The sequence below is a fragment of the Thermobia domestica genome, chromosome 11 (assembly GCF_964235325.1).
Source record: "Thermobia domestica chromosome 11, izTheDome1.hap1.1, whole genome shotgun sequence".
NCBI lineage: Eukaryota > Metazoa > Arthropoda > Insecta > Zygentoma > Lepismatidae > Thermobia > Thermobia domestica.
This window is the reverse complement of record NC_137464.1, coordinates 70,353,685-70,423,226: the sequence shown is the minus strand read 5'-3', so window position 1 is coordinate 70,423,226 and position 69,542 is coordinate 70,353,685. Positions and strand designations below refer to the sequence as shown.

Below are 69,542 nucleotides of genomic sequence, written 5' to 3'. Positions count from 1 at the left end.
TGGGCTGCGGTGGCTCAGTGGTAGAGCGTTCACTCCTGGTGCTTGGGGTCCCTGGTTCGATCCCAGCTCGCGCCAAGTGAACTCTATGGTGGACATATACCGTGTATGTGAGTTTCTTGGGATTCTCCCGTTTCTTCCCACATCATTCATTTCTTATCATCACCGATGGACGCAAAACTTAAAGACTTTTATTTATTTTATTTTCAAATCAGCTAGGTATGCGACATATTAGAATTAAATTTATAATTCTCTTGTATTATGTATGGGTTTTAAGTGTCCCAACACACTCACATGTTTTCTTAACACAATGACACTTTCAAACACAATATAAAATATTACATTGTAAATACTCGAAAGGTAAAAGAAGAACATAACCAATAATGTCTTTGTGTAGCTCGCTTCACTATATGACTAACGTGACAGCTGGTGACCTCTGGTGGCAAAACTACCAGGTCAAGTAGCAGAGGATTTTTTTTAACAAAAATGAAAATAAATGCAGGTATCAGGCTATTTACACTTATCTCTGCGTATACAGATATCACAAATACAGATAAATTTAAATTAAATATTTCAGTTTTAATCCCACGATTATGCCTGAAGACGGTGATGATGAAAATTATTGAAATAATAGAATGTAAAAAGTCGGACATGGCAATAAAGCCGGTCATAAAGCAATGGCAATAATGCCGGTCATAAAGCAATGGTGATAACGCCGGTAATAAACCAATGGCGATAACGCCGGTCTCTCCAGAATACCAATTAGGTAAATAGAGAAGAGGTTGTTTCTGTATATTGATCCGAATTTGAATGTGCTTCTTATCTAGCAAATGCCGTGTTTCCACCACCAGTTGTGTTCCAGTTGCTGGTAATATCTATGACTATTGCCCGGAATTGGAGCTTTAATTGCAGGAGATTGCATTGCAGATGGACTATACGTAATGTATCCCACTACTCTTTATAGGTTTTCTACAGGCCGAAGACGGTCCCGACTCGACGATGGGATATAGGAGGCGCGGTGGCTCAGTGGTAGAGGGTTCCCCTCCGGTACTGGGGTCGCTGGTTCGATCCCAGCTCGCGCAGTGTGGACTTTGTGGTAGACAAACATCGTGCTCCTGGGTTTTCTCGGGGTTCTCCCGTTCTCTCCCACTTTCTTCATTCCACCATTTCACTCATCTCTCATCTTCACCGTCCCCTTTAGCCTAACCGGCATAACCGTGGGACGTAAAACTTAAAGATTTCATTTCATTTTCGACGATGGGATAAGCGCCACTTGAGTTCGAAAGCACTGGGCTCGGGACTAGTATGTCAGAGAAGGGAATTGCCGCAATTCCAGTTTCCTGTTCCATACGGCGATAGAATTCCATGTGGATGTATGCCTTGTCTTGGTGCAGTTTAATCTTGTTTACCATTTTGTCAGTTGTATAGTACCTGTGCGTTTACTAATTTGAATTCTGATAGGGAAATTAGTTGTTTACTGTAATATTTTGATATCAATCTTTCTGTATATCAAAATGCAGATTCTAATGTAATTATATATAGACCCCTAAATATATTATTATTTTAGAGTATTGAAATAATTCAAACATGTCACATGTCTATTGAAGTTAATGCACTTGTATATTATAATAGCATAATATTTGGCTAAATAGGAAGAGAGATACAGAAGTTCGAGAAAACACACGAAGTTTTTTTCTGCGCTGAAACTATTGTCTGTTTCACATAAAAGGATAGGAAAAAGAAGAAGTTTTTTCCCCCACCACGCTCAAGTACAGGTGAATGTTGGTGTTCCGTCTTCCACCATCAGCCCCCGCACACGGAGGTATAGAGTGTATTTAAATATGTCTAGGCCTAAATAATAAATTACAACTTTCATAATAACATTGAGTATTTTAAAACACTTAATGACATTTACCTGCATTAGTGAGTAAGTAGCACATTTGTCATTTTAATGGAAATTTTATTGAACAGTTGTATTGTTTATTTTCCTTCTTTTTTGGCAGTCGGGGTTATGACATAATGTTGGAATGGCAAAGGATGTCAGGGTTGGTAATTGAATTGGTATTTACTGCTTTGATACATGAATTTCATAATATAAAATCGGAAACCAAGTACAATATGTATGGGTAAATTATCAGTGCGTTAAGATAATAACAATAGAACCTGAAATAATAATAATAATAATAATAATAATAATAATAATAATAATAATAATAATAATAATAATAATAATAATAATAATAATAATAAAAACTTCTTGTTTCCTCTCTTATATACATGTGTTCTTACATTAAAAAGAACCAGAAGAAAAATAACCATATGTATACACACTGATAATAGTGAATAAATGCGTCTCGCCCCGGGCGCCTCAACTCAGGCAAATGCCCTGGTTTCTATTAATTATTTTTCAATGAAATCATTTTCCTACGTTTTTCTCTTCGTACGTACACCTGATGTGATGGTGGCAAAGTATATTTTTTTGTTTGTTGTTTATTAATACGCGGCTATAAATTTACGGTAAAGCATCATACATACAAGATTCATCAACATTGGAGTCTTCTGAGTTTATTAAGGGGGAAAATTTGTTATGGTGGACTTAGAAAAAAAAATACCAGATTGATTGAAGCCTGACACGAAATAGTAACTGCAGATGCTATGTAATTTGAACAGGCCCATGTCTGAGTCTGTCGTTTCAAGCAAAATTATAATATTGGAGCTTAACCATCATAGTGAATTTGACGCCCCTAAAATCCCCTAAAATTTGGCGCCTTGTGTGGTTGCAATCCTCACCCGGCCCTTTCGTTGGCCTTGAGTTAAGCCAATTGATAATAGAGGAAATTGACTTTTGAATTGTTACTTGACTATTTTAATAAAAAACGGAGTTGTCAACAGTCCTGACGACCGTTGAGGGGGAGGGAGAGTAACAGATGTTTGGAAATGAAATTAAATCTTTGACTTTTACGTATCGCAGTTATGCCGGGTAGGCTAAAGGAGACTGTGATGACGAGAATGAATGAAACAGTGCAAAGAAAAAAGTAGGAGGAAACAGGAGAACTCCGAGAAAATCTGCAAAAACAGTGCTTGTCCACCACAAAGCCCACTAAGCACGAGCTGGGATCGAACCAGGGCCTTATGCCCCAGAGGTGAACGCTCTACAACGGAGCCACCACGGCCCCAACAAAAGTTTTTAGTTCTCACAGAACTCTTGTCTGGAGGTCAATGCAATTAATGGGTGCTATACATACTTGAATTTCATTATTTTCAACAGTCTATGGAGAGTCGAGTGAGAAAAGCAGGGCAGTTCATCATCGGTATTTATAGCTATCAGAATTTTATTTAACGTTGGCAATTCATTACGGGAAAAGACCTGATGTACCTTTGATCGAATTGCCGATTTCGTGAAGTCGTCATAGTTTTCCGAGAGGGGAAATACTTGTACGCGTATTTTTGAGACTTCTTAATTTATTTTCATTAAATTTAGCCTCCCGGCTACTTCTATAAACAGTTGCCTTTCCTACACTTGCCTGTTTCCCAGTCATGTCGGCGAATTCTTCAACAGTTAAATTAGGGTGTTGTTCTCTTAAAGCATGGAAGATATTCAAAATGCAACGCTTCTCACCACTTCGTAACGCTGTCCCGGGCTCATGTTTTATCACAGAACTACTGCAAGCATCATGAATTGTCGCTTCACAAAGCACTAAATACGCAATTATTTACAATTTAATATGCACTAAAATTTGTTTCAGATAATATAAACTATACAAAACATAATGGATACAGAATACAATTTAATATGCACTAATTTCACACGACACTATATATAATATGGTTACCACACACGCTAAATTCATACAATATTTGCACAGGTCGATAGTCTGCGCACTCGATACTCAGACAGCCAGAAGATTACCTTTCTTGAAATTGTAAATAAAGACAGAATGTCGACAGGATTGGTTTGCTTTTTCTCCCGATTCTTAAGTGAAACAATGATGGAAATTAACTTTATAACGAGTTAGTTCTTATTTCTAGAAATGCAATTTAATAAATAGGACTAAAGCCAAAACTTTAATACATAAATAGTAAAAAATACTTTTCTTAAAGACAACAATTGAAAACAGTAATTGTTTGTTATTCGGGGTTGACAGGTAAAAACAGCAGTCAGTGCTTTCTCACCATCAGGTGCGAGCGAATTGACGTACGAATTTAGTGTGTACACGATTTTGTTTATTAGAAAAGCTTCCCTCCCTGTGAAGGTCAACGGCTTGATTTCCCCTCCGTACTGGAGAGTGGTGGGAGGAAGGGGAGTTTCCTATCAGGTTGCCTGGAATAGATCTTAGTACACCTGCACTCAGCTGTGTATTTTTGGAGAACAAGAGAGCTAAACACTACATCAAACATCCAAAAATGATACAAAATTAAGACTGCAATGCTACTGTAGGTAGATAATACTAGAGCAGGTCTAGTATATTTTAGGTACGAGTTTTCAACGCTGCTTTGAGCGCCAGCATGTCACCGAACATTTCATTTGTATCTTTCATAGCAAAGAGATGCTGCTTCTGTTGGACAATGAACTGCGAAATTTTCACGGTATGACTTTATTTTCGCACTATATTGTTTTCACTCTCTCTCCAAAGTTCCGGACCTGACCAGCCGAGACCTTCCGGTAGGCGGAGTGATACGAAATTTAAAATGTAAAGTTGGTTAAGTTTTCATTAAAGAATTTTCATAACATAAAGGCTCTTGGATATAGTTAAATAGAGATTATATATGTTTAGATCGGTGTGTATCATATTCGATCATTATTTTAGCCCAGTATTATTTCCGTAACATGTACTATTTACAGACAAGAACTTAGGGTGTAGTTAAATTTACATCAAAGCCGCACCGTCTGATCGTGACGTAATGTTACGTGGTAATTATTTCACTTTGCACACACAACTTTATTGATAAAAGACGTGATTTACGTACCTTATGAAACATAGCTGAGCGAGTGTCAGCGAGCGAAGGAGGTTATAAGCCCCGCAGGGCTCGTTTTGTTCCACCTTTGGCCCCACGATAGTACCACGTGACATTACGTCACGTTCGGGTGGTGCAACTTTGATGTAAATCTAACCTAACCCCAAGAACCTTAGGGCCCGAGGGCTGGAGACCGTCTGTAATGGACGCAGATCTTCCCTGTCAATGTGTCAATGTTTTGGGAAAATAAATATCACTCACCATAATGAATTGCATAAGTTATTAACTTATGTATCACTTCTTTAATATATATACCTATGTAGTTTCTATAAATGTGTTTTTGAATGTAATTATGATACGTGTATATGAAGAGCTAAGGGTAAATAGTCTGTGCTTGCGTTTGTTTTCATTTTTGTTGGAAAATTCTCTTCTTCTTGAACTGTTAATTTTTGTCACCAGAGGTAACCAGCTGTCACGTTAGTCATAGTGGAGTGAGCGATACAAAGAAGTTGTTGGTTGTTTTTCTTTTGCATTTCGAGTATTTGTAATGTAATCTTTTTATAGTGTCATTGAAATAAGAAAACATGTAAATGTGTTGGGACATTTGAAACCCACTCATAATAGAGTATAAAAGAATTATAACGATTTTAAAAGTGGTTGAAACAATGCAAGCATCTTTGCCAAAACCGTTGACCCATAAGGAATAGTGCACCAGCAAAGGAAGTCTATAATTTTGTACGTCTCACATCAGAGGTGGTATTACCTTGGTTGGCGGGGTGTTGAAAGTTGCCAGTAGTTGCCATACTTTGAAGGTCAACCTCAAACAATTTCGAATTAAAACTACGGTAGTTAGGAGTGCAAGAGGTGATATCACCTATACAGTGGCGTATTTACGATTTTGTTTCGGGGAGGGCTTTGCTAACTTTCGGGGGGGGGGGGGGCTTTGCCTGAAAATGTGAAAATTCTGCAAGATATTTCATATACTTTACTATAGTAAGTAAGATTTCGGGGGGGCTTAAGCCCGGAAGCCCCCCCCCCTAAATACGCCACTGCACCTATATATCCCTCTGATAATTTTCAAAAGTCATACTAGATAAAAAGGTTTCGTATAAGACCTTTTTGGCGGGAGTGAGAAGTCGTTTTCATATTCAACTGAGTAAACAATATGCAAGTTTCGCGAGATAATTAAGAGGTGTACGATTAACACCAAAACTATGCTGACTATCAAACTGTATACGCGAAAGTGGATACATGTTGATTATCAGTGCTTTGATCAGTAAAGGTGTTTATGTATATAACACAATTTCACGAAACTTCAGTGGTGACATTGAGCATAATTTTCCCGACTACATAAACAAATTCATGCCTAGAAGTGTAGTGAACAAAATTTAAACCTTGCAGAATGGTAGTTTGGTTACATTACTACAGGCTAACCACCAAGTGTTGTGTATTTGAACAACAGAAACCCACAAATGTTGGACACCATGAATGAACATCATGATAGTAAAGTTGTGAGTCACAGTACATTTTGAGGCTGTAGTTTAATAAAATCACTACGTCAATTAAGTGGTTAATAGAAGATCTGATTGTCTACAGTTAAGACGAACTCCAGACTTGAACCAAGGACATCTGAATGGGAACAATGAAGTGTACATCACTAAGGGAAGATGATGTACCGACGATCTTCCAACTTGTGAGGGAAACCTTTCTTCATGAAGGACTCTTTCCCCAAGATAAATCTTGGAGTAATATAATAAGAAATTTTAATACATTTTTTGCTTCTGCTATAGTTGTAAGACCGATGAATGTGTTATAGTTAAAATTTAGTGTTATCTTGCTGGTAATAAAATTATCAGCGTGATATTTTTAGATAATCTCGTTTAGCCTAGATTTACATGGAAGTCTTTTGTTATACTATTTCAACATTTTTATTAGTCTCTGCCGCGATCATTATTCCCACTTCAACTCATGAATCCACGAATACAGTTGATCTTTGGAGTTCTTGAAAGACCGTTGTCTAAATAAAAGAGGGTGACATTTCTGGTTTTAGGTGACTACTCTCTACCACCTCTCTTAGTTTTGGTTTTAGGTGACTACTTGTGTTTCGAGAGTCATCCACTTTCTACATAAGCACTCCTCACCTATACATTTGACATAACTTCCTTTTGGACGTTCTCACACCTTTAGCACCGTACAATGCTGGTACCTTTCAGCCAAGAGATGAGTTTGGTAGTACGCAACATTGATTTTGAAGTTTAGCTCTACCTTTCACAGACGCATTTTGCCCTATACGAGAAACCAGCCACAATCACGAACTTTTTTTTAAAAAAAAAATCTCTATATATAATGTCACGAACTTTACCACAGTCTATGAGGAAAATACAAGCCTTACCAAGGGTAACAACAAACTTCCACTGATCAGCCGCGAGATGATATTCATAATACTTCCTGCAGTTATTTTCTGCTCAGCTACATGACATGGTTTCACTTCGCGTACACTGGTCTTGCGAAAGACCGTGAGGTGTAAATCCCTGTGATTGGCATGGTTGATTGTCGCCTGCGATGTGCGTCATTTGCTGGCCATTACACGCTGTGTTTTGACATTTCCTAGGATGTTGAAAAGAAATCTGTGCGGATTATGCAGATATATGTGACTAGTAGGAAGGGAATCAGAGCAAGATCTTCTTTAATACTGCGATAGGATACTTATCGAAACCTAAATAATGCATTGAAGAGCTTCCAATAAACGGTAAGGTAACCAGTTTTGCTATATTGTCATAAGTTTTGTCAATCTGGCGCTGTTTGCATAATAATATGGGGTTATGAAAGGGCTCTTTATGTGACAATGACTTATGAGGTATTCATGATTTTACATTTTAAAAATCTCGATAACAATTTAGCGAGCTGCGGGCCAGAATACGAGTTTCACAAGCTACTTTCATCAAAGTGTGGTGATATTCATTAGGTCTTGAAACATTAACACTTCTATCAGATATTGATTAGTATCTTATCATAAAGTATTCGATGTAAACTAATATACCAATACGATGTGTGAGATTTATCGGAATGTGATCGCCGCCAATTGATTTTAGGGCCTTGCAGGAACAGCGAATGGACAGTATGATAAGCAAGTATCAGAGATATATCGGTTAAGTATAGAAACATCGAGAAGTTCATCCGTAGCAGACACGTAGGCAAGTGGGGGTCCGGGGGTCTAAATCCCCCCCTTCCAAATCAGAAATGAAAAAATTAAGGAAGGATGAAACAAAATTAAATGAGAAAAAGAAGGATCAGCGTTAAAAATAAATAAAAAAAAATACAGGAAACTTTTGGTTACTTTTTCTTATGAGGAGATTTGTATTACTTGCAATACATGGTGGCGAGGTGTGCGAGATATCCTGGAAGAGTCAGGGAATTTGAAATTTCTAGGAAAGGTGCGGAATTCTCAGAATTTCTGCTACTAGTCAGGGAGATTTCAAGCTTCCGAAAGCATAGTGCTGTTGTGTAATAACGTGGACAATTTTTATCATAATTTCTCGTCATCGCATCCTTGTAGTGTCAAACATATTATTTCAAAAACAATTTTCTACTACTCCTTTAACCTGTCATTTGGAACAAACAGTAGTTGACGGAATAATAAAAACAAAAATTAATGTGGAAAGAAAGTTCTGTTAACATTTGATTCAACAGAGAAACAAACACAGATATTGTAAAATAATTTAGAAGACATCATTGAGTATGTACTTTTTATAATAGTGAATATGTACTTTTTGTAATAGCTGAGATCATAATGAAAGGAAAATTGTTATATTTGAATGAACAGAGGAAGGACGTAAATATTGTAAAATCTTTTTCAATACATTTTTTATTTTACTCGAGATTTCTTCATAATTTGTTATTAAAATACTTACCAACACATCCTCATTTTATTGTAATAACAAAACAATACATGTTGATGGTAAAGTAGTTTAGATTGGTCGAGTTCTTGGGCCTTCAGAATTTCATGTCACGCCCCCCCCCCCACCTTCGTTACGAAATCTTGGCTAAACGAACCAATATATGTTGCCAGTAAAATAGTTTAGAATGATCGAGCCCCTGGTGTGATGACCACAGTATTTCATGTGACGGACCCTCCCCTTCACGAAATCCTGGCTACGTGCCTGTCCGTAGTATGAGCTAAGAAGAAATATTAAAACTGCGAGCGTTCTTGAACGGAGCAGGTGTGGAAGTTAGTATCAACGGTATTTGTTAATCTTTAGTATCTATTGGTGAAATGCTAGAAACAGTTTTAAGTGTAGAATTGCCGAGTTGTTCATGATAGCAAGAGTTACTGCAGCAGTTTTGAAAATTAACATTGTGATATTGTTATGGGAGTTAGAAGATCCAAAAGACGTGTTGTATATAGAAGGTTGGCTGTGATAAAATCATAAAATAAACTGTAATAGTTGCTGTTCCGCCATTAGCTCTGGGTTCTGAAACATTGCACAGTGTGTATTGTTTGAAAAAGTACTTTTACTATGGTCAGTAATAAATTATTCCAGTGAAAGAATTTCAAAGCATAATTCACTTTTAAGAAGGAACGGTTATTAAGAATTAAGAACCTTCATAATTTATTGTCCCAGGATCGATCGTAACGTATTTATTAAATGTATCTCCTAGATGTAGTGCTAAACACTGTGTAAAGCGGATAATGATAGGAAACGGACACATGTGTAAAAGTAGCGTCTCCTTGAACAAAGGAAAACCTACTGTACCATTACATTTTTACAGGGTAAATGTGCACAAATATTCATTAATAGGCGTTATAAGGTTGTCTACCTTTCATATAACACTACGAGGTTTCAGTGAAATTAGTAGAAAAATGATGCCGTTTTCATTTTCAGTACTACCAGGACTTGAAGATGTGTTTCGGGATCCAGTATTGGATATCTAAAACGAGACGAAGAAAATATGGGAGAAATACGTAAAGAAGGACTAAGGTGAAATGTCTTTAGGTATGCGCCTTCACTTTGGAATGTAAAATATTTCAACTAAACCTCGTGCAGCTAGTTCGAGTTCGACAATGTAAAAATTAACGTCCTTAATAGCATATGGTTTCTTTAAATTTTTTTTCAGCAGCAAGAAATTCGAGCTGTTGCAGAATGTATTGAGGTGAAAGGGGTGATTGTTTCGAGTTATGAAAGCAAATAATTACAAAAAATTTCCAATTGCGATTGGAGCAACTACATATTTCTTAGATTTCATGGAAGAATTCAGTGTATGTAAGGCAACTGCTAGTATTGTTTTTAGGAAGTAGGAATGGATATACATTGGTAGGCATACGCAAAATCTTTGTATTAATCATGGGACTTTTTTAATGGAGAGTTTAGGTTTACATAGCAGCGCAAAAATAACAAGGAAAATTTAAAGGATTGCGTTTTATTTACAACAAAATTATCTTGATCGTATTGAAAGTCTTATTAACTCAGATTTAAAGTTGTCTGTTTATTGAACAATAGTATAGCTCTGTAGTTTCTCCAGACTTGCAAACGTAGTTCATATATGCTGCTTATAAGATGGAAATATCAGCACAGTTTCTGTAAGTTTCTTGAGGACCGCAACCACCAGACCATGTTCCGTTGTTACAGTCTCCATATCGGTTAGCTGAGTAGAAAAAAGAAAAAAACAAAACAAATTCATTAATATTTTATAAAAATATTTATATAAAAATATTTTAAAAAATATATACGCATATACTGTAAATATATTCTCATTACTGTGACACACTTGACAATCATTAATCCAGTGAATATTTAGCACAAAACCTAAATGTATGTATGTTACTGTGCAAAACTGTCAAGTAACAACGTTACAACCCTTTATTTTTAATAACGTGTTCAGAATTTTCCAAATCCACGTCTTAAATTTCCCACTAAATATTTTTGAGAACAAGTAAGTACAGCTTATATCAAGATCTGTATTCAGTTCTTTTACTGTTAGAAATGTTCAGTATTTTGTATTAAGTATTAATCTGTAGTTAATGACTAGCAAATAACAACTTATTGCATAGTGGCTATTCTGATTGACAGAAGAAGAGGAAATTATTGCTAAATTATAGTCATGAAGCGTGTACATGTGAAGAATATGATCACCATTAACACCAGAAAAATCAGTAGACATCTTGTAGATTAAACATCAAGAGAACGAGCAAATATCGTACGAACACAGAATCTACTCATCAGAACCAAGGGACAGCCAAATCAAACAAAACGCAATATAAAGTTATTCTAAATAACACTGGTCAACAAGGTTTTTGTCGCAAGGAATCTGAATAGTGTTCTAAGCTAAGTCGAGGGTGCTAAATTCCAAATTGAAATCAGTTTTTGTCTATCGGTTTTTTCTGGCTGAATTTAAGTAACTTGAAGATTTATTGATTGAAATAAAGTTGAGAGCAAATGAGATAAAATCGAGAAAAGTGTAGGGAATTCCGATGCATTCCCCTAAGGTCAAGAAACATACTCCAGGAAATGAGTGACGTTTGGCAACATTGCCGATGAGTCATATTCAATCACACAGAATTGCGTTGTGATTCTGATAGCGTGGGAAGTGGTTCCATGTTGTTCTAGGTTAGTGAAATTTGAGTGTTGTGGTCATTCAGAAGAAAAAATATCTTGTATCTGTGTCAATCGTGCAAAAAAAATTTTTTTTTTGTTATATCTGTGGAGCGCTGACTTTCAAGTCGCAAAAACACTTTTAGCTTTGCAATTGAAAGGATGGAATCTTCTTTCTCCCGATGCAAAAGTGAGTGTTTCTCATGACTGCCATGCTTTTTTTCTGAATATTTCCGTAAGGAAGGTGACGTGGATTTTTATAACAATATCAAATCCGTTATGGAGACTCTTGGCCATGCATACAGTGTAAATGAGTAGCGTCTGTTCATAGATTCTAGTAAATTGAGTCTCAAAACAGTTTTTTTTTTCCCCCACAACGGGAACAAATTTCCTTCTGTTCCGATTGCTCACGCAGTGAACCTTAAGGAGACTTTTAAACTGCTTCTCACTTTTATCCAATATGACAAATACAAATGGAATATCTCTGGAGATCTAAAGATAATTGCTATTCTGCTTGGTATGCAGCCTGTGTGCACAAAGTACTGCTGCTTTCTAAACGAGTGGGGCAGTAGGGACAGAAAATATCACTATTGTGGGGAAAAAATGCCTGCTCGAAATGACTGCTGCCTGGACATCAAATTTTCGCGAACACTCCTCTTGTTGACCCTAAAAATGTGTATTTACCTGCACTGCACATTAAATTGAGACGTATCAAAAACTTTGTCAAAGTATGGAACAAACATCACGTGCATTCATGTATTTGCGACAGAAGTTCCCAAAGATCAGTGATGCTAAAATAAAGGAAGAAATATATATGGACCGCAAATGAAGCAATTAATGAATGATGAGAAATTGTTGACTTGTTGAGTGATGTTGAGAAAATGGCATGACTGTCCTTTGTAAGTGTGTGCGAGAACTTTTTAGGCAACCATAAGACAGAGAATTATGGCGATATTGTTCATGAACTAGTGAGATCATGTCACTGTATGGGATGTAACACGTTACTTAAACTGCATTTTCTAAACGACCATTTGGACTTCTTCCCGGATAACTTTGGTGCTATTAGTGACGAACATAGTGAACGCTTTCACCAGGATATTTCTCAAATGGAAAAGTGTTATCAAGGAGGAAAGTGGAGTGCAGCAATATTGTTTGACTATCGCTGGACCTTACGACGGGACTTTCCTGAGGCAAAGTTTCGCACGAAATCGGGTAGAAAACATTTTAGGTAAGTTTCTTAATTTTTACTTACTTCTGTGCTGCTCATTCCTTTGATTCCTTTGTGTGCTAATACCGATTTTTAAAAACTTTATGTAAGAAACTTTGTTGCAAGACCATGTCTTTATGGTAAATACATATAAGTAAGATGCCATAGGCATGAACAAAAAACACTTTCACATGAAAACTGAGGCCGATGAAGAAATTCTGCAATTTGATCTGGATTCAGAGCCAAATTATCTTCCAGAAACAGTTTGTGTTGTTGTTGTGACAGGAACTTAAATTTTTTGTATACCCGTGTAATTGTAGAATTCAAGTGATATGAACCAAATGGTCTTCACCTATTGAAAATTACAATTTCGAAGTTGTAGAAGAGAGAACAGATTAATGTGTGTAACAAGATAATAATTTTGCGTAATATAATTATTGGGAATTACTATAAAAGTGAAGACACTGACAATTATAAACAAACTCAGTAATTGAATTATTACAGTAATTATATTTTGGTTAAAGCAGTGGCTAAAATTTAATAACAGTAACTACGACAAGCAGTAGATTAGAATTATTTTGCAGTTAACAAATTCCTCTTCGAATGAATGATAATACAACATTAATGGCTTTCAACACTCGTATGACAAATTTAATTTTATTCTTCTTGAAAGAATAACTTATATTCGGCCAAGGTATGAACAAGATAGAAGACGTTCATACTTGAGTTTCGCAGCCTAATTCTACTTTTGTATCCAATGATTTTCCTTTGGCTATTGCTAATCTTAACCAACCAACCAAATTATTTTTTTTCAGTTTAACTTTCCTCGATTATGCTTGTTAGGCTATGGGGAGACGATGATTAAGACAAGTGAATGACGATGGAATAATTTGTGGAATGAGATGTGAGAGGAAACAGGAGGACCCCCAGAAAACCTACGGACACGATGTTGTCCACCACAAACTTACTTGGCCGGAAACAAAGAATCGAACTCGAGGCACATGATAGTCATTGAATTATATATACAAGAATAATTCTCTTCTTCGCATGAATTATGTTCTAACAGATATACTTGTATACACCTATATTTCTTTTTGCTTTCTATGTTATTTCAATGGCATTAATAATAACTACAGACTTGTAATTGTATTCAGATAACGAATTCAGTTACTTGATTCTGATGATGGATAATATCTGAATGACAGATTGTATATGAACAACAAATAAGGGACATTATATGCATATCCATTTCCCAAGTATGGCCATCTATGATCTTTTTAAAGGTCGCAGATATGTAATAAGAAAACTAATGTATTTTGTCCGGGATTATAGGTATAAATGTAAATGTTAATTAAATGGAAGAAGGTTGTATATGCTGGTTTCATTATCAAACCAAGGAAAGTATCTCAACCAACCAACTGGGACTTCGAGTAATATCTCTTATACCACGCGATTTTAAATTTCCTGCATAAATGAAAACAATATCTCAATTAAACTTCTAAGAGAAATGGGATGATTTATTCCTGCTGGTTAGTAGCCTGAATCATCCAGTCTCAAATACAGGATGCAATGTGAAATTCTATAAATAATGGATTATCTTTTGAAGTAATGCGATATTTAAAAATATGAACAATTATATCTATCTATCTACAAGATATAGATATAGATATAGATATAGATAATGTCCACAGGGTTTTATGTGATCGGTCATGTAGGATTTGACAATTTCAGTCGTCAATCTCTAGACAAACTTAAAGACGAAGCGAGAGTTATAGGACGAACGAATGACTGCAACCATGGTTGTGCATATTCTAGGATACACTTTGAGAATAAAGGGTAAAATTTAATGAGAAGTTAAAATTTGTTCATTAAAAGTTCGAAAAACGTTAGAAACTAAAATACTAAGAGGCACTATAATTAAAATTCAAGATCAAATATAAAAAGTCGTGTAGAATTCAAATGTCTTGAAATTTGACTGAGTGAAAATAACTATCTAACTATGGAGTCATACTAAATAAAGCACAAAACATTGCAAATAAGCTTTACGCCATTGAGAGTCCATTTTGGAGTATCGTACCATCATTGTGAAATAAAACTTTTAGAAAATATGCAAGTTAAACAAGAAAAAGAACAGAATGCATAGATCAAGACACGTATGTTAGAACCGTGCTTGTTTTCCTTTGATTATAGAAAACTGAGAATTTGAAAGTAAAACTTACCACATCGCCAGTACCATTGAAGGACACAATTGCTGCAGGTGACTCCTTTTGGCAGCTTAAGGTCAACAGTGTAGTTGGCACTGATGCTACCGTCAGTCCAATACAAAGTAGATCCGTCAACAGTTTCCAGCAAATACTTATCAAAACAATCTTGAGTTTCCAGAACATTGGGGTCGTTTCTGGGGCACAGACGGAACTCAAAGTATCCTCCGTGGTTGGCGTAGAGATCAACTACAGCTCTCAACGTTGAACCCGCAGTGTATTCTCTGGCGATGATGCCTCTGCCGTATTTGCCACCTGATTCATTTTCTCTTGGGCGGGGTTGGTTAATGGGATCTCCACATTCGCCACATTCACCATTGAATTCTTGCCATTGTGCCTACAAAGGAAAGAGTACTTATTTACTACTAATTGTAACAAAAGCTTTGTGGTTTACACCAGTTTTATGCAACCTGGATTACGCATACATCCAGGCTACGCGATGTCTTCTATGAATTATTTTTGATATTAATATTAAATTAAGAATATCTAAAAATCTGGGAATGCAGATTTGGATAGAAAATTATTGTTAGCGGTACGCGAGTAAAGGTTGAATATCGCTGATGTAGAGAATGATATTGTGTTGCTTAAGGGTATTGGAAACTGTACTACCTCTTCTTAACAGCATTAATGTACATGCCGAACTATTTCTTTTCTTTGAAAGAAAATTACATTATTTAATGGTTTGATTTTGGTGCTTTCGTCATCAAATGAATTTAAATGCCCCTAGGTATGTTAAAATTAACGTATTGATTATAAGTTCAATATTTATAAATAAAATTTGATTCAAGTCACATTCAATTTAAATACAATGCAAATGCATTTCGTGTGTGCTAAAAGATATTTATCTAACTTTTGAAGAATACAATCAATAGAAACGAGTAACAGTGTCACGTGTACACCACATGAAGGAGTTTGGTTTGTATGGTGTGATATTTTCCCAATTGATATTGAAACCGGAAGTTGTAGTGGATTTCTGTCACTTTCGGTTTTACTAGATAATTAAGGATGGAGATGAAATGTTTTTTTGGGATTTTAATCGATTGCAAAAAACCGTTTATTCCTACCAATTAATGTTTACCCTCTATGGTGATTAACGATAAAAACCGGAAGTGGTTGATTTCTCTCATTTCCGGTGGATTGATCACGTCTCTCAATGAACTCTGTTCCTAACTTTTGACATTCTACATGGTGGTCAAGATTGATGATGGGCCATTGAGTAGTTCTTCAGATTTTTGTGTCCCTGACGTATGGTCTCATTTTCTTTTGGCTTACGGAGTGATGGTCATATACTCTTTTGTCCCCTGGATGGACGGGAACACATTTTTTAGAATATTTAGAATATTTTTTGACATATAACACAACAGGCACAGGCTTAATTACAGTGTTACATAGTATATACATTATACAGATTACATAGATTAATGGAACTATTGTAATAATTACATTTGGCTAACGGAATTAATAGACTTAAAACTATTTACGTCCATTGCCAGTACGTCAAGGTTGAAATTTTCTTTAACTAACTTGTTGTAGGTTGCGCTAACTCTCCATATAGGAGATTTGCCTAAGACATTTGTTTTTGCTGTTGTACAAAAAAAAAAAGCATTTTTTGAATCAGTGCGCAATTTAGTGTATGGTACTTGAATACATATTTGTTCGTTAAGATCAGGACAGTCTATTTTACCATGAAAGAGTTTGTGTAAAAATAATAAATCAATATTTCTTCTCCTGAATTCTAAAGTTTCAAATTTAAAATTTTCAACAAGATTAATATAGCTTTCAAATTTCGGGTAGAATTTTGTTTTCTTAAGTGTAAGAAGCTTTAAAAACTTATTTTGAGTACGCTCAATCAAAGCTGAGTATTTCTGTATTTTAGGGTTCCATATAGTACTACAATATTCTAATTTCGACCTGAAAGTTTGATCATTTTGGAAACCTTTACTGACTCGATAAATATATCCAAGGTTTTTGTAAGCTTCTTTGCAAATAATTTCAATATGTTGAGTAAAGGATTTTTTTGTCTCACGAACACACGGACACACGGACACATAGAGTAAGTGTATAAAGAAATTTTTGACAAATCAACCTTAATGAAATAATTAAAATCTTCATTTTCATTTTAAAGAAAAAATGGATATTTCTCCATAGAAATCTCTGCGCGAAAAAAGATAACCTAGATACTGAAGACCTCCAATAACCAACACATGCGTTTACTTATTGTTAACTGATCAACTTCTCTTAAACTTTTTATTGTCTCAAAATTAATCTTTCCTAAATATGTTGTAAAATACTAATACCGATCATATAACTTACTTACATTTTTAAAAAATAAATTGAAATTAAATATAACGGATATCAACGTTGTCTTGTCGTATTTATCATATTGATAGTTTATGTTCCACAATGTCTCAGAAACTTACTTTGCTCTAGCAATAATTAGAATAGTATCCTATGTTCTTTGAGACTAGTCACACCTCAAAAGGGTTGAAACAACCAAAACCAGAGACACATTCTGCAAACTTTTCATATCTTGGAAGTATGAAATACTGTAAAGTTTGCTTCACAATTTTTAAGTTATTACGCGTTCATGTTGTACCATGCAATCTTTGGCTAGAAAATTCGTAAAACGTCGTTTTCAAATTATTAGCAAACAATGAAGTATAAGACTTAAAATGTCGAAAATGAACAATTACAATTATACACTAATGTGTACATAGTGAGGTGGGAGGATTATTTATGGGATATATTTGCTCAGCTAATATCCTTGAAGGTAAAGTTATCTGAGCTAACTCAAGTCCTAAATAGCTATACGCGTATCACAATTGAGTTTGCTCTGATTCAACATCAATAATTCTTGACCAAATGAATGCATCTATATTATCCAATAGATGAAACGTAGTTATAATATTCCTTTCTGTTTGGAAATCTAGTATGCATGATCTAAAATACTTAATTGTAGTACGTGAAACTTATATAAAATATAAATGTTATACATTTTAAAGAGTGCTTATTATGGGAGGCACACAACAGTAATACCCGCGATTCATTTGAGCTTCCAAGATGTTCCCTGCAGGACAAACGTACACTGGAGTCATGAAAAATGGACAATTTGATTGGGTAAATCTGATAGCTATTCGTATATAACATACACTGTGATTGTTCATACGTGTGATGACGTACGGTGTACAATCACATTTTAAAAAGCTTGGAACATACACGTTTTCTTGTAAAGCCCTGTATATTTAATATTATATAGGATAGCACCGAACAAAGATATATTGCATTTAATATTCCAATAAAACCACCAGATATTGGTAAATCTATACCGAGAAATAACGTTAGTATGTGTAAAACCGTTAAAAACACGGTGATATTGAGGAGCATTCACACTACCTGTGAGTGACAGTAAAGCGCTCATGAAGAAGAATTAGATGCAAAAATTTATTTTTTAACACGACTATACTTGTAAAATTCACGCCTTGGATTAAATGTCCTTTCCCTTACATATATATATATATATATTGAAGCTTGTATATATACTGTTTTCCTTTGCGCAACGCACGCCACTTTTCTGATATTCATCTTTTTTCCAATAAAACATTTAAAATGAAAAATCATTGACTTCGTTTTTGAAATATAAAATTGTCATACATATTCAGTGATATTTGTAATAAATTTAGAGCATAGTAAGTAGCACATTATCATTAGCAGTAATTCAGAGGCAAAATTAGAAGGTAAAAATTGGGGAGGATCAACCAGAACCCAGACAATGATAAGTATATCATAAATTTACTATAAACCTTCAAAAAGATATAAATGATAGCTTCAATTATTTTTGTCAGTAAAAAAGCACGAGAGACTTAGGCTCCTCGGCCTCAGATTAGATGTGCCTCTACAGTAATCATTAAAAGCTTTATCATATAGTTCATCGTAGCTGCCACTGGGGCTTAATTGTATCTCAAAAGAATGAAATAAGCTATGCTATGATTGTTAATGGAAACTAATGAAATATGTAGGAGAATAATATTTAAAATAGTGGGAGAATGGTGCAGATAACAGGAGGAATTGAGAAAACACTGAGGAAATCACAGGCATCGGAAGCACACCCGCCTGAAATCAAACTAGGGATATTACGCACCATCATGGCATATTCTCCTCGATTTCAGTGATAATATATTATGTTAAAGGTAAAGTAAATTTTTATTCTTTTATTATATAGGAACAGTTAAGAAATTCTATTATGTTAACTGTAATACTTTCGAAAACTTTTAATACTACTATTACTGGTACTACCAAGTAAGGGTGCAGTTATTGATACTTACGTCATATCCACCACAGTTGAGACCTCCAGGGTTGTAGTTTGGTGGAGTATCGTAACCAAATTTCCACAGAAGTGACCTCATTGGTGGCTCCTGCAACACTCCATGGCCCATCACTTGGTGAATGTAGAAGATTGTAATGCTCAAGCAGAGCACATTCAATAAAGCAAAACGCGTCATCTTACAGTAGAGATCCCACACTTAGAGATGTGACTGTATTTAAATTCACTGTTATTTATAGTAATTCTTAGTTGTCGATATCATTAGAAGTGCGACAATAATCGTATTATTGATTTATTATTATCCGAAATCTATATTTACTTTCTCAAATCATCATGAATATTTAAATAAATTACAGGAATATAATCAATTGAAAAAGATAACAGTCAAGATGAAAGTACAATATTCTTGAAAAATATTACCTTGAAAATATGTTTATCGTTGAAGTCACGTTCTTCTGTTTATCTTGATTACTTATTTTCAACTAGTTATGCAGGACATGCCCACGCGACGTCTTATCAGTGCTTCATTTCTGAAGTACATAGCAAACTACGTTTCATTTCTGAAGAAAACAATACTGTATGCCAATATCAACATGATCTATACTAAACCGGAAATTACTGTAGTTGGTTAAATTATTTTACAACCAATTATTGAAGATCATATCCCATTTTCTCCATATTCATAATGGATTTTTCACACTAAACTAAGATCTGAATCTACCTCCTGTGTTTCAAGAAGCACGTTAATAAGGTATGTCGTAGGTGTGATAGCTACCGCATTGTTTGATTTGTGGCTGATAAGCTGAAACCATTAATTGATTTGTAATCTGTTTACTAGAAGACTAAAGGGGAAAAAGGAGGTAAGTCAAGAAATGGTCGAAAATGAGTTAACAGCAGAATAATGTAGCCTGAAATGTGTAGTTTGAATGGACTAAATCCCATAGTAAGAAAAAAGATTAGTCACTAAGAAATTTAATGCTAAAGATTTCACCTACAGGGGAAGAAGTAGGTAAGTCAGTGAAAAACAGGTGAATTGTGTAAAATCATGAACAATTGACCGATCTTTTTCCCCAGTAGTCTTCAGCTATCAAAACAAATGCTGGATCACCGGACAATATAACTGCTTAAGACAAATATAGTTCAACCTTGCACTAGATTTTATTTCCTTACCAGTTCAAGCTGAGCTGCCTAAGTTTCTACCGTGTTCTTCTTGGCTTATTCTCAACTTTCTTTCCAGACTGTTTCCAATAAACATTCATTACACCCATGCTTATTTTCATGTCTATCACAGAGGGTCTTTATCATGCACCCCAAAATTGTTTGGTAGGAAACACGTCAAAATTTAACGTAGTTACGCATAATTCTATATCTGAGTGGACAATTTATCTTGAAACGCTTTTAAACACGTAAAGTAATAGGTAAAAATAAAGTTGAAATTTTGTACGATGTAAATATGTACTGTCAACCCAACGTATAGTTTTAGTGGTAGAACCTTCACCTCTTGTGCATAGGGTCTTTGGTTCGAACCCAGCTCACGCCAAGTGAGCTTGTGGTGGACAAATACAGTATGCGTGACTTTTCTCGGAATTCTCCCACTTTCCCTCATTCCACTATTTCATTCATTTCTTATTATCCACGTCTCTTTTAGCTTAAATGGCATAATCGTGGAGGTAAAACTTAAGGATTTCATTTTTTCCAACGTATAGTTGAATTTCTTCAAATCACACTACGACAGAAGATTACATATTTCAAGTCTACATATCAAACAAAATTTTACAACACCTCATTTATTATTTAGTGTTATACACTAAGGATATATAATATCACAATTTTCCACATTTCTGTGGATTCTACAATAGTAATAACGCAAGTGAGGCGAACAGTGCAACACACATCTAATGTACCTTAATGTTGTATATTATGATCATTATATGACATTTTGAATAAATAAGAACTAAGTTACAAAGATGTATTTTTTTTCGAAAATTTTTATTTTGAAATAAAAGTTCTTAGAAAAGTATCACACGTAATCATTGCGTTTTCAAAAGACGTGAAGATGATAACGCCATTTGCAGCAATATGATATCTTAAAAAACATGGGTTGAGGTTTCTATACTGCTTAAAATGACGTATTGGTAGAGACTTTTTATAAGGTTGTTGATTTACTTTGTTTCTATAACATTACAACAGCAGGTTTTGGGAGTTGTAATTATAAGTACTGGCAATTACATAATTTTAAGCAGTATTACAAACTTGAGCACTGTTTATTACATATCCGGTATGAGGCATCACGTTGCTGCAAAAGACGTTTTGATCTTTACAACTACTGAAAACCATTTATGTGATTGAATGTAGTATTTATCTGAGCATATCTTCGTAATAAAATCTTTTGAAAAATCTTTAATTTCCAGTCCTTCGTAATTTTGCCCCTATTTAATCGGAATACTTGCACATCATATCATGATCATATTATTCAATAGTAAGATGCTTTTGGTGTACATTGCTACCGTCTGTTTCACTTGCTTTATTACTTCAAAATTTGTTTATGAAAAGATATTTGAGATAGTTGTGATACTGGAGCATTCTTGCTTTATAACACTGAATAATAACTGTGGGATTGTAAGTTATCGTTTAATATGCAGTGGTGCTGTTCAGCTGGTTCGTAACGGTTCGCTAGAACCGGTTGTTAAATTTTTTCTAGTTCGTAGAACCGTTTGTTATACCTAGATATAACAGTAAATTTTACCCAGTCATATCCAAAAACAGTAAATTTTAGTTTAACTATCTTTGGTTTTAGAAATTCTTACATCTACAGGGTTAAACATATGCTGCCTTATGCAGAGTCGTTTTGACGTATGATTAGCGTCATACTAAAGGCCTGACTACTGCAGAAAACATATGTTAGTCGAACTCTTTAGTAAGCAGTAATCACGTGTCAAAACGTCTCTCCATAAGGCCCATGATCTCTCAGAACAAGGTATAAACGTTTATTTCTTAATCTCAAATTCTCAGATATCAAAACTGACAAGTGGGATCACATGACTATAGTGGTGAAGGTTATTTATATTTGAAACGCATATATACTATTATCAACAAATTTTGATCCATTGCTGGATTAACGCCTTTCTAATACTTTTTGACAACCATCTATCTTGGATAATTTCTTTTTTAAGATATTCACAGTGCTAGCTAGTTTCGTCATACCACCTTGTATTAGGATGCTGTGTAAGTATCCAGTAAAAAGAATGGCTTTTGCCCATTTTGTATGATTTGTTTTCTAAGAGACTTGTTTCTTTCTCTCTCTCTCTATGTAGATAAAACCGGTTGTTAAAAAATTAGAATAACACCACTGTTAATATGCATAACTATTGAAATATGCAATAACCTGACATAGTGCTACTTGAAATAATACAACTTTATGTTGTGATTGCAGTACTGTTAATATGATGGTATTGCGGACTATATTAAACAATGTGACTCTATCAATGTCTACATCGTGCACAGGTTCATCGAATTTTATCTTTTTGTTGAAAAGTCATAAGCGTATTTCAAATTAAATGGTCCAACTAAAGCTTTATATTTGTTTGTTTGTCCTTTATATAAATATTCACTGTTAGCTCGGCATATTTCTAGCTAATTGGAGGGAAGAAACAATAGGATATTTGCAATACATAAAATACGTATTTATAAGATGAAAGGAACAGTGTAAAATTACGTCAAAATTAAAGTATCTCACGTACCCTTCAAGTTAAGCAGATGAAACTGTATGTATATTCCTTACTTAATAATAATAATAATAATAATAATAATAATAATAATAATAATAATAATAATAATAATAATAATAATAATAATAATAATAATAAGTGAATACGTGTTTAAGAGCTCTCGAAAATTCCGCCTCTTAGTGGAAATTGGTAAAATTTTCATATTTTTCACCTCCACATTCAAATCAGTGTTGTTTGTTTCGTCATTACGAGAAAACTGCTGAACCATTTTAAATGAATTTTTGAATTCATTCACTAGTAATACTCGACTCGATCGAGATTTTTTACCATGTTGCTTTCATTAAAATGGGTATCTTCAGGAGGTGAAGGATTCAAAACTTAGTAAGCTATATAAATTTAAATCGTAACAAGTTTAAAATCAATATTGTTGAACATAATTATCTCAGTTCAGTGGCTCGAACAGGGTTTCTATCATGTCAGCATTAAAATATGTATTCTAAGCGTAGAGCGGGTTCAAAGTTTCACAAGGAATTAAGACTTAATAGCTTGAAATAACTTTTTTGAACATAGTTAACCCATGCGGCGAGTTGAGTTTTTGTAATTTGATTTAAATACCCATCCTAAGGGAGAAAGGATGCTCAAATATACCTTTTACCTAGGTAATATTTTCATAATCCTATTCTTCCCATGCAACGTCGAGTACTTCAGCTAATTAATAAATTAAAAGGAAGAACAGATAATGCTCCATTTGTTTCTAAGTAATATTATGCGCTGCATTGTTTATCTATTTGGTAAGTTTTAAAAATTGTACGAATAAGTGAATTGTGGCATTTTCTTATTGTCACAATATTATTCAATATTCTTTGACTTTTTTCATGGAGATCACATAATTATTATATATTTGTTAAAACATTCTAACTTTCATGTAACTAACATTACTTGGACGCTAAACTTCAATCAATCTATAAAATGAATTGAAATATAATTTAATGAATGTTTAGTGGAATTGATGCTCAAATACGCTGCTTCATATGAAAAAAATAATTAAAAAATAGAACATTGCTATTGGTTACAGAGATTTTTAACGTAATATCGATTCGTTCTATCACACATATAAACGTAAAGTAATGAAATCTTACACATCTAACGTATCATTGCAAATTTCAGTAAAAAACAACTTCTTCTTTTGACCTCTTTATATTATTTGTCTCTTTACCATCAGCTTCAATTTATTATGTACAAATTTGAAGATTATGTAGCTTAATTTAGTGTCATGATGTTTCTGAACGAAATTTTAAATGTAGTACGAAATGGAATTTTATTTAAAGTGTAGTTTTTTTTTTAAATCACAAAATAAAATATTAACTTATCAAGCTTACTTGCAATTTCGATTCATTTAACAAGTAGGTATAGTTGATACATTAAAACGAATTTTTTATAGTCATTGCTTATTGAGCATTGAAGTAGGTTCTTATACTTTCGACAAGAATCGTTCAGAAATCAGCTCGACTTCGGAAACTTATGAAATTATTCCTATTTATTTTGGGAATATCTAATTCCAATGGCGACGTTATCAAGCATTATTGGTTCTTATCCGGACCAAGATTGATGTTACGTTTGTGCGCCAAATCAAATTTAACATTGTGTGAGATAAACTTTAAAATTCGAATGGAGTAAAGACAATGTCAAAGTTGAAACAGCTACGTTATGGAGAATAGGAAAAGGAGATATTTCAGATGAGAAACTAGCAGGGTCAGAGAAATATACAATAGACCTAAAGGTCAAGGTAAAGAAGAAGAGTTAGGCAAATTTAATAAAATAGTACAGAAGCAACAGAGAGCCACTAGAGGCTAAGGAAGTTATGGCCTTTAGAAACCAAGATGTACTACACAAATGGAAAAAGAATGTAATGGAAAATTTTATTAGATGAAGATCAATAATGTAATTCAGATTCAGAATGTTAAAAATAAGTAAAGGATAACAAGATTTAGATTTTGAAGGATGAGTTAGAGAAAGCTCGAAGCGAGATTAAGGAGACAGAGGATTTATTAACAACATAAAGGAAGAAGGAGGAAATAAATACTTCGAATTTGTGTTCAAATATACAAAACTACAGAAAGTCACCATAAGTTTTCTTGCTGATAGTTATGAGCCCGTTAGAAAAGAAATCGAATATTATCAAAAAAGAAAAAAGAAAAGAAAAAGAAAATATTAAGAACCATAGAAAATATTTAGGACTATAGCACTATTTTATTTTCATTCCATGTAGCAAAAACTGATTCGAATACTAGAGAAAAAATACTATGTATCTATGGATGGAAATGTAATCTAAAAAATGAAATGAAATGTTTAGTTTCATGTCACATCCTTGTATCTTGTAGGCTAAGGTATTCGTAAAAAAAAAAAAATAAATAAAAAATAACGATTGCAAGAGAATTGGTGAAATGGAATGCGGATGATGATAGCCAAGAAAGCACACAGAAACAATGTTATTTACCATAAGCTCACATGGCCCAGCATTAAAACAAGAAGTCGCATTAGAGGTGAGCGCTCTATTACGACCCACCATAGTCTGCAAGAACAAATTGAAGAGTCATTTGATTTAGGAGACATACTAAAGATATAGTTGGCTTAGATCAAGTAATAACTGCAAGAATTTTAGACAAGTAAGCGCAAGTAATTTTTGCTGTTTTTCAGAAGTGTCCTTTACGAAAGGCTATTAATCGTGTGAACTGTGTTATTTTGATTTCGATTCTAAAGAAGTTTCAATATTAATTTTTATTTCAAAACTAAAATGTTAAAATGAAAAACTCGAAGCTCAAAGACATAGAAAAAACTTAGTGATTAAGACTCAGACAGAAGAGAAAGTGACAAAGTATAGTGAAATTGGGAAAGGTGTTTAACGGAATACCATATTTCAACCACATTAGCTTGTTTTACAAGAATGTTGAAAACGGGTTTGAGTGGGAACGAGGTCAGAAGAGTTTGCGTATTTGCTTTACAAAAATGTGAACGGAAAATTAACATAGTAGCAGAAAGCAATTCTGAAAAGAAAGTGATAGGAAAATAAGTGGGAAAAGGAAGAAAGTAATAATAATTAAAATGAAGTAGGCATAACAACTATAGAAATTTGGAACATGAGAGATAGAAGAAAGAATTAGCTTCGGTATCTGGTATTAGCAACGATAAATGGAAATTAGTAACAGAAATGGCTAAACGTATTTAAATACAAGCAGTAAATCATATTACATAGTCGCTAAATGTAGAGTTGAAAAGAAATTTCAATGTTGAGTTTTGCACTATCGAGCGGAAACATGAACTGTAAAAAGCTATGACTTGTTTTAAAACAACAGAACCGGGCCACCACACTGAACTTCCTCGCCCCAATTTCTTGAACTAAATCATGTTGTGTTGCGATCATTACTGAAACATTATTTTATTTCTGAAATACGAACCAAATTATAAAGCTTTTACGAGAAATTTCGTCCAAAGAAAATTCACTCTTAAAAGTAAATTACCCATTGTAAATTTTTCAAGACAAACGCCATATTGTCACATTATCAATAAAATATTTATTTATGAATTATAAACAAAATTGCCCAAATCGTTTTTGAGAAAATCGTCCGAAAGACAGCTCACCCAAGAGTTAGTTACCTTCTGAATTTTTCTCAGAAAAATGACTTATATTACAGTATAAAACTTTTATGGAATATAGATGTGTGATATATAAACAAAATCATTAGAACCTTTTTTTTTTTTTTTTTTTTTTTTTTTTTTTTTTTTTTTTGTGAAAATTGTACGTTGAATAGTATAACCTCTTGGTAAGTTAACATATATAAATCTGGATGAACGGAAAACGGACGAACGTATGGAAGGATAACTTAGAATCAGGACCGGATTCAGGATTTTCTGAGGGGGGCGTGCACCAATAACTATCAGTACATTTGAATCAAATTTAATTTTTTAAAAATGTTTTTAGGCATCTGTGATGTGTATGAGGAACTGACAAACTGTTGTGTTTAGCAAAACCGCTTTCTTTTAAGCCCGAAACGGAAACATGGCATGAAATTTTAGGAAAGTATTGCTATTTTCACTGCCAGTTTCTCTCTTTAGATAGTGTATATTCAGAACGGAGGGGGCGTGCACGTGCTCCGGTGCACTCCCCCCCCTAAATTCGGCCCTGCTTAGAATCCTTCTTTTTCGGCACGTAACGTATAAATACATTAAATCTTTCATTCGAATTCGATTTTTTTAACGATCATACTTTCATAGTCGATCCAAAGTAAAAAGTAAACGTATCAAGCATTAGGAAAGGGGGACATAACCAACAATAGGTTTAGTCATCGTTGAAGAAAAATATAATACTGATACGTTCAGCTGTATTAGAGAACTTGTAGGAGTGCGTGGTGGAAGGATAACAAGAGAGAAGATATAAATTAACGGAAAGTATTAAACTAATGGAAGATAAACTAATGAAAAGTATTGTGGGGGGTGGGTGATCAAAGAAAGAATACGGCATAAGGCATATACGACTATTCATTTGGGAAACACGCACTATATGATAGGTGGTCACTACAAGCAAGAATTGTATCTTACGGACGCTATCCGACGCTGCCCTGAGCCGGAACGGATGCAAAACTAGTTTGCAGTAACCACCTAGCACGTGATTTCTGCATTTGAATATTTTCACATGTGTACTTATCATCACTGGCCTCTCTTAACTTTATCTGTACCGACTAGAGTATTGCCGTATCATCTACTGCAAATATTTTGCAGAAGCACAAAAAGATAGTGAAAGAATATTTTTTTTGTTAACAATTATTTCGAGTGATTTTTAAAACTCACGATCTGCTGCAAACTTTAATGTAAGTACTTAGGATTATCAACAGTTATACAACTTAATATAGCACGTGTAATACACGTGTTTCATACTAGCAGCCATAACATCGTAAATGTAAAACAGAGCTTTTTGCTTTTGTGTGATTTTTGTACTTCGTAGTAGAAATTAGTATCTTACACATCCCTCTATCATGTGCACTTATTTTGTACTTTTTACCGTCAACTTGTTATTATTTGGAAGACAACTCTTAAAATTGCATCTTTACAATGTCTTTACAATATATATATTTGTTACACTTCAATGATAAATATACTCTTATTCAATAAATGAAATTCCAATTATAATGTAGAGATCAATTCATTTTCTAATATTCTTTTCTTCTTTTTAAATCTCTAACAGTCATTTTTTTTTTCGCAATCCTTATTAGTAAGTCCTTCCATTTGCCGGCGCAAATGGAGCAATTATCATGACAAATTAAGTTCTCTGGAGAATGCTTTACACAATTTCCTTGCTATTTAGACCCCTACATTTTGAACTCTAGTGTAATTATTAATATCTATCTGTTACATAAAATAATTAATATTTCTCATCTGTAAGAGACAATTTATGAATATCTCCGTATGAGAACAAAGGTGTGTATGCGAGCTGTGGTTTCTTGGAAAATATCTCCGATCATGCTGAACGGGTAGCAATTCGAGGAGTCATGTATCTTAGGAAGCTTTCTGAGGCCATCAAAGCGAAACAAGAGGCACGTAGAACACGAGAAAAAGAAAGTAAAGAGACAGAGAAGAGTTTAAGCGTGCTTGATGTTAGTAAAATTGTAAATCATGAAAAATTACAATAATTACAATAAAAAATTTAAAGATTAAAAAACATATATGAATATCATTTAAAATACGTATATATGTTAATAATGTTATTGAATCCCTAACCTGTTATTGAAAAGTAAATTTTTTTAACAAAATTGTAAAATTTTGCCTGACTCCATCTGAAAAATAAAAATTATTTCCGCTTGATTCCAATCATTCTTCCCAGCAGTAGTTAAGATATACGTCTTCTTCTCATTATACGGGGTTTGTCCGGGAAGTAATAGGACTGATTTTATTCCGCCATGACTTTACTTCGGAGCGTGCGCGCACCGACTGGATCCGGTAGAGGGCGTTCCTAGCTAACGAACGAGCGGTTGGTCAGTTGTCTCCGAGCACACGGAGAGTCAGGACAGGCGTTTTCGCGCGACGTGTTTCTGTGAGTGGTGCAAGCCGAAAATGCAGCGTTCGTTAGAGCAGAGGTACGCGATTAAATTCTGTGTTAAACTCGGTAAATCTGCAACAGAGACGTTTGATATGATCAAGCAGGCTTACCCAGATGATGCTTAAGCAAGAAGTGGTGTGTTTCGGTGGCACAAGGCCTTTTCGGAGGGCCGGGAAGAGGTCGCCGATGAAGACCGTGCTGGAAGACCTTCGACTTCGACAAACACCGACAATGTGACTCGTGTGCGCGAAGTTTTGAACTCACACCCTCCACTAAGTACTCGTTTAATTGTTAAATTTACCAAAAACTGTGGTTCATGAAATTGTGACGGAGCATTTGAACATGCGCAAGGTGTGCTCGAAGATTGTCCCAAAAGTGCTCACTGACGACCAGAAATTGCGGCGAATGGAATTGTGCCAAGAAAATTTGAACATGCGTGAAAGTGACCCCCAATTTTTGAATAACGTAATCACAGGTGACGAATCATGGATCTTTGAGTATGATCCCGAGACAAAGAGGCAATCTACCGAGTTGCCCATGCCGGAGTCTCCTCGCCCAAAATAGGGAAGATTGAGCAAATCCAAAGTGAAAACGATGCTCATTGTCTTTTTTGACAAAGGCATCGTCAACCATGAACTTGTTCCTCCTGGACAAACCGTCAACGCCAAGTTTTACGTGGAAGTGCTCAAGATACTCAAACGAAGGGTCAATCGGGTCCGACCAGACATCGGAGCCGACTGGAAGTTGCACCACGACAACGCCCCGGCTCACATCGCCTTTCTTGTGAACAGCTATCTGACAGGCCGGCATGCCAACGCTTCCGCAGCCGCCCTACAGCCCAGATGTGGCCCCCGGACTTCTTTTTGTTTCCTTGCCTGAAACGCCCAATGAAAGGCAAGCATTTTGAGACGACAGAGGGGATCCAAGCAGCTTGCACCGCGGCTCTCAAGGCTATTCCGGAGAATGACTTCCGTGACGCCTTCAATGCTTGGAAGTCGCGCTGGCAGCGCTGCATCGACACAGAAGGAGCGTATTTTGAAAGTTTTTAAAGAATTGTAACGATTGGCTCAATATATTTTTTTTAAATCGACTCAGTCCTATTACTTTCCGGACAAACCCTGTATGGCTTAAAAAGTGCTTGAAACAGTGGCACCTGTCCAGTTTTTAACTTAATTTGGAGACGATACAAACATGGCGTTCATTTTGCAAGAGGAGAAATACAAAATAAATAATTGTTGTTATGAACAACTACCATAATGCAATCATCATAGAGAAGTGGTAGAGAGTTGACTTCGCATTCTGGAGGTCGTGGGTTCGAATCCCGCTGCCGAACATCCTGACTGAGGTTTTCCAGGGTTTCCCCTCAGTCCTACCAGGCAAATGCCGGGATGGTACCTACTAAACAGCCCCTGGCCGATACCTTCCCAAATCCTTTCCATTGTTGTTATTGTTATTGGATATCCAGTATAAAATGGCTTCTGAGCTGTATCTGGTGATTGGAAATATATATATATATATATATATATATATCCTCTTCAGTCCTGAAAGCAGTATGAAAGGATTAATTATATTTTTCTTACATAACTTTAATCTTTGGAGCCTATGATACAAAAATTTAGTGTTTCTTTTAGTGTAAGTGTGTAGGTGGCGCTGAAGGAATATGTCCACATATGTGGACATTAGGTCATTATTACTATGAATATTAATGTCCACATCTGTGGACAAATGAAGAATTTATCTTCTTTTGAGAAAACAATGAATTTTTAAACCTTATGCTTTTATTCTTTCAAAACGTACATTTAGTGTTTTCTTTATTAAAAGAAACTAAAAGAAAAACTGCTAAAATAAAAAAATATATACATGAATAGGGACAATGCAAAATAATCTTTTTCGTCAATAACAAAAAAAATCAAGGAACACACTTATTATAAACCTTCACACATTTCAACATGCAGATTTTTTCCTTAACTTCAACTAGAATGAAATTCTAGGGAACAGTTCTGTTCTTTTAGAATGCGTAACTATATTTTGCAAGAAGTACACATAAGTCTACCTCTTCTAATTTCCTCTTCACTTCTCATTTCTGCAACGATTTGCATTTGGTATGTCCATAACTTTAGGTAAGTGTAGATTTTCAACTTTTCTTGCGTCAGGTAGGCAAGTGCACGTTTCCAGGATGTCCTACTGGTACTTATCTTGGAAGTTCTTCGTCTTGCTCTAAGAAATGTATTGGTGTATGAGAATTGTCAACATAATAAATCAAAGATTGGGTTACGCGAAACAGGAAGTAGTGAAGATCAAGAATATTTTGTTCTCTGACACCAAGTACCTTGCAGTCATCTTTGTACTGCAACCAACTGTTTACAATAGTAGCGTCAAAGAAATATTCCAAAACACCAACAGTCCATTTATTCTTCGATGATAAGAACGGTAATGCGAGATAAGACAGTGATCAAATTCACACCTCCCATGTTTTCATTGTATTATCAGTGGCGTTGAGTTCGTGATCTGTACATACTGTCTATCTTTGTTGGAATATTCGGAAAAGTGCTCTAAGGATCCCCAATCCTTCCTATCCTCTTGATTTCTCTCTGGATAATTAAATTTAGGAAAATAGTTCTTTTAGAGTCTTATCACTCCAACCTCCATGGATAGGTCGTGTGCTTCCAACATTCTTACCCTTTTTTAGTCCCACAACGTTCTTTCATCTGGCGGGGTTTACTGTAAGACACAGTTTGTGGAGAATGTTACAATGTCTGTAGATCACAAATATTTGTGGCACCATTCTGCTGTAGAAGCATCTTTGTGTAGACCTAATGAGGTTAATTCCCATAAATTATCACTACTTTCATAACTGGAAGCATTGGTGTCAGATAAATGGTTCATAGTCATTGTGCTTGTCTGAGATACCCCTAATAAGATCGAAATTACTATCTGAATCCTGTCATCTTACACTTTCAAAAATTCTTCAGTGGGTTATCCGTGTTCAGAAACATTCAGCAAGAACATTCAGGAAGATCCTGCAACAAATAATGGTAGGAATGATAAGTATTGCAGAATAGCATATTTCTACACTAATAAATACTTATTGCACTAAATGGTAATAATAAGTTTCACTAGAATTTTTAATGCTAATTCATTTGAATTTAGGAAAAAAACACTGCTTAAAATAGTTGGTCTAGGTTCCATGCAAGTCAAACATTTCCGGAACAGAAAACACAACTCAGACCTAATGTCCACATACGTGGACATACTGCCTCCTTGAAGAATAATAATACAGTCCCAATGTCCACACTTGTGGACATATTTATTTCATTTGCTACAGCTTGTCAATAGTTGAATTGAATGTATTTATTTTAGGAAAAATATCCTCTGACATCATCATTTTAATATTTAAATACAATAGAAACCATTAAAAAAGAAATTCAAGCAAAATATCAAACAATAATTACCTGGAGGTTGGAAACATGATCGTGTTATTCTCTTGATTGTATTGTCCATTGTTGTAGTTCATTCCATAGACGTGCAAAGTTGCTTGATTTTCTCCCTTGCGTTGTGTGATCTATAGATATTACAATAAGACAAGCAGTAGTACCAACTGCGAATTGTTGTGTCTAGAAAACACTAAAATAATTTGTCCACAGATGTGGACATTAGGACGGTAGAGGATATATATATATATATATATATATATATATATATATATATATATATATATATATATATATATGAAATGCTTAGGCAACTTGTGTAATAATAAGTTGAATTACGTAGTATGACTTAGCAGTATACTATTTAAGGGAAAGCTACATTTTACTGTAAGAGACAGAGGTATTTTCGCTCCTAGACAAGGGGTTCTGAAGTCCACATCATTATTGCTGATCAATTTTTTTGACAGTTAAAAAGACTAGGCCATTGCATGAATTTTTCTCAATATTTGACTCACTTATATTCAGCCGTGAAAACATATTTCTAAACAACTTTTGATTAATTTCCTTTTCTTATTTTAGCAATTTTAGTACACACATTTCACGAGGTAGTTAATCACGATTTAAACTTCAATATTAAGTGGTCATCATTAACAATATTAAGTGAAGTTTCAACTAAATCACATATAATTTCTAACTTTTAAGCATTTTGACTACAATACATGTTTGACACGTTATTCATAACTTTCATTATCAAGTATGATTATGAGATATTGTTAGAAATAACAGTAGTCACGGTAGAACAATTCAGAATGAAATGTTTGATTTTTGTGGGTCACTGAGCAAACAGTCAGGTAAAGTGAAATCAAACGTTTCGTGTGAACTAGTAGACTTTACAGAGAAGAACCGTATACATGAAGAAAAACACATAGATACGTAAGATAGATCCTAATGGAGATGTGCAGGAAGATGTAGGAAATTAGATGAGTTGAAACGTAAACCAGAGGGGTAGTGTTAAAAGCAGTAAACGGCAGAATAATATTGGATGTAACTGAAATGAAATTGTTTGGCATATTATTTAAGAAGAAAATCTATTCTAGAAACATGTTTGAGGTTTAGAAAGAGAGAAAAAAGGAAAGTGAAATAAAAAATAATAGACAGCATAAAAACGAGTAAATCGACCACCAAACGTAAAAGTTAGCTGAGAACCGTAGTGTGTGGAGAGTTTATAATTTGCAAGAGGAGGGAATTGTTCCGTAATGACAAAATACTTGTGATAATAATATTTTCATATTTTGATCACGTGGATCATTTAATAAATATAATTGGCCTATCATGTGATATCTGTTTGTTTTTAATTGTAGAGCCCTTTGGACTCAATTGATTTACAGCATTTGCTTCTAAGATAAGATGAAAGATAGCCATTGAAACAGAATATATATAAAAAGGCAAGCATGAAGGTGAAGACACCTACTCAATCCTCCAAAGATGCATCTCCTCACTGCAAGTTGCATTATCAGCTCTTTCCTGTTGGTGCAACAGGTGGCCGGTCATGGTTACATGACCGATCCTGCAGGACGTTCGACTATGTGGAGATTTGGATTCAACGTTCCACCCAACTACAATGACAATGGTCTGAACTGTGGAGGATTTGGTGTAAGTTCGCTCATAAAATAATAACTTATAGCATAAGATTTCAACAATAGAGAAGTGATATAGTCGAGTTGAGTTTGAGTTTAACGTCCCTTTCAGCAGCGAGGCTGTATGAGACGGAACCTACTGGTTAAACTGTGGAATCCGAACCACATGAGCTCCCGCCGGGAATCGAACCCGGGTCTCCCACGCCATAGGCGTGTACGCTTAGCCACGAAGCTCAAAAGATGTAGTTATCATTATCTTGGCCAAAGATATATTCTAGTACTAAAGCTACTCGTATAGTAACCAATAATTAAGTTTATCAGAATTTTTCAAGAGTTTCATAATCAGAATAATTTTGATCTTTTACATCTTCCTTATTCGTAATATAATTCGAACCTCATCAAATCTTTTTAGATATGTTATTATATTTGACTAGACAGTATTTGATTTTTTACTATTCATGATAATCATTATGAAAGTTAAATAGCAAATACAACTCAATTGTTCTGATTTTTTAAAATGTTAAATTTACATACTCGTTTAACGCTCAAGTATCAATGGGTTTGCGTCCAAATTAACTTTCTACTCTTGTCCATTTGCGATTCTTGGATACATAAATAAACAATTGTGTCTGAGCTGTGTCAATAAACAGAAGTATATTAGAAGCATTCTTAAACTAACTTTGCATACAACTTACGTAACTTTTCTTAGTTTTCTACACCACTGAAATCCTCAGTTCAACTTTCCATTTATTATGCCTTGCACTTGCATACTAACAAACAAGAATCTTAATAGATCCGATGGTTAAAGTAAGATCAGAAAGAGATTCAATGAAGAAAACCTACAACATTTATTTAATTGGCATAAATTTGTTCTCATTTGAAGTCACATCCGAATGAATCTCTATCGTTGAACCACATGGTCATCTGTGCTTACATTAGTTTCAACCTATTTTAGAATTCAAGAACATAAACACAATTAAAGTTTGGAAAGAAAGAAAGAAGAGATAAGTAACCAACTTTTACACTAAGGAAATCTTCTGAAGTTTTAAGATACTGTTGCGGTGCAGTGTAATGTTAGATAAGACCGTTGAAAGAGTGTAGGATTACTTAGAATATTAAGATCTGCAATTCTTTATTATGATGGAAAACAACTGGAATCTTTCGAAATGTGGGTGTGGAGAAGAACAGACAATTAGCTGGGTCGAGCAAAAAAAAAGAAACTAAATGAAAGGGTGTTATTAATGGTGGGAGAGAAAAGAACAATTTTAGAAACTATTAATAAGATTAAGAGAAACCTGTTGGGACATTGGCTAAGAAGAAACTGTATCATGCTAGAAGATATGGTGGCAGGAAAGAAAGGGAAGGGGCGAATAAGGTTACAATAAATGGAGGACGATATCAAAACAGAAAAATTATATGTGAAGACGAAGAGGTTAGCGGAAGATCGTGGAGCATAGAAGCTTTTCAGTTGCAACAACTGACTTGCCAATAATGATAAAATACCTATGATGATGATAATAATTCTTTATTATTATTATTATTATTATTATTATTATTATTATTATTATTATTATTATTATTATTATTATTATTATTATTATTTATGTGTTACCATTTTTTTTTTAATTTCCTGGCTTCGTGATGAATAACCCATATTTGTTTCTTCTTCATAGGTTTTTATGACCAATGGTGGGAAATGTGGCATTTGTGGAGATGCTTACAACCTACCTCGTCCTAGACCCAATGAAAGTGGTGGCAAATACGCCACTGGAATCATTGCACGTGAATACAAACAGGGCGAAACTATTCCAGTTACTCTTTACATGGCAGCCAATCATAAGGGATGGTACGAATGGCGTCTCTGTGCACGAAATGATCCTTACCAACTGGAGGAACAAGAATGCTTCGACCAGCATCTTCTGGAACTGGCTGATGGGTCTGGAACTCGTTACATTCAGAATGATGGAACTGGAAACACTAATTATACTATCCAAGTGCAACTACCTCAAGGTGTGACATGCTCTCATTGTGTCCTCCAATGGTACTGGAAGGCCGGTAAGTGTTTTGTTCTGTAAGAAATTAGTATTACAACTTTTCCTAGATTATTTTTAAGAGGTATATTTATCAATCGAACTTTGTCCCAGATGTTGGCTATTACGAAAACAACAATTCTAATGTGTTAGATTTAATAAATAATTCTATTGAATATAATGCTAACTAAAAAAAAAAATAGTATCAAATAAACTTACCTATAACCTTGAGTACATAAAAATAATAATGATCTATGACATAATTTGTATTTCACTAAGTTAATCTATTGCTTAGAGAAATTATATAATCATAAAATAGTTTTGCATTCTTGATTTAGAGTTATATGGTTACATGGACAGCGTACGTACCTTGGGCGCGGGAGACCAGGTTCTATTTCTGGCAGGAGCTCGTGTGGTTCGGATACCACGCTAAGCTGTAGGTCCATGTCCCATATGGCCTCTTTGCTGAAATTGACGTTAAACTTAAATCAAACACAAAATCCACATGAACCTTCTATTGGGAATCGAGACAAAATTTGAATATTAGTTTTTTTTTTCGAACTAAACGAACAGTGTTCAAGATTGTTGGTGAAATCTGGTAGCATTTGAGGTTAATAAAAGTCAAATGATATTAGAAACATCATCTTTTTTTTTGCTGCTTATATTCATTTCTTGTGACATTACGCTTCAATATGATAGCTATTTGTTGAGAAACTAGAATTTGTTCCTGAAATGAACCCTTTAATGGTACAATTTTATCGAAGATCCTTAAATAAAATAGAAAAATTAAGGTCAATTTTGGATTCATTATTAAAAAAAGAAAGTTAGCCATCAGATTCCATGCACATTTTAGTAACTTAAAGTTTCTAGGGTAGCACATTGATAAGGGCACACTTGTCAAACATAATATACTGAATAACAATGCAGTTATTGGTTGCGTTGGTGCATTATACACCTGACGACATTTTAACATATGTCTGAAATGTCTGATCTACGTTAAAAAGTGTTCTTATTACTATCGCGTATGGTCCTGACATTGATTTTCTGTGAGTGCCAAGATTGTTTCGTGCGGACATGAATACTTGATTTATGTCGTATTGAACAGATGATAACAGTTCTGTTCTGTGGTGACAAGACCTTAAACTGTTCGAATATCGTATCACAAAATGTTTTTCTTTCTTGTTGCAACGGACATGGTACTCCACTAGTCACAAATTAGTAATATATGTATTTAAGTAAATGAATCAGTTCATTGAGTTCAAACGCCAAACCAACAACCTAATTAAGAGGACACAATGTTATTTTCCCAAATTGTCCAATGCATAAGTAGAAAACACTTTTTATGCCTTTACTCTCCCATTTAACTCTGTTGATTCAATGCCACAGATGATGTAAATTAATATTAACCTCTAAAAGAATATAAAAAGGTTACATAAAAATAGGTGGATTATTATTTTCTAATAATAACGTAACATACAACTCTTATGTATTCAATAGCCAATTAATAATGAAATTTTCTTTTCTTTCAATTAACAGCTAGCTACTGGGGTGACTGTGGTGATGGTACCCAGGGAATGGGCTGCGGTGACCAGGAAGTATACATCAACTGTGCAGACATTAGTATCTCATAAAAGACATAAAATTGTTATTTATATCAAGAATCTACATTCTATGCTTGCAAATAAAAAGTTAGTTTTTAAAAAGAAAATATTTTATTCACCGGCATATTTGACTAAAATTGTCTCCATTTCTTACAAGGTATATTTAAGTCGAATGTTGATATCAATTAAACATTATTATTATTATTTTGAAAAAATGACGTTACACTTTATGTGAATTCTATCTCTGTACATATTTCACTACATTGAAATTAAGTTAATTTTTTCTCGATTGAAAAGAGTTCCGTTGAAGAAGTCAAGATGTACCCTGATAACATTAGAAAAAGAATATATTTATTGAAATTACAAGTTTCCTGTAGCAGGAAGGTCTTATGACAGTGACTTGGGTAATTTTCTGCTCTATCTTTACGATTATGTACGTTGTTGAGACAGGCAGGGCATTTTTGAGTCATGTATTCTTAATAATTACATTTAGAAACTTCCACAAACTTCCACAAAACATACATATTTAAAGAATCGTACCAGAAGTAACTCAGTCATTTGAGAAACTCGACTTGACGATGAAACTCTATTTTAAGTATACAATATTTAAAAAAAAAGTTTCATGTCCTGGACTAATCGGCTTTCTCTTGGTTTCTGATATTTTAATTCTTACTACGAACACTTTCTATTCACCACACAAGTCGGGTTTATCTTGAAATCATCAGGTTTAGTCTTGCAGAAGCTCTTTAAATCATAAAATGAAAATCGAATCTATTTTGGACACCTCACATTTCTCAAACGACTGCTTTAATTTCGTCAAGGGTTATTCAAATTAATATAATAAATGTTTATTTTTTCATATATCTTGTTCAAGTGGGTTTAAGGTTCTTAAACCTTACTTGAGTACGCCACTACATATTTCAATACTTCTTGTGTATTAGTCATACACTCAAAACATGTGTTCATCGGAATGATAGTTCTTTCTCCGAGAGTTTATTCTTTACTGAAACAAAGTAGATTATTTCAACACATATAGCTCAGTTTCTTTCAAACTCAAGCAGTGTTCTTATAACTTGAACAATGTACCATAATTTTTATTTCAAGAAATATTGTACATGGTTGTTGACTATTTTTCTCATTCGGCTTTCCATAAAATACTTTAGGAATGTTGAATTTCTTTGGGTTCACACTAGCGCCGACTCTACCTCAGATCCAACTGTGAACTAACGGAATCTCCGACTAAAAATAATGAGCATTTTCTCTTACCCGACTGTTAACCGACATTCTTTCTCCAGTTTAGGCTACTTTTCATTTGTCGACAAATCTTGGTTTTATATATATCCAACTTGCACATGCCAACAAATTGCATGCGATTAAACAACGGTTTGGAGTCTAAACCTCTGTTTCCCGATAGTCTCCTCGTGAAGAAATAGTTTTTACTCGACTGTGTAGACTGTGTATTGGACACAGTCATTTGACGCATGCATATATATATATATATATTTTTACAGTTCCAGAATGTGCTTTTTGTGGGGACCTTTTATCTATTTGTCATCTTGTTGTCGATTGCCTCGCTCTGGCTCGGCATCGACAACGTGACAATCTTTTTGAAGACCTGAACTTGCTCCTTGGTGACGACATACGTTTTCTTGCTGGGATGCTGCTATTTTTAAAAGAACTTGAGATTTTGCACGCAATCTAATTTTAGCTCGTGTGTGGATGTTTTTGTTGTATTTTTATTAACTTATTTCAAGTTTTATTATTGTTGATTCTGTCTTCGATATGATTTTATAATTAAGTTATGTTTGCATGGGTACAAAAACACCCAGTTATTGACGCACCCATAAATACGTTATTCTACTTTACTCTCATAATACTACACTTACATACAGTGTTGCAAATTAAGTACGCTACAACATCACAACCAAGTTTTGGAGGGTTCTGCAATAGTAATAACTAGGCTCCGGATTCTTAGGTTCGAACCTATTTTATTCCTGTACAGTGAATGCAAAAAATTCGTGTTTTTTTACATTTCAACTTGCTATAAGTAGAACTATATTAGTTTTATAGGACCTAAAAAATCCTAAATTAGCTTTTAGAACCTCTAACGTCCTAAATTATTCTTTATAGTTATTTTTAACTTGAAAAATACTTTAATTCACGTAGTCAATCGTCAACGACATAATTTCATCTGTAAAGAAGGTTTTCTTGAAAGTTCCTAACAGAGTGGCTACCTTCAAGGATATGCTTCCAAACACACCACTGCCACCACAGCCCGTTGTGTCCCGTTGGAGAAAGTGGCTCTCAGCAGCACTGTACTATGCAGATAATTTTGAAAGCATTGTTCAGGTCATCGATTCGCTCGACGAGATTGAAGCCGCTTCAATCACATCTGCAAAAAAAGCACTGAAGTCACAGTTTGCTGTACAACAACTAAGTAACATTAAAGCCAACTTTTCTCATCTGCCTCAAGCCACCACTGAATTGGAGAAGAAGTCTCTTCCACTATCAGAAGCTCTTCAAATTCTTCAAGAAGTGAAAGAGAAAAAAGTACCTGGGGAAGCTGGAACAAAAATTGCGGACAAGTTGGAGGCGGTTTTGAAACGCAGTCCTGATTTCACACAGATACAACTAGTGGGCCAAATTCTTCGTGGAGACAATGTCCAAGAAAATTTGCTATGGAATCCCGAGGAATTAGCCAGTATGAAATATCCGCCTCGTACATCGTGTGATGTGGAACGCAGTTTTTCTGCATTCACGAGAATTTTGTCAGACGACAGGAAAAAGTTCACAACAGAAAATTTTGCCAAATATTTTGTTGTTCAATGCCATTACAGAGAGTGACCACTTTTGGAGCTATAAAAAACATGAAAAGTGCCGGAAAAACAATATTTGAACATTCGTATTTCCTCAGTGTATCGTTAGAAAAGTGAAATGATATTTGTGTTGTTGTATAAAATTTCAAATATAAGAAAACTGACAAAAATTACTACTACTACTATTACTATAGTACAACAGGCCATACATATGTTAAACTATATTTCAGCTATCAAAAAAAGTCCAAGGTAAGAAGAGTTTTATTACTTTTATTACGCAGAAGACTGGTTAGCATAAAGCTTACTAAATTAAGGTTACCATTTAAGTATGAAATAGCTAACAAAGTGTTTAAAGTGTAGTAATATCCCGTTTTCAGTAATATAACGCTAAAAATCCTAAACCGTGTTTTTAAAAACCTATAAAATCCTAAAATGCAATTTTTAAAATCCTAATTTGAATTTTTTGGGACCTAAAAATCCGAAGCCTAGTAATAACGCAAATGAGAATGATAGGGCAAACCACATCTGAAGTGCCTTCATGCCAAGTAACATGGTCATCATATGATGTATTTTGAACAAATTGAAACAATATTACAAGAAATTGAAAGTTTAACTTTATTCTAGGGACTTTATTTCTAGAAAGTGTTTAGATATGCATGGTTTTCAATAGGAATAAAGTTGTTAATGGCGTTTACAGCAATTACTAGGGGCTCAGTTGTAAGAAAAATCGCTTTCGTGTGCAATTTGATGATACAAACACGCCGTTTGCAACATTCGAGTATTCTCACATTCATGATGAACAATTACCATGATGTCACTCTTTCCAGCAATTAGGACTTGTGTGGTGACGTCATCAATATGGCCGCCACTTCAAACTACTCAACACGTAATATCTTGAGGCTCAACTGATTTTTATAATGTTTGCGTCAAATAAAACTTTAGTTTCAAGCTAAAAATTATGTTCAGTAACATTTTTTCATACAAGCGATAATTAAAAATGTACGAGGGACTTGATATATTTTCCGAAATTATTTTTTTTTTCAAATTACAAAGAAACTGTCAGGTTTACTAAAACATGTTACGGGACATAAATTTTAATGTAATTCAAGACCTTTAATTTTCTGTAAAGAAAATCAAAATTGGCCTATTAGTTCTTGAGATATGATCATAAGAGTAAGTCAATAAAACACTTTGTAAATGCTCCTCACTACCCCGTTGCAGATGTCATGGCCTGATTACGATAGGTCCCATCATTCTTTAGCTACGGAATGTTTACAGTTTATTTTCCGTTGTTTTCGGGAACTTTGGAAGAAGGCATTTTCCACCCTATGTTTATTTGACATTTTTTTGGTTCTTTCGATCACTCCTACAAGATGAGTATCTTGTTATCTTGTTATCGCCATTATTTCGGCACCCGCTATATATATATATATATATATATATATATATATATATATATATATATATATATATATATATATATATATATATATATATATATATATATATATATATATATATATATAGAGAGAGAGAGAGAGAGAGAGAGAGAGAGTTATAAACCGCCGAAAATTCACGTTTCGAAACGCTCTGCCTTAGAAACTACAGGACCGATCCCAAGCGGTTTAAGGAATTACAAATGAACTAGTATGTGCTCTGTCTAAATATCTATGTTCTACCGTGGTCTGTTATCGGCGAAACGAACTGTAAAAAGGAAGTTGAGGTATAGGGATATTCCTTTAAGTACTAATGGCGCGTTCATTTCGCCGATAACGGAGGATGGTTAAACATGGATATTTAGATAGATCATATACTACTTTCTGTGTAATTTTTTAAACCGCTTGGGATAGGTCCTATAATTACTAAGGCAGGGCGTTTCGAAACATGATTGTTAGAATTTTCGGTGGTTCATAACTCTGAAAGCATACGTGTTTCGACTTATGTTTATCAGAACTTTTTTCTTGCATTTCATATAAGGAATCACCTCCCAAAGTTTGTCGGTGGAGTTATCTACCACCCTGTATATATTATTATTATTATTATTATTATTATTATTATTATTATTATTATTATTATTATTATTATTAGTATTAGTATTATTATTATTAGATTGGTGTGAATGAGACGTCCACTTTGGTGTCTAGTGGGAAACTTACTTCACACAATGATGGACTAACGTCACGCATCTAACATCATAAACTCAGTACAGTTCACCAAACAGACTGAGGTACCCAGAGTGTCAGGAGGTAGCACGTTATTGAACGATGTCGTATGAAACGTATAAAACTGCACCATGAAGAACATACAATTGTAAGTTATTTTTCTTTACGAATGCAATCGGTAAGGTGAAAACATTGTACTCATTGTGTCACATGAGTTAACACCTGTCTGGAGTTGTACAATTCTCTGAAAGTCGAGAATGGCCGGGAAAGTTTCCTCCATGGATTGTCAATTCAGATAAAAAAAAAAAGTAATAATAAAAATAAGTAGACCTGCTATGGCAAGTGTCAGGTTTGCTAAACACCTTCTCCATCTACAGAACGGTGTCGCTGATGTTGTGATCCAACATGTCTTTCTCAGGAGAAAAAAGAAACGATCAATGCAGATCATTACAGTCCGAGCTCAATGAAATACACCGCAAACTTGTCTGGAAAGCGTCCAGGAATTGTCAACAGACAAAATGTTAAATGCAGACAGATGTTGCACGACAAAGCTGTTGCAGAAGGACGTAAAGATTTTCCGTCAGTTGTAGTATGGAATTCTTACTCCCCTCCCCTACTCCTCCCATGCCTCTCCCACTGACTAATACCTCTTCTGACACCTCGGTCACTTCTTGGGAAGGAAAACCTACTCTGAGTATTGGGCATTGCAAGGTGAGGTTGAGGATTTGTTCCCATCACAGATTCCAGAACTTTTCCAGTACGAAATCTAATCGTAGTCAAAGCGATGGGAAAGTGTGTAGTTCATGACGGCGACTATTATCATTAATCACGTATTGTGCTTTGCAATTTTAGGGCTCTGGAATTGACGCACCTAGGATGGATATTTTATTCGCACTAACCAAATATAAATGTTCTTCATTTGCTGTAAACATTCAAATATTCATCGTCATCATCATCATAGCTATTTTGTCATTATTGGCTGCTCACTTGCTGCAACTGAAAAGCTTTCATGCTCCACGGTCTTCCGCTAACCTCTTCGTCTTCACATACGATTTTTCTATTTTGATATCGTCCATTAATTGTAGTCTCCTTCACCCTCTCCCTCTCCTTCCTCTCACCATACCCTCTACCACGTTGCTCATGAAACACTTCCCTCTTATCTAATGTCTTAACCAGTTTCCCTTCCTCTTCTTAATAATACGTTTAATAGTACGTTTAATAAATGCATAAGATTTTGCGAAGTACGATGTCGTTTGGCAAAACGAGCTCCCAATTTGCCCTCCCACTTTCCCTGTGGTTGTACCCCTGTTGCTACTCTATAAAATTCCGTTAACCTGATAAGTCTAGAAGTTTCTTTGCAGACATCAAACTATTGTGGAGGCATTTTAAAAGCACTTATTTAGTGCAAACATTCAAAAAAATATCTAATTTTATATTATTTAGTTTTCACTCAGTGCTCTGAAGCGCAATCGAAAAAGTTTATTTTTCTGGTAATTCAGTGGTAATGGAACACTCGGAGAACCAGAGGTCTGCCTTCAATTTTCTCCGGGTTGAAAGATAAGATGTTTGATTTATTCATATATTTGTGTCTTCTAATGACCAAATAGATTACAATCATTCTCTTATGACAAACTATGAATTTCAAAATAGAATTATGGGCCACTGTGGTACAGTGGTAGAGTATTCACCTCTGGTGCATGGGGTCCTTGGCTCGATCCCAGCTCGTGCCAAGTAAGTTTTAACACTGTGCGCGTGGGTTTTCTCGGGATTCTCCCGTTTTCTCCCCCTTCTTCATTTCACCATTTCATTCCTATTTCATCATTACCGTCTCATTCAGTCTAGCTGGCATAACTGTCGGACATAAAACTTAAAGATTTTATTTCAAAATAGAAGTGACTGAACTTTAAGGTATTTCGGTTATTGTTATTCTTAAGCAAGAACAAGTCAGTAAATACATCCTTCAAGCATTACCCAATATATTTTTTAAAATATCGGCATTTGATTCCACTTCATTATAAATTATTTTAGTTGAAATCAAGATGTGTTGTATGTGATTGCATAACTCGTGAACTTAATGTTGGTTATAGAATGAAAGGAAAAAGTGATATTAATAATTTTCGTCTACTAACAGAGAAATGAAACGATTTTTAAATGGCATTTATATATATATTGTCACTTATGTTTACTAGACATTTTTACAAGTGCTTCTTTCGAGATCTCCTACAAGATGGCTATTTCCGTTACTGCCATTATTTAGAACATGTTAGATATACAGTAATATAGTAATAGCCACTAGGAAATAGCGATAATTTCAGGCAAAGATAAATTGTATGGCTTCATATTCAAAGAAAAATATTTCCTTTTATTATTCAAGTATAAAGCACAGTTCCATGCTGAAGAAGTACAATATTTGTGACTTCTATGAGATACTAATGTCCGCACAGTTGATATATACTTCCTGGTCACCGCAGCCCATTCCCTGGCTACCATCACCACAGTCACCCCAGTAACTAGCTGTTAATTAAAAGAAAAAAAATAATGATTAATTGACTATTGGATATAAAATTGTTGTAGATTACATTATTTTATAGAAAGTGATAATACGTTTATTTTTACCTATAATTATTTCATATTCCCCTTTCAAGAATAATAATGTACTTCTCAAGTATAATAAGTTGAACTGGACAAATTCCATCTAATTTAGGTCCATGATATTAAAAAATCCTATTATTTTTTATGTTAAGCAAAAACTTTTAAGTTCTTGACGTCACACAACATAAATAATCATTTACACAAGCTTTTGGCTAGAACAAAGTGTTCTACTTTGATATTTCTGGGTTTGTATGGGACTTCTGTACAGCGGAACACATTAACTGAATAAGAATCGAATTTAATTCACGCTAGTTTTAAGACCTGGATTCACACGTATCATCACCTTGGAAGTCGCCTGCTAAGTAGGCAACTTACGATACCATGCTATAACCAGATCACATTTATGTATGAGTGGCCAGTGGACAAATCCCTAAAGTTAGCTAACTTACCTGCATACATCAAGAAGTAGCAGTGTCGTGTGTACACCACGTGAAAGAGTTTGGTTTGTATGGCGTGATAGATTCTCAATTAATATTGAAACCGGAAGTGGTAGCAGTTTTGTACCATTACTGACTTCAGTAGAGAGATTATAGTAGAAACGGAACGCTTAATTTATTGCAGAAAAAGGCATTTCGCCATCTATTTTATTACTTTCTTAATCTAGCGATGAAGGTTAAAAACGGAAGAGTTTGATTTTTGCCTCTTCCACTTTGAATAGATGACTAAGAGAAGAGATGGTATCTCTTCTTAGAACGTTAAATCGATTTGAAAAAAGAAACCACACTTCTCGCTATATCTTTACCGTTTTTGCTCTATGTAATTCAATATTTACTCTGGACGTTGGAGTGGATTCCTATCACTACTGGTTTTACTAGAGAATGAATTATGGAGATGAAATGTATTATTGGGAAGGTTAATGGATTGCAGAAACCCACTTCTCTCTATCTATTTTCATTTTTGCTTTGTAATAATCAACTTTGAAAGCTGAAATGTTTGTTTCACCGCTTCTGGTGAAGGATCCCCTCCATCAACAAATTCGTTATCTAACTCAACACTCTCCATCCTAGACAAAATTGACAGGGATCCATCAAACAATTCTTGAAAATGGTTTTGTCTCTGACGTACGGAAGAATGGGTAGACATTTTTGTCTCCTTGACGTATGAACCCATGGGTAAACATTTTTCCTCTCTGACGTACGACACATGGGCAAACTTTTTTCTCGACGTATGGACACATGAGCAGATATGTTTGTCTTCTGACCTACGGACACGGGCAGACAATTTTGTCTCTTTGACGTACAGACGCACGAGCAGACATTTTTGTCTCTCTGACGTACGGACACATGAACAGATGTTTTTGTTTCTCTGACGTACGACACATGGGCAAACTGTTTTTCTCGAGGTATGAACACATGAGCAGATATGTTTGCCTTTCTGACCTACGGATATATGGGCAGACTTTTTTGTTTCTCTGACGTATGAACATATGGGCAGACGTTTTCTCTCTGACGTATGGTTACATGGTCAGAAATATTTTGTATCCCTGACGTACGGACACATGGACAGACATTTTTGTCTCCCGGACGGACAAACGCACAGGTAGACAGGATAAATATATAAAAGAGTTAGGTTTTCTAAATGAAATAAGTTTTATCATTGCTATAGAAAGGTTGTTTATTTTCGAAGTTCTTAATCTATTTTCATATGAAAATACTGTGGCCCTCAGGACTTTTTTAAAGTTGCAATCAATCTATTAATTCAGTTAACTGTCCATGTTGACTGAAAAGAAAAAACTACCGCGTGCTCACCGAAAATCGATGCCAAACCACACGAACTACTAATTAGAATATTTTATTTATATTAATCATGAGTACCCAACACATAAGAACCAATTGTCATGTGCAGAATATTATAAAAAATGAACCAATATTTGCTTTTTATTAATATATTTGACAACAATACTCATATAACCGTTACTAATGGACTATCTAATACCATGAGTGACTTCATTATACGCTGGACGACAATCCCAATGCATGTATGATTACAGCAAAAGAATATATATTGCATTAGATGGATATCAGCTTCACCCTTTAAACATTGACCTTATGTTAATATACCTGTTCTTCCGCACAATATTTAAATGTATGAAGAAACAAAACTCAAGAAAAATGCAATTAAGAAATGTGTTTTGTATCCTAGAAAAATTTTAAGGTGTGTTTATGTGGTCAGTTTAACAAATAGGTAAAAATTAAAAGTAAAAATTATGTAAGAATTATTATCAGATTAAAAAAAATACTTGGATTCTAAGAGTCTCTAGCTGGGAGACCTGAGTTCGATTCTCGATTCGAGTTCTCTGATAACTCCGTGGTCCAAAATTCATGTTAAATTCTAGTTCTATATCTCGTATAATCTTAGTGTTGAAAACGAACAATAATCGCCAGACCAACAACTTGAAGTCATTATACTGTCTTCCCCTCTTTTCATTTAATGTTTTGAAGGTGATAGGTAGGTTTATTTAATACTATATTTCAACTAACATTAGAGTTAGTATACTCATTTATTAGGTCTTGGACGGTAAACTCATTCTCTTCGTCATCACCGTAATCAACATCTTGGACAAAGTTCGGTTGATAAATATGAGATAAAAGTAACCTAAAAACATTCTAAAGGTAATTTTCTTATAGGTTAGTACACTTACCGGCCTTCCAGTACCATTGGAGGACACAATGAGAGCATGTCACACCATCAGGCAGTTTTACTTGAATTGTATAATTCGTCCTTCCGGTTCCGTCATTCTGAATGTAACGAGTTCCAGATCCATCAGCTAATTCCAGAAGGTATTGGTCAAAGCAGGATTGTTCCTCCAGCTGGTTGGGATCATTTCGTGGACAGAGACGCCATTCGTACCATCCCTTGTGATTGGCTCCCATATAAAGTGTGATTGGGATTGTTTCGCCCTGTTTGTATTCCCGTGCAATGATTCCGGTGGCGTATTTGCCTCCAGTTTCATTGGGTCTGGGACGAGCTAGATTGTAAGCATCCCCACAAATTCCACATTTCCTATCATTAGACGTAAAGGTCTGTAAGGAAAAATAAATGCACGTTTTTAATCATCTAGCCATCAAATAAAGATAAATCTGTAACAGAGAAATATTTAAAAAAAAAGAGTTTGCAGCTCTTGTTATTTTATATAAATCCATATTCTACCGACATTGGCTAAAATTACACTGCACACGTTATAATTTCATTAAAAGGCGCTTATCTCTCTGTTTTCTATACATTATTTATGTATATATTTATGAACTCTATTTGGAAGACTATAGTCTCGTTGGTTTTTAGTACAAATACCGGAGTCCATGTACTTCAGTACCAAAAATTATTAAAATTTATAGCTTCAACAAATGAAGACATCCTCATGAGAGTTAAGTAACCTAGAACGTTTCCATTGCATTTCTCTCTATTCTTACTTTAATTGCTGAATGGTTATTTAGTCGTTTATTAGTTTACAGGTCATAATAAACGAAGGCGAATCTGAAGACTTTGCATTCTTTAAACATTTACTCTGCTAAAGCCTGAGTGGGGTTTCATCATAGTACATTTTTGTTGCCATGTGTCCAAGCTTTGAGAGGAGTCCAACACCACAAGCTTATGTAGTATTGAACGGGTATTATTCTGCTCTCGAAAGGGCAATAAGTAATTACTTCTACCTATTTTTCAAGACAAAAATGATAGAACTAGATTGTTTTATACGAGAAAGTGTACAAATAAAGTGTAAGATCAAATTGTCATACTACATCAAATATTTCTCTTTTAAGCAACTATAATTTTATTTAGAAAGTGTATAAAGGTATGTTGAGTTCGGAAGTTTTAGGGTGGTTCGGACCGAACCTAGTGAATCCCCCGTGGATGCACACTGTTAAAAATACTTTCTTAAATCTGAGAAATCGTTTCTTATCTGTGCACCGAGAATATCTTTCCTTAGAAACAAGAGTTTGAAATCCTTATTAATGAGAAATAAAGAAAAGTAGATGAGGTTATATAAAAAGAAACGAGAAAATATATTGCTACTTTTCTTATGAATGAGAATTGACAAATCTCATTTCTTAAAAAAAAAAAAAAAAAAAAAATACTGCCTCGGTGCACAAATAAGAAACGATTTCTCAAATTTAAGAAATTATTTTTAACAGTACACCCGTGTGATTTTCAAAAAACCCTAAACGTTAATTTTGATTAAAAAAATGATTCTAAGTACTTTATTAGTACTTTATTTCTTTTTGAAGACTGAGTAGACAAAGCAGAAAGCTATTTTGCGGAGGACGTGTTAATACTCAGGGGTGTCCAGAACGGGATACGATGACACGCAGAGACAAAAGAATTTCAACTGAGTTGATTTTTATATCAAAATTATTTTACAGTTTCATTTGAAAGTAAGAATAGTGCATTGGAACTATTTTCTATCTTCTCCAATGAACGTAATTATAATTACTGCACATGATATCTGATTGGGGAGGTTTTGTAGATTAACCACTTCGTATATTTTCTCTTATTCTGGGTTACAAAGTACTGTCAAGTTCTAGTAAACTACATCAAAAATAATAAAGCACTCACTATGAACCATTTACAGTGAAACTTCCATAAATCAGATGGGTTGAGCAGTCTGCATAAAGGAACAGAAATGTTCACTGAAAATTTAATAAACATATATGATTATTCGGAGAAGGTAAATTATAGAAACTGTTCGCATATAGTATGCAAATTACTGAGGGTAACAAAACTCCTATGGTACTGAATAACCTCTTAAGTTTTCCATTTTTCATGCTCAGCGTCATCTGCAATTTGGATGCTAAATGTGTGTGTGTTTGGGGGCAAGGGAAGAGATTTCGTCCAAGTTACTTTTCAATTTAAAACTGATTTATTTTTCACTCCAATACGAAGAGCAATTCACCGAAAATAATTCATATTCATATTCTATCCTCCTGGGAAGAATTAAAATATTCTGAGAGAGGTAGTGATTGATTTCTAGGTGGCAAAGATGGCAATTTACATTTCTTAAAATTTTGGTTTAGTTTCTTTCCGAAGCATCACAAAGATTTGGCGAGTTGGTCTAAAACCTTTAAGACATTCTCAAGTACTTTATTCCGGAGGGGATAGGAGAAAAATATTTACTGGATAATTGTCTAAATATAAGAGTGACTTTAATTCATTATAGATTGAGGTGAAAGGGGAGATATTAACAATAAAAAAGAGGAAAATATTGATTAAACTTAAAGGTCGCCATTGCTTAATTTGGAGGCCATAATAGAAAAATGGAGAGGCGTGTCATGTGCCTTGGAAGATTGACACCTCTCTTGAGACTCGAACAATTAATGTGAATTAAATATTTATATATTGGAACAAATCGTCTATGTTTTCACGAACTGCCGAAAATCCCAACTCCCACGTATCACGAACACACGAATGTGCAAAATCTAACATGTCGCTATGTGTGTTTTGTGTCACTGTTTATATTGAAACAACTTTACTTTGTTCTGATAATGTGTGAAACTTCCATTAAGTTTGTCTCAAACATTTTTTTCCCAGTAATTCGCATGTAACGCAAACTGTACGACTTTCAACGTCGTTTATCTTGAATTCAAGATTTTGCACGTTTGCCGATTCGTGATGGATGAGATATTCGCCTGTTAATAAAAAGATCGATGAATTGGGTCGTGCTTATAGTTTCTCCCTCATAATAGACATCGTAATATATATATATATATATATATATATATATATATATATATATATATATATATATATATATATATATATATATCAAAAGCCAAATATACAATATCTCGCCAATTAAGTAACATTATTATTATTATTATTATTATTATTATTATTATTATTATTATTATTATTTTAGAATTATCATCAATCATATTATGTTATGAATAAAAATATATACGTATTATTGACAAATTAGCATGCCACAAAGATCTGTTCGTCAAGAATTTGAGAAATTCTGTTATACTGGGTGTCCCACATAAAACCGGTACAGAGTTCATAAGTAAATGGGTGTTGGCCTCATTACTTCTTAGGCTAATATAGTTGCGTACATTGAAATATCGGATTACTTCTAGGGAGAGGTTGAAGTTGAGTTCGATGGTTTAAAAGTAATTGTCGTGCAAATGTTGTGAAGAAGTGGTGTATTTTGTAATTCAACACCGAATTAATATTGTGGGGGTTTTTACATAAAGAGAGGTTATATTAAACAGATTAAAAAAGTGTTTGTGGGGAAATACCCTGGTATCACGCCTCCCATAACCAGTACAATTCAAGATATATACAAGAATACAGGACTAGAGGATCCGTTGAGAATGTAAGGAAGAATACGTGTCCGACAGTGAAGATCCGGTGATAATAATCAGAATTCGCAATGTCATATTGAGAAACCCCAAGAAATCGATATGAAGATTATCCAACAAGCTGATGTATCCCACACAATCTGCCATCGTGTGCGATATTTATATAGGAAGTAATGTAAAATGTTTTTCGCGGGAAAGGCAGATAGACAGTGAGTCGTACCAGTTTTATGTGAGACACCCTGTATAATATGTAAATATACGAACCACTGCGTGGATGGTGTCATTTCTCTATAGATGAATCTTATACTGTCAGTTATCACTTTATGAGCAAACTTACACCAAATCCTCCACAGTTCAGTCCATTGTCATTGTAATTTGGTGGAACATTGAATCCAAATCTCCACATGGACGAACGTCCTGCCGGATCGGTCATGTAACCATGGCAGGCCACCTGTTGCACCAACAGGAAAGAACTGATAATGCAACTTGTAGTGAGGAGATGCATCTTGGCAGGATGGAGTAGTATTTTCAGCTTTGTGCTTGTCTTATTTTATATTTTGGCTTAATTACCTATCTTTCATCTTATCTTAGATTGAAATACTGAATATCAAGTAAAGTCCAAGGACTTCTCAAATTTAGAAAATAACTATAAACAAGATAGTAATCTAAGAGGAAAGACATATCACTTTACGTATGATTATTATTCATTTAACACTTCACGTGATGAAAAATAAATACATATCATCACTATAAGTATTTTCTATCACTTGTGGGTCGCCTGACAGCCAATTAAAAAGCTTCCATTCACTAAGAACCTTACCTAAACATCACTCCTTAATGTGGGAGTTCTCGATTGTAGTGGTTGCCTTCATTTGCATTATTTACTTCGATTCGTTTTTTTTCTTCTCTACGTACTTTCAATCATATCTCTGGAATTGATTTTACTCTCGAACAATGCACTAACAAATTTTTAAGGGGTTTGGTTTACCAAAACTCTAATATTTATTTATTCTTTCTGCACGTTTGTGTCCGTCCAGGAGACAAAATTAAGTCTTAGAAACTACTTGATGTATTTTGGTTGCCAGATGTCTATAAACCAGAAGGGGTGGAAATCAACGCGTGTGAGTTGGTTTTTGTCCGTTTTCTCCCATTTCCTACCACTTTCTTCATTCCACAATTGTATTCATTTCTCATCATCACCGTCTCCTTTAGCCTAATTGGCATTAACGTGGGACGTAAAACTGAAAGATTTGGTGGAAATTAATCATTTCTGGTTTTTACCCAGATCATTATAGAGCAGAAACGACAATAGATAGCGCGAAACGATTTAATGCAATCAATTATAGGGATGACCAAAACCGGTTCCAAGTGGAACCGGTTTTCGGGTCTGAACGGATCCGCCTCTAGAAGATCCGGTTCCAGAACCGGTTTTTCGGATCCAGGTCTGGAACCGGTTCTTCAGATCCAGGTCTGGAACCGGTTCCCAAGATCCGGTTCTGGAACCGGGTTTTCGGATCCAGGTCTGGAACCGGTTCTGAAAACCAGATATCCAAGAACCGGTTTCTTGCGGAACTGGTTCCGCTGGAACCGAAACTTTGTGACCGTCCCTACGATAAACCCGAGCTGCTGGCAGGCTGTGAACAGTGTGCTAGATGAAATGGTGGAAGCGACAGGCAGACGCCCAGGAGGCGGCCGCTTGTCTCATTTGGCTAAATAAACTGGGTAACTGGCAAACTCATTGGCTAAACAGGCAAACTGGCCAACAAATTTTGCTAAACACCCACTGGTGGACCAAAATTTTTTCTGGGGCATAAGCGGGACTGGGCGGGGAGGGCACAAGCGCATGGTCCTTTCTGCCGTGTTTTGAAGGTGAACTTTGTGCTTCCTTTACGGGTCTTGGGGGCTTTCGGATCCAGGTCTGGAACCGGTTCCTAAGATCCGGTTCTGGAACCGGGTTTTCAGATACAGATCTGGAACCGGTTCCTAAGATCCGGTTTTGGAACCGGGTTTCGGATCCAGGTCTGGAACCGGTCAATAAGATCCGTTTCTGAAACCGGGTTTTCGGATCCAGGTCCGGAACCGGTTCTGAAAAGCGGATCTCCGAGAACCGGTTCCTCGTTGAACCGGTTCCGCCGGAAGCGGAACTTTATGGCCATCCCTATTCAATTAAGAATCCCAAGAACACATTTGATCACCATCTTTAACTTTCTACTGAAACAGAAGTGATAGCGATCCACTACAACTTCCGGTTTCAGGATTGATCTTCACAGGGGAAAAACGAAGAGATAGCGTTCTAAGAAGAACTATCATCTTCTCTCTTAACTATCTATTCAAACCGGAAGTAGAAGATAAAAAACACTTTCGATTTAACGTTGATCGTTAAAGAATGAAACCTATAGTGGATAACGAGAAGTAGTTTTCTGCAATCAATTAAGCGTCCCAAGTATAGGCGTACATATCTCATCTCCACTCTAATGTCTCTGCTAAAACTGAAAATGGTATAAAACTACTCTCAATTCCGGTTTCAGTATTAACTGAGGAAGAAATACGTCATACAAACCAAACTCCTTCACATATTGTACACGTGACACTGGTACTTTTTTTTTAATTTTTAGTTACATCCAAAACTTGTCATTTCCTTCTTTCTTGTTTCGTGCTAAAACTAATTCTACTGCCTATGGAACTCGGAGGTTGAATGCCGCGTGCGCAAAAGCTGTTGATTTCTGTCCTTAGCCAACTTCATCCAGTTTCTACTTTGGACTCCTATTTCTTTGAGATCCATCTTAATATTGTCTCCCTATCAGCGCCTAGGTCTTCCTAATGTTCGTTAACTGAAATCGAATTTTCAGTTAAAACTTTGAAAGTATTCCTACATTCTTCCATTCTGGCTACATGATCTGCCCACTTGAAACTCCTAGACTTGACGACCCTAACAATGTTGGGTAAACCATATAAATTATGTAGTTCCTCGTTATGAAGTTTCCACCATTTCTCATTCCCGTCCCTCTTGGGTCTGTGTATTTGTCTCGGGATCTTGTTCTCAAATACTTTCAGTCTACGTTCTTCCCTCAGAGTAAGCGATTATGTTTCACAACAATACAGGACAACCGGCATGATTATCATTTTATATGGTTTAAGCTTCAAATTCCTCGACAGAATTCGCGACAACAAATGATGTTGAGCAGAATAATAAGACAAATTCCCTGATTTTATTCGACATTTAATTTCTTCGTGAATACCTAATATATATATATATATATATATATATATATATATATATATATATATATATATATATATATATATATATATATATATATGTGTGTGTGTGTGTGTGTATACAGGGTGTTACCGACAAAGTGTAGGCGTTGATTCCACACATCAAAATAAGAAAAAAATCATATGGACCTATGGCGAAATGTACATAATGTCAGCTAGGGCTGTCCAAAATCGCGAAAAAGCCAAATTTCAACAGGCCCTATTTCGAATTCCAGAAACTGTGTATGGTTGCCCTTTTCAGCGTAAAGGAAGCCACGCACACACAATTCAAAAGTGAAAATTTCGTCAATTTTCAATAGGTGTACAGGACATTCCCTACAGGGTGTAATTCTCACATATACTCTCAATAGAGTTGTCAGATATACCCTGATTTGAAGGAGGGTCCAAAGTGGGCAGGAGGTAAGCCTTGATAACAATGGACATCCAATGCTTCGGAGGGAAGTCGGAAGTGTTACGAACCGGCAGCTTCATGTCTTTCTGTGTTCGGAATAACGCGCGATGCAGATGTATTTCGTCATGGTGTATTTCACGTTTCCTTCACTTATATGCGTGAAAGAAAACATTGCAGTATGCGTTCTCCCGAGTACGAGAGACCGTGCTGCTGACGATCCTTAACACTTCGGACATCGTGCCAAAGGATTCCGTGTTCACTGGTATCAAACCTTATCGTTTGTCTGTTTTGGACCAATCATAAAGTCAAAGCATATCTCAAAATTCGGTTGATGGCATGTCTGGTAATTTCAGCCTGCATGGAATACTCTGTACACCCATTGAACATTAATGAAATATACATTTTTGGATTGCCTATGCGTGACTTTTTTCACGCTGATAAGGATCCCTATCCATAGTTTAATTCGTAATAGGGTCTCTTGAAATTTTACTTTTTCGCTATTTCAGACAGCCGTAGCTATGAAACTATGCACTTTTTCTCATAGGTCCATATGAAGTTTTTCTATTATTTTAATGTGAGAAATTATCTCTTATAGTTTGTCGGTTCAGATATAGATATAGATATAGATAGATAGATAGATATAGATATATATACCTATGGTTCAATAGTTCAATATGCACTGCAGTCAGAAAGATAGAACGTTTAGAGTTTCACACAATATAATTAAAACTAATTATGAACTTCATGTAATACTAGAGCTCAACTCATGATAAATCAATTACTTTTGATAAAATATGCTTACTGAAAAAAACACAGTGATTAATAAAAACAAATATGTAATGGGACATGTGCTTGCTCAATATTTTTGTAGTTCACCTTAAATTTAGGGAAGAAGAGTGTATATCGGAATGGGTATATACTATATTATTGAAAACGTCGAGCCTACCAAAAAATCCCCACATTACATCATAGGACAAATGTTTCTTCAGAAATATATTTTTAGAGCACATTATAAGTAAATCTAAGATCAAGAACTTCATTCAGTGCCCAATTTGGGTTATCTGTGATCATGGGCGTCTCTGGCGGGGGAACGAGGGGGACGCGTCCCCCCAATATTTTGGAGTACAAAATATTCAATATTTTATTCTAATTTAATTTATTTACTAACAACAGAACTACATATAAGTAATACTTATTTTATTTATTTGCAATATAATAGGTAACAGAGTTCCTGATATAGCTCAGGGGGTCCGTGAAGGTAAGCAGAAAGGTAACACATGTAATCAAAGATAATAAACAGGTTGGGCTAGGTAGTACCATTTAAATCAGTTTCTTTGATGTCCCCCCCAAAAAAAAAAATTTTACATGCCAGAGACGCCAGTGTCTGTGAGGCAAAAATGGATTGTTTAAGGCGGCAAAGATATGGACTTCGTAGTAATTTTCATAGAAGCGAATAATCATTTCTTCTGTAAAGCGTGGTTGCCTGTTTAGATGATATATCCTCAAGTCACATTAAATTATTCAAAATTTATTACAGGAGTTCCTCTGTCATTTCAGAAATTCGTAATACAATCATTTGATCTATAATTGCTGTATAGAAGTTGTTCATAGCAACAATTATTTATTTTCTATTTTTCCTGTCCCATAATAGCGGCCATATTTATACTGGATTAGGTTAGTTGCTTGCTTAGTTGTTTCAATCAAGTTTAAAACCATACAATAATAATAAGATTCAACTGTTGTTGGGAAGAAAGATTGGAATCGGGAAGAAAGAGTTTTTACATCACACACGGCTCTAAGATAATGAAAACACAGACAATGTGTGGAAATGATGTCAAAATAGATTATTTATTCTAGCGTTTATTAATTTACTTTTACTTATTTATTTTGTGATTTTTCATCTTGGGGTAAAGAGTGTAAGAAGCTCTATCTACCACCAGAACATGTCGCGAAATATTAGAATAATTCATGAGAATCAGAAAATAGAAACATAAGATTATGATATATGGTGTATTGTAAAGTAATAGAAGAACTGTTGATTACTTTCACACACGACCCTTACTGGTACACTAGCAGAGCTGCTCGTTACTTGCACAGTTAGAATAAGGTTTAATTAATATAGAAACCAGACATTTCAATATTGTAGAAATTATACATCTTTCTCCGTCTACAATTTTGAATTTTCAGAAACTCTGAAATGTGCTTCCGTGTTTTTAAATAAAGGCTTTATATACTGAATTTCACACTACCTACTTAAGCAAATTTTCTAATTTATTATTTTCTGAATAAAGAATAGAATGTTTTTATATTACAGGAATTGAGAGCCCTAATTGAGAGCTCTCTGATTGAGAGCCCTATACCTTCGTAGCAAACTATTAGCATTGGTTTCTGATCCTTTTTAGGAGCGGAATTTTCGTAAACACTGAAATATTTAATCCTTTGTTTCTAATTTAGAGTTCATATGCAGAACTGGCAAAATACCCATTCTTCACATAGGAAGAATATATTTTATTTCGGACATAAATGGATTGAATTGGGATGTTTAAACGTTATCGGAAGTGTCACGTTCGTCTCTGCGACCCCGAAAATTAGTGGATTCAACACTAATATAAGTCATTTTCGGTCATATATATATATCCCTCCCCCTTCCCCAAGTTACAGGGCTGAATTTGGATTTAAACTGCATCGGAAGTGTCACTGTTCATCTCAGCGACCCCGAAAACTATGAATTCGAACACTAATATCAGTCATTTTCGATTATTTTTAAATATCTCCCCCTCCTCTAAGTTGCACCTTCAAATTGGAATAAAAACCATCCCAGGCCGGAACCTCATCTACGTTGAAAATTTGATCGAGATCGATCGGGTGGTTCAAGATTTATGAAGTTACTAACAGAGTTACTTACACGGAACTTACGTCATTTTCTGAATAAACAGGGGGAAATTTTAATATTCTAGAAATTGCCCACCTTTTTCACTTTAGGAGCGGAATTTTGAAAACGGTGAAACAACATTTTTTATTTCTACTTAAGAGTTGAAGTACCGACTTTTATACCAACAACTTTAGCGAATTCTTACATTGAAAATTTTCTAAATAAATAGTGAGAAATTTTAATAAAGAAATTATCCCTTTTACCTCCATTTCAGCTGAATTTTCGTACCGCTGAAACCCTTAATCAATTGTTTTTAATGAGGACTTTATACAGTTTTATGTTCATACCTTTTGGACTTCGAGAGGTCAGTCCTCAATATTTTTGATAGAGAATATATGTTCCCAAAACTTCTTTCCTATCCTATGCTTTCGTAATAAAATGAAGTGTCTATTCTAATCTCATATTTTTACCTAAAGCGTGCGACAAATTTGATGGCATCTGGGCTAAGCGAATGAAACGAAGCCCGTGATGTGACGTTCCCGTGTGGTAAAGATGAGTGGCTAAACAGACGAAGTAAAGTGTGACCAGATAAGTAGTTAGCAGATACACTGATGTGAATGTATACAAAGAAGTGGCAACACTACAGGCTTCTCATTTACTAACAGCGTTTAAACGGAACATGGCGCCATCTCCAAACACCATCAAGTTAGTCTCACGCTTTATAGCAATATGGCCTGGAAGATGATGAGTCCGTTTCCGATTTCTATTTTCTATTTTTTTTTATCCGATAATATACACGCAGTACATTTAGTGTATGAAAAGAAAAAGACACTATCTGTTATCAGCTCTTTCTGCTGGTCTCTTAGCTATCGCGAGCACCTTTGGTGCACAAGGTCCTGAGTTTGATCCTCTGTGAGAGAACATTGAAATTTGATCCCATTACGGTGGCTCAGATTCCTTCCTTAATTATAGGTTTACGTCTCGAAAGCTTCCGTGCTGAAAAGGGACTTTAAGCTCGAACTGTAAACTAACTATGTATTACTGCTTTTCCACTATGTAGATTGGTGTTGGAACTGAAAGTCGTTGATTTTTACATTCCCAGTTTGAATGGAGGGGCAAAGGTTGAGAAGAAACTTATGCTTAGGACACTGAAGCCATGTCTTCTTTTATCGTTTTTACATTAAGGAGATTAATACTGAAACCGGAAGATGTAGTAGAGAAATGAGGGAGGAAATGGAATATTTTTTTTTTCTTGAGACGGTGAATTGATAGCAGAAAACTATATCTCGTTATACAGGGTGTTAAGGAACTATACTGACAAACTGTAAAAAGTAGTTTCTAAGGAATTCATCAAATAAGAGGAAAAGTTCATATGAAGCTGTGGGAACGTGCATACTTTCAAAGTTAGAACTGTACAAGACCATTGAAAAGTTAAATTTCAACATGCACTATTTCAAATTCCGGAAACTGTGGACTGGCGGTCCTTATCAGCGTAAATAAAGTGAGACATACGCAATTCAAAAATCCATATGTCATCAATGTGCAATGGGTGTGCAATGGGTTCTCTGCACAGAATAATTTCCAGACATGCTCCTAACAGAATTGACAGATATGCTCTGATTTCAAGATGGGTTCAAAGTAGGTAAAAGGCAAATCTTGACCAGAGTACACACTAAATGCTTTGGCGGGAACTTGGAGGTATTAGGAATCCGCCAGTGCCGCGGTCCCTCATGCTCACAATAAAGTCAGCTGCTATGTTTTGTTTTACGCTTGTATGTGAAAATACCGTAACAAAATACATCATAGTACATGTTATTTCGAAAACGAGAAACCTTGGGGTTGGCGGTCCCTAACACTTCCGACTTTCCATCAAACCATTCCTTGTTCCTCGTAGTCAAGACTTACCCTTTGCTCATTTTGGACCCACCTTGAAATCAGAACACACATGAGAATTGTGTTAAACCATATATGGAAATTATGTACTGTAGAAAATTTCATGCATAGCCATTGCCCAATAGTAAAATATACATTTATGGACTGTGTATGTACGACTATTTTTTTTTTTTTACGATAATATGGATCTCCGGTTAACGGTTTTTCGAATTGGAAATAGCGCGTGTTGATATTTACCTTTTCGGCTATTTTGTACAGCCCTAGTTCTGAAACTATTATTCACTTTTTCCTACCATATGAACTTTTCCTCTTGTTTTGATGTGAGGAAACATCTCTTACAGTTTGTTGGCACAGTTCATTAGCACCCTGCTTATATTCCCTGCAGGAAGGAAGTGGTTTATTTCTACCACTTCTTATTTGGATAGAGGGTTAATTGAGGAAATGCAATCTATTCCTGGAATGCTGAATCGATTCTAAGAAATCGCTTCCCGCTATTTTTTTCCTACAATTTTTCCTCTGATACCTTCTGACAGACAGACGGACGCCCTATAAGACGTCCTATGCGTACGCATAGCATAGTTCGTTAAGTATATAACTGTAGGCAGAACTAACCAATATAAGCACGGTCTTCTGTCATATAAAAATTATTTCCTCTCTAGTCAAAGAAAACTGTAGTTTATTTTGATATATTTTTCCAAAGTTATTGAAAGATCACATTATTGGGCAGGAATATTTGTTCGGAGATGACTATACACATCAAACATGTTATACGGTATGTTACTAGTTGATCTTTCAATTTGTCCATCCAATGATTAATATGAAGGGGTATAGAAAGAGTTGAAGTTTACGCACACTTTCTTGTTTTTTCTTTCGATTCTGCAACAAAAATGTCGGAGTATAATTGTCAATCTAGGTGTGATGTTCTATCTTCTTTGTCACATGTCAGATTTCTCGCCACAAAGGAGATCAAAGACATGCTCTTATCCATTTTTTGAATCACTTTTTAACTAGAGCAGGGCTACAAGTTTGGATCTGATGAATATTCTGAATCAACTCTGCACATGTCGTTACAACCAGATGCTAAACAAGAGTTACGAATAAAATACACAAAATTTTGCTTAACACATGTCTAGTTAGAATCATAACAATTGTCTTGAACGAATAGTTACAATTATTAAATTTTTAATTATTTCCCATCTTCAGTTTGTGCTTGTGTTTCTCTAGGTTCTATTCTATCTACTAGGTTATCAGGTCAAATGATATAAACGGATCGAATGGTACGAACTATCCTATCCAGTCAATCCGTCTCATACGGGTAAAAATGCAATATCGATTCAAGGGGCAGGCTGTCCTGAATCAATTCAATTTTGCGAACACTCGTCTAATTCTTCGTCTAAATATTGGTAGGGAGTACTTAATTTCCTTTTGACTGAATTATTATGTTATTTCAAACTACAGATTTATAAATCGTTATCATTTCTGCATACTGTAAATATTGTTACTTCTCTCTCTCAAATACAGTATTTCCCTTAATTTCTGTTGAAACCATGCATCCAGTTTAGAAGTACTGGCCACTCTAATATTCAATGTTTCATTTTCTCTTAAAATTTAGATCTCAATATTTTATGTATATTAGATAAATTTAATCAAGCTATTTCTGAAAAATCTACAAAGTATATCAGGCCTCTAGAATAGACGACGTAAGCGCCAATTGTTAGTTTCGAACACGCATAATTGAGCAGTACATAAAACTTAGTACTATTTGTATTTGCACTGAAATTTAAGTCGTGTTCGAAACGTATGAACCAATGATACTCTCAGTGAATATAGAGGAATATTCATAGAATATGCTGTCACAAGTAAAAAAAAAAAAAAAAAAAAAAAAAAAAACATCCACACGGCGTTCTTATTTTAGATTTCTAATATGTCATCTTTTTTGTCCATGAACATGAAATGTAGCAGTGTCATGAGTACACGACGTAAAGAAATTTGGTTTGTGTGACGTGATATTTCCTCAATTAATATTGAAACCGGAAATGGTAATAGATTTCTACTATATCCGGTTTAAGTAGAGAGATTAGACTGGAGATGGAAGATACTCTTGGAACTCTTAATTGATAACAGAAAACTACTTACCACTTTCCATTAAAGTTTTTATCTTATGCCAGCCAATGTTAAAGCTAGAAGTGGTTGAATTCTACCACTTCCGGTTTAAATAGATGGATAAGAGAGGTGATATTACTTCTTAGATCGCTAAATCGATTCCAAAAAGTCGCTTCTCGCTACCTCTTATCGTTTTTACTTTGTGTAAATTATTAAAACCGCAAGTTGTTTTGGAATATCTACCACTTACGGTTTTAGTATATAGAGCTAAGGATGGAGATAAAATATATTCTTGCAATACATAATTCATTGCAGAAAAACGCTTGTATCATTACTACCGTTTTTACACTGTAGCGATCATCATTAAAACCGGAAGTGTTCAGTTCATACCATTTCCGGTTTAATACGTATTAGCTCTGAACACGAACTCGATTCCTAACCTTTGACCTTCTACATAGTGACCAAATTTGGTGATGATCCGTTACGCAGTTCTTGATTGTTTCCCGGACAAACAGGGTAAATACAGGGTGTTTCAAAACAACACCGACAGCGTTTGGGAGGAGATTCCTGGCATCAAGATAAGACGAAAAGTATAGACCACCTTGGCGCACAAATGCTTCCTTTCGGAGTTATAAGCTGCCGAAAACATGAAAAAATGAACTTTAAAAGTCCATACTATTGACCTATCGTTGGCGGGTCGAAACTTCATTTAGGAACTAGTATGTGTCTTGTCCAAATATCTATGTTCCAGAATCATGTGGTACTTCCGCAACAATTTTTATAGAGGTACTTGGTGAGTACTTCAAATTATATGCCTGTAGCCAAACAGCCTATACAAAAATTGTTGTGTGAGTATCTTAAGAGTTTGAAACATTTATTTTTGGATAGCGCACGTATTAGTTCCTAAGTGAAGTCGTGACCAAACTACGGTAGATCCCATAGTATTGGAGCTATGAACCTTTAAACTTCATTTTTTCATGTTTTCGGTAGTAGCCTATAACTTCCAAAGGAAGCATTTGTGCACAAAGGTTAATCTATACTTTTTGTCTTATCTTAGTGTCAGGAATCTCCTACGAAACGCTGTCAGGGTTGTTATGAAACCCCCTGTATATAAAGAAGTTTAGGTAAATTAAACTCCTTTAAAAATTAATAGAAAAATCTATATTTATTGTATATTTTTATTGCAGTATTTATCTAGGCTTCCTTGCTATATTTATCTCTAAGATAAGATTAAATATCATAATTAAATACAGAATCATCATGAGAAAAAATAGAATTAAGGATACTCTAATTACAACAATATATTCTACCTTCTCAGTGCAAATGCTAGTTACGTTATCTGCTATCTTTTCTTGATTGATCAAGCTATGATTACAAATGTAATTCAAGTTTGTTACAAAGTGTAATTTATTTTTAAAAAAGGAACATTTGTTCCTATGTAAATGTATTATAGAAATTTTAGTAAAAGTTAAGAAAAAGAAGGTTTTGTTTTTAGTAAAAAATTTGAAGCAGCAATGTTTCTCTGCAATAATTATTATAAATTAACTAAATAAATGGAAAAATATAAAACGGGTGAATCATCAATCAAAAAAATGTTTATCAATGAAATTACCATGTGAAGAGTGCCTGTTCTTAATTGATGGATATGCATCTGTATTCTTACAGATTGTATCACGAGCTTTTAACTTCATTGCATTCGTTTTAGTTCTGATTAGTTTGAAACATTTGTTCATTAAGTTTCTAATAAATCAAAATTGGATATAATTTTAAATTCTTCAATTAACGGATATGAATCGCAAGCTGGAAAGATGCTAGCTTTTATAAATAGTGATTCAGTGCCAAGTGCTAGCAATGGTAACTGTTTCCCTGGTGCTTCTAGAAGTGTTAATGCATTGCCCTGTCCTCATTGCGGGAAACATCATATAATTGCCAGAGGCTTAGCTATACATATTGGTAAGAAACATCGGGTTGCGTGTGATGATGATGTTTGCTCTGATATCACTTTTAATGCCTGTCTTCAGAGTAAAACTGCAAATACTACCGACACTAACAGCTGTAACAACACAAAAGTTTTGACGATTTCTAACCTGGGCAAGATATTACTGTCACTAAGGTCCTCGACATATATTTTAAGACGTGTTCCAAGAGGTGCTCGATCAACAGTGGCTGATGCACTTGTAGAGGTGTTAAATCATATAACAACTTCAAATGATACAGAAGACTGAATCAACCTATGCCTATTTCCATTTGTTGCCTAAAGTGCTCCCAAACAATAAGATAAAGTTAAGAATCTGACTTCTTGGGTGAAGCAGCGAGTTCGCCTCTAGCGCAATTGTGGGCATGACGCCTTAACCTGGCCTTCAATGAAGATGAATAAATCTGGATTAAACCATAAAATTTTCTAATTTGAAACTTGTAGAGAATAAACTTGCCGATGGTGACATCCGTGGAGCAGTACGTCTTTTAATTTCTGATGATACGGTTTCTGCTCCGGATACCTCTGTATTGGAGACTCTGTTGGAAAAACATCCTGCCCACCCTGGCAATTTCATTGCGCCGGATCTTCCAGATGATCAACACACTTTCCAAGGAGTTTCGACTATGGAGGTTCAAAACGCAATTAACTCTTTTCTGTCAGGCAGCGCAGGAGGTCTAGATGGGCTTCGTCCTTCAATTCTTAAAAACTTGCTTTCTTGTCAACTACTGGAATCAAAGGAAAAACTCCTAAAATCCTTTTGTGATCTATTTAATTTGATCATTTTTGGTAAAGCACCAATGAAAGTTAGCCCGCTGTTTTTCGGTGCCAAACTTACAGCGCTGAGAAAAAAGGATGGTGGTATTCGGCCCATAGCGGTTGGGAATGTTTGGCGCAGAATATCGGCAAAAATCGTATGCTTTAGAATTCGTGAACCAGTTAAGAACTTTCTATCTCCCCATCAGCTTAGTGTTTGTCTTCCTAATGGTGCCGAGGCAGCTGTTCACACAACCCGAGTTTATTTCTCTTCTACTCACAGTGCTACTAAGGCGGTTGTAAAGTTGGATTTTCCTAACGCATTTAATGAGCTTTGTCAGTATACTATGCATGCCGCAGTGATGAATGATTGTTCTTCAATTTATCCGTATGTTTACCAATGTTATGTTCAACCAAGTGACCTATTTTTTGACGGAAACACTATTTCTTCTGAGAGAGATGTACAACAAGGTAATCCTGTGAGCCCAGCACTTTTCGCTATAACTATTCACTCTTTAGTTAAATCGCTGGATACCGAATTAAACATTTGATACTTAGATGACGGAACAATTGGTGGTGAACTCGATGTGGTTCTTTCATTCTTAATAGAAATAAATAAGAAGGCATCACTTCTTGGCTTACATTTTAACTTTTCTAAATGCGAGGTGGGTTGTCTTGGAACAGATGAAACTACATTCGACGAAATATTTAGAAGATTTAATGAGGCTGCACCAGGCATACGTCCTCTAACAATTCAGAATGTTTGTCTTGTAGGTGTTGCTCTCACGTCGGAATCACTCACGAACGTGCTATTGAATAAAATATTTAATTTAGAATTGTTTTTGTCTCGACTTTCCTCAATTTCAGCCCATTCAACCTTTTTTCTTTTACAGGCATCTTTATCAATCCCTCGCTTAACCTATTTTTTACGATGTTTTTCACCTTGGCACAAGAGTTCTTTGCTGATAAAATATGATATTGTCCTGAAAACTGGCCTTGAATCAATTCTGAACTGTTCCTTAAATGACGACTCTTGGATGCAAGCATGTTTACCTGTTGGTTTGGGCGGTCTTGGTATTCGACGAGGTGTGGGTATGGCTATTCCTACGTTCTTAGCGTCATACCACGGATCTCTGCGTTTAGTCGAAGCTCTCCTTCCACAGGGTTATTGTTTGGACCCAGATGGTTCAGTTCAGGAAGGCTCTAATAATGGGCAAGCTTAGCAGATACAAACTTCCCAGAAATTAGAAAAAGTGTTATCAGTCATCGTGGTATACACCAGTTGCGTCTCAATTACATAATCATCTGTTACAATCTGTTGTTATTCCGGAAGATAAGCCAGGCTCCTTGCTGCTGCATCTCCCGAAGCGGGTGCATGGTTGATGGCGACACCTTCTCCGCCTTTAGGCCTTCATTTATCAAATGAAAGCTTTCGAATTGCTGTTGCCTTACGTTTAGGTTTAGCTATTTTTGAGCCTCATCGCTGTCCAGCTTGTGGAGATGAGGTTAACCAACGTAGCCTGCATGGCCTTTCATGCATGAAGAGCGCTGGTAGATTCTCCCGACACTTCTCCGTTAATGTTATAATACTATGACTCTTAACACAGCTGGAATTCCTTCAATACGGGAACCTTCTGGTTGCTGTCGTTCGGAAGGAAAACGGCCGTATGGGATGACACTGGTTCCATGGATGAGAGGTAAATGTTTATTGTGGGACTTCACATACGCTGATACATGCGCCTATTCAAGTCTCCCTCTGTCAGTAATGAACGCTGGAGCTGTTGCTAATTGCAGAGAAGCTGAAAAGCCAAGAAAATACAACTTTCTCGAAAATTTTGTTTTCACTCCAATCGCTATTGAAACCAGCGTTGCTTGGGATTCAAGAAGCCTTGAATTCAGTAGGGAGGTAGGAAGACGCATTTCTTTTGTTTCCGGATAAGTTCGTTCCACATCTTATCTAATACAGCGCATATCTGTTCCTATCCAAAGTGGTAACGTGTCGTCATTCTTTGGCACGTTATCACATGGAAAGAAACTGGATGAGGTGTTTGTACTCTAATAAGAATAGTTTTATATATATTTGTAACTGGAAAATTGTTTTTCTTTTGACATTATAATTATATATTTAAATTGTAATTTACATGAATGCAAACTCAGTGTAGTTGAGAAATAATGTGATTTGATTGGTAATTTCATTGTTTCATGTTTGAGAAAATGTTTTGTACATGGATCTAAATTCCTGTTCGAAGGTTTTTGCTTGTAATTTTATTATTTTATACTACTGTTAAACTTTCACGTACATTTTCAGAAAAATAAATATTTTTTATTTTATATTGGATGAAATTTTTCTTCCTTTTAATTTTATTAATTTTTATTAGTTTTTAGATATTAAGTTGAGATTTCTTTTCTATTGAAAATACTTAGTCTTGATTTAACTTTAGGTCGAAAATGGAAATTTCACTTGAATGTACACATTTCCGCTTGAATGTGCATCGAAACAACAAAATCTGAATCATTTTCACCCCTTTCTATTCTGTTCATATGTGCATGGAATCCAGTACCACATCAATATGTGCCTATGGTCTTTTGCAGGGAGAGTTCCAGGCAAACAAATTAATTGTACCACATAATTTTATCTTGTTTATTTGAAGACTTTTCGTATGATACGAAATAAAGTATCTGTTCTATATTATTGATAAAAATAAATATAAGAGTGTTTATATGTTCCATTTGATAAAGTTGTGAGATAGGTCATCATGGCTTCACTAAGCGTATCTTATCTTACTATTTAACACGTACTTACACGCATATACGCATTTGTTTTTATTATTCACTACACGTGACATACTCAACAATTATGAATGTAAATAAATTGAATTAATTAAAAAGTTCAATATATTATTTTTTTTCTTGGAAACTTCGTCATGTTACAAACTCCAATTGATAACCAATCAGCTAAATCAACATCGTGCATATAGGTGTATATATAGAAGCATACTTTTAGAAGTCAGTTCTGATTCCGGTTTCATAGTAGTCCTACCAACAAGATGTATAAATTAGGAATTGTCTTTTTGATTGGTTCTGTATTGGTATTCCAACATGTGGCAGGACATGGATATCTGATCGACCCACCACAGAGATCGTCCATGTGGAGGTTGGGATATGATGTTCCTCCGAACTACTATGATATGGGATTAAACTGTGGAAGTTTTCCAGTAAGTATCCTATTAATTCCACTAAAATATTGAGGCATGAAATAAGCATGATACATATCTTAAATTCTCGCAATAGATATAAAACAAGTACAATTTATAAGATTTTTCTGAATTACTAAAGTTGCTGAGTAATAAACTAGTGCACTATACAAGGACTCGTACAATACCAAATACATTGTTATCTTGGCAAACTTAGCTCTGATATATATATATATATATATATATATATATATATATATATATATATATATATATATATATATATATATATATATATATATATATATATATATATATATAAGGTGCAATACTGGATAGTACTATCTTATGATCTGGCCTATAAAAGGAAAAGAATATTACAAGGTTATTAATATGTAATGGTCTTCCGGAATACAAACATTTAATAACTCACATATATTAACACGCACATACATCAAAGTGACGTCAAAGAAAAGATAAAGTAAAAATTTTTTGTTTCGTTACATTACTATTACTTTACAGATCACAGGTACTAAATGTGACCCTTTTGTAACTCGACATACATCAAGACTGTAGTCTGATTTCTCTCAAACACTAACGATGGACGGGTATATTACTCTCTATAATGCATATTAAAAGAGTATTTAAGGTGCCTGGTAGGGCGGCTATTAGATATTTTCAATTACAAACCCACAGAAAGAAACCACGTGGACATATGTAAGTCAGGGAACTTGTTTTATCATCAATTTCATTAGGATTTGTATGCTATGGCAAAAGAGAGTGTCTTATTCTTGTTACTAGGTTTCAGGGTCTGCAACAATTTTAATCGGTATAGCTAAAATTTAAGATTTTTATGAGAAATCATGTACACTGTCGGCTACGGAATGTGCAATTTTCTATTTGCTCTTTGCCGGGATAGTACCTAACTTATAGGTCCCAGGACGCTCCCTTCCTCCCCTTTCCCCGGATAGTGTGTCCGCTGAGGGACGTCATCCCTCAATACGTGAAGGGCTAAATGACCATAGATGCCGAAAGCCCAGATATCTGAATCCTAATCCTAAATCTATTTGCTCTTATCGTGGGACTTATGTGGACTTATTTTTAAATTGGCGCGAAAACGCTTCACTATTTCTTCATTTACCAATGGACAAATGGGAGATTTCTGTTGCAGATGTATAAAATTACCTTAAAATCGGAGTATCACTTAAGAATACACCTGCCGGAAAGATTTTCACCAAATTTACTCCTCAAACTTCATTGAACCTAGTAACAGAGTTCCTGATATGAAAATCTATTACACCAAAAG

The 69,542-nt window shown here is 34.9% G+C and overlaps 4 protein-coding genes across 4 annotated transcripts in view; 2 read left to right on the top strand and 2 right to left on the bottom strand.

Annotated features, from left to right (window-relative positions):
- Window positions 1–10,315: 10,315 nt before the first annotated feature.
- LOC145663597 (uncharacterized) lies at window positions 10,316–19,529 on the bottom strand. Its single transcript, XM_081729707.1, has 3 exons — window positions 19,334–19,529; window positions 14,970–15,348; window positions 10,316–10,596 (listed from the first exon to the last, which is right to left on the bottom strand). Exons 1-3 carry the CDS (start codon window positions 19,508–19,510, stop codon window positions 10,502–10,504), a joined length of 651 nt encoding a protein of 216 aa, XP_081585833.1. The 5' UTR covers window positions 19,511–19,529; the 3' UTR covers window positions 10,316–10,501.
- A 14,503-nt stretch (window positions 19,530–34,032) lies between these two features.
- Window positions 34,033–37,957, top strand: LOC145663596 (uncharacterized). Its single transcript, XM_081729706.1, has 3 exons — window positions 34,033–34,235; window positions 35,893–36,274; window positions 37,786–37,957. Exons 1-3 carry the CDS (start codon window positions 34,068–34,070, stop codon window positions 37,878–37,880), a joined length of 645 nt encoding a protein of 214 aa, XP_081585832.1. The 5' UTR covers window positions 34,033–34,067; the 3' UTR covers window positions 37,881–37,957.
- Window positions 37,958–45,124: 7,167 nt separating this feature from the next.
- Window positions 45,125–52,278, bottom strand: LOC145663595 (uncharacterized). Its single transcript, XM_081729705.1, has 3 exons — window positions 52,111–52,278; window positions 48,122–48,503; window positions 45,125–45,342 (listed from the first exon to the last, which is right to left on the bottom strand). Exons 1-3 carry the CDS (start codon window positions 52,276–52,278, stop codon window positions 45,248–45,250), a joined length of 645 nt encoding a protein of 214 aa, XP_081585831.1. The 3' UTR covers window positions 45,125–45,247.
- Window positions 52,279–68,060: 15,782 nt separating this feature from the next.
- LOC145663594 (uncharacterized) overlaps window positions 68,061–69,542 on the top strand; it is a 4,907-nt gene continuing 3,425 nt past the window's right edge. The window contains exon 1 of the mRNA XM_081729704.1: window positions 68,061–68,257. Within this exon, the coding sequence (XP_081585830.1) occupies window positions 68,090–68,257 (168 nt within the window). The 5' untranslated portion in view covers window positions 68,061–68,089. The remainder of the gene's footprint in view (window positions 68,258–69,542) is intronic.

What these genes read in the sequence shown, in the direction of transcription:
- LOC145663596 (XM_081729706.1), top strand. Translation starts at nt 34,068, where the DNA reads ATGCATCTCCTCACTGCAAGTTGCATTATCAGCTCTTTCCTGTTGGTG. An exon ending in TGAACTGTGGAGGATTTGGT is followed by an intron (nt 34,236 to 35,892) that starts GTAAGTTCGCTC and finishes TCTTCTTCATAG; the next exon opens with GTTTTTATGACCAATGGTGG. An exon ending in CCAATGGTACTGGAAGGCCG is followed by an intron (nt 36,275 to 37,785) that starts GTAAGTGTTTTG and finishes TTCAATTAACAG; the next exon opens with CTAGCTACTGGGGTGACTGT.
- LOC145663595 (XM_081729705.1), bottom strand. Translation starts at nt 52,278, where the DNA reads ATGCATCTCCTCACTACAAGTTGCATTATCAGTTCTTTCCTGTTGGTG. An exon ending in TGAACTGTGGAGGATTTGGT is followed by an intron (nt 48,504 to 52,110) that starts GTAAGTTTGCTC and finishes TTTTCCTTACAG; the next exon opens with ACCTTTACGTCTAATGATAG. An exon ending in CCAATGGTACTGGAAGGCCG is followed by an intron (nt 45,343 to 48,121) that starts GTAAGTGTACTA and finishes TTTAATTAACAG; the next exon opens with CTAGTTACTGGGGTGACTGT.
- LOC145663597 (XM_081729707.1), bottom strand. Translation starts at nt 19,510, where the DNA reads ATGACGCGTTTTGCTTTATTGAATGTGCTCTGCTTGAGCATTACAATC. An exon ending in TCAACTGTGGTGGATATGAC is followed by an intron (nt 15,349 to 19,333) that starts GTAAGTATCAAT and finishes TTTCCTTTGTAG; the next exon opens with GCACAATGGCAAGAATTCAA. An exon ending in TCAATGGTACTGGCGATGTG is followed by an intron (nt 10,597 to 14,969) that starts GTAAGTTTTACT and finishes TTTTCTACTCAG; the next exon opens with CTAACCGATATGGAGACTGT.